The sequence below is a fragment of the Pelecanus crispus genome, chromosome 2, assembly GCF_030463565.1.
Source record: "Pelecanus crispus isolate bPelCri1 chromosome 2, bPelCri1.pri, whole genome shotgun sequence".
NCBI classification, from domain to species: Eukaryota; Metazoa; Chordata; class Aves; order Pelecaniformes; family Pelecanidae; genus Pelecanus; species Pelecanus crispus.
Genome location: NC_134644.1, coordinates 90898349 through 90970437, shown reverse-complemented (window position 1 = coordinate 90970437; position 72089 = coordinate 90898349). Strand labels below are relative to the sequence as shown.

Genomic DNA, 72089 nt, shown 5'->3' with positions numbered 1-72089 from the left:
AGGTTCAAAGTTGTGGAGTTGGTGGGGGAAAGAAGTTTAGACTTTGCATTTCTGCTTGCAAATACTGTATTTTCCATACAAACCTTGCTACATGTAGAGCATCAGCAGTGGCTCTGTCAACATTGTCCTGTACCCTGGAGTCCAGAAAGCTCTTTATCTTGTCACAGTATGAACTCTTGGGCTTGTCAGCTTGATATAGCAAATAGCAAATGCAGAAAACATGCATTCTTCACTCTTGTCATTCACCCTAAGACTGAGACAATAAATCCAAATTAATCTAAAATGAATTTTCATTGGCATTAGTGATTCTCAACTTTTCAGGCGATATCTTACTTATTCACACATATATTTGTACCTTTTTCATAAGGATGCTGCATTCCTTTTTGTGGTGGTGAGGAAACTGGACACTGTTCAAGATTATGACATCACAAATTCAAGAGGGATCCACAAGCTACATACAGTCTGACTTACAGTTTATTACATGGAATACAAGTATAATTTTCCCTGCTTGTAGCTGAAACACACTTTAAATTAGCTGCTTTATAAATAATCAAACAGATAACAAAATCCACATAAGTCCTAACCTGAAGGTGGCTCTGGATTCCCACTCACAATCTCTACAGTCCAAACCTAATGTGTTTCGCATGTGAAGGGGGATAGTCAGCCTTTCCTAAGGATGCTTTCCCCTTATTGAGTGCATAGCAGTGTCTTGCATTATGAAGAATTGATTTGTTGTGTTCATTACCATTTCAAAAGCATTTAGCTTGGCTGGAGCTCTGTAAAACATTGCTGTGAACTGTATTGCTGTATGTATATAGGCACTACTGAATACAATAGGAAATAGGATATACTTACATTTTTGTGAAAGTTTCCTGCATTAAAGGAATGTGCTTACTACCTTGAGGTTGAGAGCAAATTCTCTTTCTGCTCTTCCTCATCCTGAACAGTCATGTGTGCAGCATAACTGTAGTATCACAGTGCAGGTGAAGTCATTGCTGTTCTAACCATTCCTATATTTTCCACAGCAAATGCAGCTGTGGGTAGAAAACTGGATCTGAGTGCTGGGGCTTGTCTGGTGGCTCATCCTGGCTCATTTTGCACCTTGTCTGTGCTTGTGAGCCATGTCACAGGGAACAGCTGTGTTGTCCTCTTTCAGATTACAACTTTATCTACCCCTGTTTGCAGAAGAGTAAGGAGGACAGGTCTTAGACTTCTTTTCCCTCCAAAATATGAAACAACATCTAACACAGCAGGTTTTCCATAACTTGTGTAAGTGAACAGTAAGCTAGCTATAAACAGACATCAAGGTTGGACAACTTGAATGTGGATCCTGTATTCCCCTCTTGCATAACATAAATCACTGGTGAACAGAGACTGAAGTCCATGGTCAGGCATGAGTAAAGGCTGTTTAGGAAGGACAAGCAGGGAAGAAGAGGAGGGGGGCTCGTGAAGAATCTGACTGTCCAGTGCTCCAGTATAAAGCTGGAGAACATGCTCATAAAGCATGGGTCAAGAACAGAGGAGGGTACACTGAGAATGAATCTGTAAGAACTACCTGACCAAGAGGACACAGCAGATGAGGCTTTCTAAAATGACTAGTAAAGGTCTCCTGTTTTCAGGCTCTCATCCTCACGTGGTTTTCAACCCTCTAGATATAGACAACATGGTGTTATGTAAGCATTCCAGGAAAACCCTAGATTGTGTTGGTGATAATTTCATAACACAGAAATGTTAGAGGCTCCACTGTAGGTAATGCTCTACCAGACCTACTGCTCACAAACTGTGAAGAGCTAGTGGAAAATGCAGTCACGGTTGACAGCTTGGGTTGCAGTAATGACAGGATGATTGAACAGAGGATCTGAAGGAAGGCTGGGAAGGAAAGCAGCAGGGTTAGGACTGTGGATTTCAAGAGAGCAGACTCTGGCTTATTTTTAGGGAATTGCTAGGCAGAGTGCCTTGGGAAGCAGCCATGAAGGGGAAAGGTGCCCAGGAAAGCTGGCTAATTTTTAAAGAAAACTTTCCGAGAGCTCAGGAGCAAGCCATCCTGTTGTACAGGAAGACCGGGAATTCTGGCAGAAGGTCTGCTTGGCTAAGCTGGGAGCTTCTCAATGAACTAAAACACACAAAAAAAGAGTGCACAAGAAGCGGAAACAAAGAGAGGCAATGAAAGAATCGTATAACAATATTGCTCGGCAATGCTTAAGGACAAATGCTGTAGGGACAAAATTGGGATGGTCAAAACAGAAGGTGGGTCTGGAACTAAAACTGGCCAGGGACACAAAGGGCAATAAGAGATGTTACAGAAATGTTAGCTGGAAAAGGAAGTTCAGAGAAAAGGTAGGTCAGTGGATGAATGAGGAGGCAGTCTAGTAACAAACATGGAAATGACTGAAGTACTAAAGTCCTTTTTTGCTTCTATCTTCACAGACAAAACCTGCTCCCAGAGCTCTGTGTGTACCAGCACATATTTGGAAGGAGGTGGTGAGTAGAAGGCGCAACAGTTTAGGGGCTACCTAGAGAAGCCAGAAGTATTCAGTGCGTGGGAGGAAGTGGGTGCTGACAGAGATGGCTGATGTGATTGTGATGCCTCTGTTTATGGAAAAAAAATGGCAATCAGGAGAGGCAGCTGAGGAGCATGTCTTCTGGACATTTCCAAACCCCTAAAGGACAAGAAGGTAATGAGGACTAGTCAACACAGATTTCCAAAGAGCAAATCATCCTTTGCTAACCAGATTACCTTCTCTGACAAAATGACTGGCTATGTAGGTGAGGCGAGAGTAGTGGGTATAATATACCTGACTTTAGTAAAGCATTTGACACTGCCTCCTACGGTATCTCAAATCTCACTCAGAAGCTGAGGAAGCTGGGGCTTTAGCAGGGTAGAAATTGGGGCTCAAAGGGTAGAAATCAATGGCTTGAGGTCTGACTGGTAACTAGTGGAGTCCCTCAGAGGGTAACACTACAGTCCATATTATCCAGGGTTTCATCCACAGTCTTGATGATGAGGCAGCACACACCCTCCACAAATCTGTGGGTGATGCTAAATTAGGGGGGAGTGACTGACCCAGCAAACAGCAGAACTTTAGCTCACAGTGACCCGAGAAACTCAGGGACTGGGGCAACAGAAAACCCATGGGACTCAGTAAGAAAACGTACATCTGGGGCAGAATAATCCCATACACCAGTACTAGTTGGGAACTGGCTGGCAGAGCAGCAGCCTCTCTGGAAAGGACCTGGGATTACAGGTGTTACTTGGTGTGACAGTGGATGCCAAGCTGAACGTGTGCCAACCGTGTGCTCCCATCATGAATAAAGCAAATGGCTAAGGGTTACCTCAAGGGGAGCATGGCTAGCAGATCAAGGGAGGTTATTTCTTTCTTTAATCTGCTGCTGAGGAGGCCATAGTTGGACTACTGTGTCTGGTTCTGGGACCCCCTGACACACTTCAAGGGGGATGTTAAAACCTGGACATGGTCCTGCAGAGGGCTATCAAGATGGCCAGAGACACAGAGCACATGACTATGAGGAAAAACTGAGGGAGCTGGGCTTGTTTAGTCTGGTGAAGAAGAGACAAAGGGGAGATTGAATAGCCTATGACTAGAGAAAGTGAAGTTACAAAGAGGACAAAGCCAGACTTCTCTTCACAGTAGCAAGTACAACGCAGAGAAGGGTGAGGGACGTATGTTGTGACTTGGAAGGTTCAAATAAGACATTAGGAATATATTCTTCACCAACATGGTAGTGCAGCACCGGAAGAAGCTATGAGAGATGCTGTAGAGTCTCCACCTTTGGAGTTTTTCAAGACTCAGCCAGATGAAGCCACGATGGGCCTAATTTAGTGTTAACGATTGTCCTGCTTTAAGCAGAAAACAGAACTATACACGTCCCAAGGTTCCCTCAAAAGAGCTCTTGTAATGTGCTATCACATGTCTCTAGTCCAATTTGAAATCTTGCATTTCAAGGAGTTTATTTTGCTCATGTGCTGTATATCATCGAAGGATATACAATTCAGATTGCCAGGGAAAACTTCTGGCTAAGGAACTCATTTCAGTTTATGGTCTGTTTTCCCCTTCTATCTCAAAGCAGATATTTTTTAAAGTTGGTTGTCTGGAGAGAGAAGAGAATTGTTATATTCAGGCACTATATTTTGAAAGGTCTCGGTAACCAGTAAAATTGGATTGCACATAAATCCAGAAACTGATAATTAAGCAATTGAATGGAAAGCAACCTCAAGTCAAACTGCTGACATTTATTTTTTGTTTACAATATTAACTCTAATATACCCTGGTAAAAATAGTCCGGTTCAGCCTTCCTATCATAATGGTGCAGTAGCTTGCACTATATTCTTCCCATGGTTCCTTACAGCAGAACTACATTGTGGTGGACTCAACATTCCTGTTATTTACTGAATAACAAAGATAAATCTTGTTCTTGCTTTTTTTGGTATAAGAAGGCTGAAAGAAGTGGAGGCAAAACTTCAGCATCTTTCATTCATTGCACGGTATCGGGAATGAGCTGTATCAGCTTGAAGTGTCTTTGCAGTTTGTGCTGAAAGCAACTTCACAAATGTCGATGGTTACAGGGAACAGGAGGAGAAGACAGCCTTTCTTCAAGTTTCCTGTTTCTTTATCCGGTTGGGGCATCTAGTGGCTCTTGTGACTAAATTGCTTCATGGCTGTAAAATAAATTCCTGGCTACAGGTTAGTTCCTTTGTGAGAAAGGGCTACATTGTAACTGGTAATTTTGGCAAAGATGCTCAAAATTATGCTGTAGAAAAGGCTAGCAAGTGCTTGCTTCTACAGATAGAAGAAAGTGTTCGAGAACGCAACATGAGAAAGTTTATGCTTTTGTCCTCTAATATTGCATTTCATCTGTGCTCAGAGGCTTAATTATTCAGGCCAGAATATACAGTAACTTTTGCTTAAAAACAGCCTTTTAAAAAAATAACATGCAAAGAAAGAAGGCAACAGGATTTGCTTTAAGTTGTTATTAACTTCTACAAACAAAAGAAACAGACATTGAGTAGAAGTGGCAGAGCAAGAAAACCAGATGTAGATTGTAGACTGAACAAGATTGGAGCTTCAGACCAGGCACATGGCTATGCATTGTATTCATTACATACCACTGCAAATTCACCATGAAAAGCTCAGAAGTAAGTCTATCGCATCTGTTGTGGAAAAGAATATTTACTCAGAATGTGACTGCCCAATATGCTCTAGTCAGCTTTTCTTTCTAAATGCAACACTAGGGATTTCTATTCTTAGTACTGATGGCTTCCGTGACAAAAATTGGGTGTAGGTAAGCTTCTTCCTGAACTGATCTGATAGCCCCTCCAACATCCTTCTTTTTCTGCAAGGAGGAAATAATCTGATCTAGGTGCAGTTCTGGCATCAGTATATCCTCCCTGATGCATAATTTTGTTCATTCTGGCTGTGTTGGGATAAGCAGCAGGAGGTGCCTGAGCCAACTGCACTGCCATTAGCTACTGATACAACAGAGGGGAACAGCTCCCACAAAATCCGGCCTTGTTGCTTTTTAGGGTCTTTTATTCCCACTATAGGGGCATCACTCATCCTTATGTTTTTTATGATCCTTACACTGTATGGGAGCCTAGCCAGCATCATGATCTTACTAATCTATTTGACTTCGCTAGGATCTACAACGCATGGTGTATATGAGCAGGAAAAGTTTCTGCCTTGTCACTAAGACCTTACACTGCATCAGGACAGACTGCACACATGAAATCACAAGCAAGGCAATTGTGGTGATTTTGACTTTTGATTATGACTTGATTTTACTTAGATTATGAATCCCTGCAGATCCCTTACATTCCCTTTACATTGGTGAAAGATGGTATAAACTCATCCCCCAGCCATACCAGGTACTACAGCCTCTCTGGCAAGAAGCCGAAGTGCTGGTTTGTAAGGGAAGGAAGGGGAGAGGGTGGACAGGGAGAGTACAAAGAAGAGCTGAAACATCTCTTATACTCTAAACAATTCATCATTTGGCTAACTGGCAACTGTTTTGTACTATGCTGTTGCCCAGTTTACTGTCTCAGTTCAAAGAAATAGCTGTTGAAAGCCCTTCTGCTAATGTGGTGGCTACCATATTTGGAACAAAAACTCTTTAATGATTTGGCTTGTAATCTTTCCTTGTTAATAGCTCAGCCTCAGGCTTATGGAGCTCATGGAATTCAGGATACATTTACTAATCCGTGACCTACCTCCAGGTGTGGTATTAGCCTTGTTTTCCTGACTGATGAATTAAAACACACAAGTTTGCTTGAGACTACAGAGCAGATGGGGTCAATAAAAGGTGGCATCTATGAACTTTATTGATCAGAAGTAAAGCCATATGCCTCTTCACAGAAGTCCTATCGGACAATACATTGAGGAAGTCTAGGCTGTAAGGTCACACCATGGCCTGCTGGTCACAGCTCTTCTGGAAGGTGCTGGACATTTTGACCATTTTGGAAATTATGATGTTCCAGAAACACTTGGAAAGTACTCCTTATAGAAAGTTACAACTTTCCAGTCAAACAGGCTGCTCGTCCGTTGAGCTTTCTGTCAGACCTACCAGCAGTGGGGCCTCTGTCAGTGATTTTGATGAGAAAAGATGATACCCTCCTTGTCCCATTGGAAAGTTCTTTCTCAGCTTTTTAACTCACTAAATAGAAACTGGAGGTGCTGCTTGCATGGTCATATGAGCTGCTGGGCAAGCAAACACAGCATCTGTCTCCATTACATGAAGTCATTCAGTTACATGGTCAATGAACTGTAGCTGATAAAGCAGGGAATGTCTGATACTTCTGTGCTGGAGCACGATCAGTTATCAGCTTCTGGATCTCCACAGATCCCACTGGCCTTTATCTTTTTCCTTCTGAAGTCTTTCAGTAAAGCTTGAACCATTTTGCGTGTGTAAGCATTTGATTTATGCACTGTAACAACCTTGATCCTACCATATGTCAGGACCCCCCATATGTTCTTTGATTTGTAGTATCCACAAAATTCACCCAATAAAGGCAAAAGGTACAGCCTGGCTACAGATCCTCTGTCATTCAGCTAAAAACAGCTGGTAGTGCACATTACAAGGCTTATTTAAAGCTCAAGTACTTTCACCGACACTCTCTGATAACTAAACTTGGCATGTAAAAACATGAAAATAAAAATATCAAAGTAGTGTAGCGTTTCAAAGAAGCATTCAGGAAGCAGACAGCATGTCTTGCTCCAACACAGAGAATCCTGTGGCTGAATGCATGGTGCATGCTTTGAGAATGTACCCATCTCTGGTATGGAAAGGACAGGTCATCTAGGTGTGGTCGCATAACTTACCATGTAGCTACTCACACTTGCATTCGCTAGTCTGAAGCACTGGGTCCTTTCTGTGACGATCTGCTGCTAAACATTTCAGTTTCAGAAAAATCTCCACAACTGACTCTTGATTGGAAGCAGAGGACTGTTTTTGTACATGGGAGTGATCTCAACAACTCGTGCTATTGACATGTCTGGTGGTTAGTTGAGGAATAATGGTTTTGAGGCATGAGTACTATCTGGCTCTCATTTGCTGGGAGAACCACTTCCATCTCAACATTTAAGAGTATTTTCAGCTTTAGCCACCTCAAACGTAGTTATTTAATTTGACTCTCCACAAGTCATTTGCAGACAGCGCTTGGCAAATACAGTGCAGCAAAGTACAAGAGGCAGACAGCTTTAGATCTAGTGCCTCCAAGTTGAAGGAATAAAGGGGACTAAGAAAGGTGGCTGTATAGCACCAGAGCTGCTGTAATTTATGCACTTTTAAATTCTTTTCTGTGACCACCTAAATCACCAGAGATCCCCAGAACACCTCATTTCAGTCAGTTCCTGACCTAGAAATGCCCTTCATTGGGAGGGGGTGGAAAAGGACAGGCAAGGTATATAAATAAGTGCTGCAACCCAGAGCAGGAAGACAACCAAATGATCATCTAAATTTCTCCCCTGCAATGAACCCCCAGGCTTTCCTGCAGTCAGCTTCCAGGACAGGAGTGGCAGTAACAACAGATAGGTGTCAGGAATTTTTGCCCCCTTAGACAAATTTGAGAGGGGTGTCCGCCATGTCCTTTCTCTGCTTTGACTGTGTGGTGACACTGGCACTGTTAGGAGAGTTTTAATTATAAGACCAAGTTTGCAAAAGTACAAATGCAGGTGCTCCTGAAGTGGCCTCACGTGACCCAGTTTGAATCTGAAAGCAGAGCAGTGGTACCAATGTCATGAGTGCCTTCACCAAGGAGCAATGTGCCAGGTAAACCCGATGGCTTAAGTTGGAGTTACCTCAAGGAACTGCATTTTGCGCTGTCTTTACACAACTAACTGGGCTGCCAGGAGGCCCCTGTGACAAACTGGATATAGGGGAGCAGCATGAGCAGGGCTGCTCCACAAGGGAGGAGGAGGTAGGATCTGAGGGGGGCAAGGTGAGGAGATAAACCAGATCCAGGGACCTTCCAGGAGGTTCAGTCAGAAGATGGGGTCAGAGACAGGGATGGGATCAAGCACAGCTGTGGCATCACTGATGGCTCCAGCTGAGCTGAAACGGGGTCCTGGGCCATGGGCAGGGGTCAGGGGAGGTCCGAGGGGAGGCTCGGCAGGGACAGTCAGGGCTAACAGTGCCCTGAGGGCCATGTCCCTGGGGTTCACAGACAGAAGTTCTCTCTCAAGGTAGGAATCCAACAACTTGTGTTTCAAACAGAGCAATGTTTCAGTCGAGTAAGTAAAGTATATAAGCAGCCTTCATTGCAGAGATCAGAACACCAAGTACAGGAGCAGAAAATCACGTTTTTCTTCTCTGGGGGTATTTGACACTCTTTTCTGTGTGCCTCACTTCTCCTACCTTGTAGGAGGTACATCGTAGCTGTCACATTAGTTAGATCATCCAGTCTGTTGTGCATTTGATCCTACATTACTGGCATTCTTGCAGTTGAATGAGAACAGAAAAAAATACTACATGAGAGGCCAATTCTGATCACTATCAAGATATTGATATAGTGACTCCAGCTGTTAACTGAAAGACATTTTTGCAGCCACAGAAGCCAAACAGTGAATATCTTATTCAGCTGTTGCTTCAGTGAAACTTGCAAGTGCAAACGGAGTAAAGACTCCGAGATCTAACCTATAGATGGTTGCGGGGAAGCCTGGCATACATAAATCATAAGGGAAGCTTATAGTAGTTGAGTACATTTGCTTCTTTTGTACGTAAGTAACTCCAACTCTTTAGGGTAACTGGGGTAAGAGACAGAAATAACCCAGATAATGGTACTGTCAGAACAGCAACCATATCCATCTTTGGGAAAACTTGCATACAGACTTCTGTGGAGCAGGGAAGCCTTTTAAAATCAATGGCTAGTGCAGGACCTCCTAGGAGGTACATACGCTTTGCATTACAGACTGAGCTGAAGCCAGGAACGTTGGGGTAAAGCAGGGTTCACAACCCATATACCCCTACCTGTCTATAGGCATGAAGCGCCACTTTTTATGGTATAAACAGAAACACCCAGTCTAGTAAAACTAGACTTAGCTATGCCTACCACCATACAAATTTGGGTCGTTAAGATTAAAATTGTTATCAGAGACTTGCATCTGTCTTCATGTCAGGACTTAAATTTGGATTGAGGTGTTCCAGGAGCAATTTATCAAAGTTGTTATTTTAGGATTTTATCAAAGCCGTTTGTTTTATGTGCTTTGCCTGCAAATCTGTGAAAAAGGACCTTGTGTCTGCCTATGCTATTGCAATCAATTTTTGACATTCATGTAGCTGGTATTCACATTTATGAGGAGAATGATATCCACTGCAAATAGAAAATTTTACATGTGTCTTACACTAACATCTTTCATTTTCCCCAGAATAAATGGCTGGGTGAAATCAACAGGGAATTAGACTGTAATTACATTTTAGATGTTCATTATAAAAACTTACTGTAAATGAATAATAATCTTACGAGATGTTAAAAAAACAGCATTGCGTGATAAAAGAAAAAATGTTATTACGAAAATGCTTATGGGGTAAAGGGGCTTGGGAAAACCTCTACATACGGGAAACCACGCTTATGCTCTTCGTCTCGATGCAGGGGACACCAGGTTTTGCCGATAAACTGAACAAAATGCTCCCTCTCGTGGTGTAAGCTTGGAGCTAGAGCAGCAGATGGAGGTTCGGGGGGCCGGGCTGCTCCGGTAGATGCAGCCAAAGTTGGCAGGTTTAGAGCTAACCGGGCTGGTGTATGGAAAGCCCTGAGCTGTGCCGACTCCGGGTTTGCTTTTGTTTTGTTGTGATGGTAAGTGTGAGGAAGGAGGCCGTTCTCTTGCTAGGCATATTCTGAAAGAGGTGCATAGGTGGGATTTTTAACTTGGTGATTTTTTTTTTTTTTTTTTCCTTGCTTGCTGGTCATTTCTCTCTTCCTACAGAGTAAAATGAAAAGGCCCCTACTTCCCCAGAGTGGGTGCTCCTTATTGATACTAGCTTCTCCTGAGGAAAAAGACCAAAAAGCAATCAATCACAGAAATGGAGGTGCTGGGTGTTAGGGATGGAAGGATGTTGGCAGGGTGGGAGAAAAAGACGGGAGGTGGCCTTGTGAGTACTTTGGCCTTGTGCTGTGATAATGCCAGGCTGAGCCATGGCTCTGTTGTCAGACCTAACATAATCACAGAACAAAGAGCTGATTATTAATCAGAAGAACAAACTGAATACAAACTAAGGAGGAAAAAGAAGTATTTAGGATTGGATTTCATAGAATCACAGAATCATTTAGGTTGGAAAAGACCTTTAAGATCATCCAGTCCAACCGTGAACCTAACACTACCAAGTCCACCACTAAACCAATTAAGGGTAGAGTAATAATTTCATGTTTCCTGGCTTGGTGGCTGGATTATTTTTTAATTAAATCATTAAGGTTGGAAAGGATCTCTAAGATCATCAGTCCAACCATCAACCAAACATCACCATGACCACTAAACCATGTCCCAAAATGCCATGTCTACCTGTTTTTTGAACACCTCCAGGGATGGTGACTCCACCACCTCTCTGGGCAGCCTGTTCCAATGTTTGACCACTCTTTCTGTGAAGAAATTTTTCCTAATATACAATCTAAACCTCCCCTGATGCAGCTTGAGGCCATTTCCTCTTGTCATTTGTTCTCTAATGGGGAAGATGAAAATATGACAGCAGGTGACACCTGGAAGACAGACAGGGCTGAACAAAGTTGGGCCTGAAAGGTTGAAGCTGGAAGGAAAGGCACTGAGATGGAGTCACTGGCAAGAGGTGACAAGAGGAGCTGGCTAAGAAGAGGGAGGTAGCTTGGCTGTTTGTCACAGCAGAGTAACAGTGTGGATTTCAGAAAAGTGGTGAACTGTTACATTACACAGAAAGGCCTTAGACATATCTGTGTTTCCAAAACAGACCTGGTTCTCCATCTTTTCGCGGATGTCTCTGTTCAGTGCTTTTTCTTCTTCCTGATACCAACTTCTTCCTTCAACTCCTTCGACATATGAGGAAAAGGTGGCGATATTTTACGCACCCTTAGTTATAACAAAGATGTTCAAAGGCTGCTTAGAATCCCCATTTGGATAAATGTATCACATTTATCAAATACGACATCCAGATACGTATGGTATCCTGATGCAACAGAGTAACTAAAGGGAGTATTTGATGAATTCTGAATTTAGGGGGTTGTTTGGAGATATGTAATTTAGCATGTAGGTATATTTAAAGGAATACTAGCTAGTAAACCATGGTATCATTTCAGCCCTCTAGCTGGTGAAAACAGCAAAATGATCAAACCCCCTCTCAAACTGGTAGCAGCAATGACTATTTCTGTGCCACTTTTAGTTTTACAGGCTTTCCCAAGCAAATGACTCAGTACAGACTCAGGAATTTTAGTTCCTTGATATACTGGGAACCCTGTGTAACTTGCCTTGCCCCTGTCGTGTCAGATAGTGCTTGACTCCAAGCAGGTGAACATTCACTGCCGAAGCCCACCTTCAAATGCTTAAATACTGGCCGCCTTCTTTCCCTCTATTACGTTATTTCACGCCGGTTCTGTAGCGGTTGGGCAATTTTACAGGACAACGCCGACAGCCTAAATGTCACACGGGCACTGTTAGCCCTGCCTGTCCCTGCCCAGCCTAACCTGGGGCTTCCCCTGAGCCCTACCCATGGTCCAGGACCCCATTTCGGCCCAGCCCAGGCCCTCAGTCCCTGACTGAGCTATTCCGTGGGCGTGCTGCTGTGCTCTGCCTGCCTCTCCCTTACTTCCTGGCTGGATTTTGGGACCCGTCTTGCCTGTCGCTTCTCTCCCGCCCTGCCTCACAGATACGCGTGGCTCAGACATAGAAGCGGGGAGAGGGATTTTCCCCCTCGCCCTTGCAGCAGGCCACCGGCGGGCAGGCGCCGGCGTTCCCGCTCCCTCTGCAGGGATGCTGCCGGGAAAACCAGCGGCCGGAGCCCTCCCGCCGCCCCGGCCCCGGGGCGCGCCCCCCGCCTCCCCCCGCGGGGCGCCGCGGAGGCAGCGCGGGGGCGGAGGCGCCTCGGCTCCGCGGGGAGCATCTCCCCGCCTCCCCCGAAAGCTGAGACGTGTCAGGGCGCTCCCCCCCCCCCCCCCCCCCCCCGCCCTTTTCTTTTTTCCTCGATTACCCAATTTAACGGCAGACGCTGCTTGCCTCACCCGTGCGGTGCAGCCGCTCCCCGGCAGCCCGTTACCGTGAGCGGGGAGATGTCGCGGGTGGGAGTGTGTGTTGGGGTGGTGGTGGGGGGGGGGTGTCCCGACTGCCCTCCCTCCCCCAGCTGCGGCAGGGCGCAGCCAGCCCCGCACCGCGCCTGAGGAGGGGGTGGGATGCTGCATTTGTGCAGGTGTGGCATGGCGAGCTGCTGCGCCCCGCAGCTGCAGAGCGAGGGTTAAACCACCGGGGGAAAAAAAAAAAAAAAAAAAAAAACAACCAAAAAAACCAAAAACGGAGATGCGGGAGGAGAATTAAGGGGGGGGGGGGGGGGGAGAGGAAAAAGCTGAAGCAAAGGCTGGCGTGTGAAGCTTTGCACGAAAACATGGGGAATTGTCCCTGCAGTCTGCCCCCGGAGAACCCGCCGTGCTCGTGCTCCCTCCGTCCGTCCGTCCGTCCGTCCCTCCATGCCCGGGGCTTTTGTGTAACCGCGGGGGGACAACGGGGGCTCCCGCCCCGCTGCCCGCCCGCCCCCGAGCCCCGCGCCTCCCCCGGCGGCTGGATGCGGGGCGCGGCCGCAGTGAAACACGCAAACCCCAAATGCGTTTTCTTGCCCGCCGGTTTTCCTCCACGGGAACGTAGGGGAAGCGGGGCCGCCCGCCTCGCACACCGCACCGCACACCGCGTCCCTGCAGCAAAACACCACGGCCCCCGCCGCGCCGTCCCTCTCCGCACGCCCTGCGCCCCTTTCGCTCCGCCTGCACGGAAAAACCGCAAACCGGAGCGATCGCGGCCCCGCTACGCGCCTTTCACTCGCTCCTTGGCCCCAAATGAATGGGAAACGGCCTTCATTGTCCCCGCTGAAAGGCGGTGCCGCGGGCTTTGAAGCCGCGCCGGTAGCCGGGCCGCTGCCCCCCGCGCCCCCGCGCCGGGGCGTCCCCGGGGAGGCGCCGCCACCGCGCTCCGCTCCCCGCGGGCCGGCGGCACCGGCCTCCCCCGGCAGCGGGGCCACGGGGGGCGGGCACCGCCCGGGAGCCAGCGCCCGGCCCGGCCCCGCAGCCCTGCCCGGCCCCGCAGCCCTGCCCGGCCGCCGCTCGGGGAGCAGAGGGCGCCCCAGCCCCGCGCATCAGCGGCCGGCGCCGGGGCCGGGCTCCCGCAGCGCGGAGCGGGCGCGGGGGGGGGGGGGGGGGGGGGGCGCCCCGCTGTGCCCGCAGCCGGGCTGTGCCCGCAGCTGGTTTTTAGAAAGAGGGCGGTGGGAGGGAAGGTGCGGGCAGTGCCCTTCGTTGTGGCGGAGGGTGCGGGGGTGCTGTGGCGGCCCCAGGGGCGCTTTTGAACGGGCGTGGAGAGCTGGGGGCACGCCAGACCTGAAGCCCCAGCGGCGTTCGGGCCAGCTCTTCAGCTGCGGGAGCGCCCGGGAGAGGTCCATGCTCCTGAGAAATGGGTCGCCTTCCTCAAGGGGTTTTTTTTTTGTCTTTTGTCTTTAACGGGCAGACCCTCTCCTTAAGCGTGCCAAACACATAAACGCCTGGGATTTTTCAGCCTCTTCGGCCCGTGCCGCCCCTCTCCGGCGGGGAAGCGGGCTCCCGCGCCCCCCGAAAGGGCTGCCGGTGCAGGCAGCCGGCCCGCCTCGCCCGCTCCCCGGCTCCGCCGGGGCCGGACCCACGGTGCACGGCCGGCACCGCCGCCCCGCACCTCAGCGTGCGGCCCCCTCGCCGCGCCTCTTCTCCTTGAGGCGGGAAGGCTGCCTTCTCCCTTCCCGCTCCCCGTCCCCTTCTCGCCGCCATCCTCCCCGAGATTTTTTTTTTTTTTTTTTTTTTTTTTTTGGGGTGTGGTAAGGTTGCAAGGTGCTTTTGCGGACCTCCGAGCAAGTGTGTGTCCCCCCACCCCCTCCCGCAGCGTGCAAGGCTGGGATTTAAAACCTGGGGTCCGCGCGCCCCCTAAACGCGAGCGCGGCGCAGCGCATCTGCTGCCTGGGAAATAAATAAATAAGTGCGTGTGGCTTTTGAACTGCCCACAGACTGTCACAGCGAGGGGGGGGGGGGGGGGAAAGAGGGAGGGGGAGAGAGCGAGAAATGCAGAGGCAGCAGCCGCGGTAGCGGCGGCATTGCTCCAGCAGGCATTAGTCACTCCGGTCCCGGCGAGCGAGCAGGGGAGAGCCACAGCACTCAGACCACGCCGAGCGGGCTCCGGGCTACCTGGGACTCTCTTTGTGACACCCCAGCACACAAACACACAGAGGGGGAGAGAGGAAAAAGATAAAAAGGTAAGGAGCGGTATACCGCACTTAATGCCATTTACGTAGCAGAGCCCGAGAGCTTTTGCAATTTTTATCCTTGCCCCCCCCCCCCCCCCCGACCCCGCTCCCCCGCGGTGTCTCGGATGCGGGGACAGGAGATGTGCGTTTGAATGGGAAAGAGTGGGGAGAGCGGAGCGGACTGGGAGCCGCCCCCCCCCCCCCCCCCCCGCCGGGCACATTTTCGGAGTATCTCTGCGAGGAGCTCGATTCCTCGAGAGGCAGAGCGCCTAGGAGCGGATTCGAGGCACAAAGCGGACTGAGGGCTATTCCGTGAAATTTAAATGCCCGATAACGCTTTCTTGGGGGTGGGGGGGAGGGGGGAGTAGCGGTGGGTGTGGTGGGAAGAATGGTGGTTTATGCCCAATTTCTTTGCGGTGCCTTGAGTCTGCTTCCAAAGGGAGGCTGCTTAAAAGAATAATTAAAAAAAAAAAAAAAGGGGGGAAAAAAAAAAATAAAGGACCCCCAGTCCTCTCCACGGAATGAATGGCTCGGAGAAGAAAACGCACCACGCTAGGAAGATGGCAGGGCGGGGGGGGGGGGGGCAGGGGGGGTGCGGCGGTGCTGCAGGGAGGTGCCGGGGGGCCGGGCGGCTTGCGCGGGGGGGCTCGGCGCCCCGGTGCCGGGAGCGGCGGGCGGGGCCGGGGCCGCGGGGGGGGGGGCGCAGCCCGCGGCGGGGTGGCGAGCGGCCGCGGTGGCTGGCGACCACGCGATTGTTCTCGGCGCGGCGCTGCCTTGGCCGTCACGCGTGGACGCGACGGCGGCTTTCAGCCCTGCTCGTGGCGGGGCGTTACTGCCGGGGTTTTGGGGGCTCGGCTGCCCGAGTCCTGCCCGGGCGGGGGCTACGGACCGGCCGTCAAAATAGGCAGGGACCGCCGCTGCCTCCCCCGGTGCGGCTCCGCTCGCAGCGCCCGGCGCCCCGATGCGCTTCTCTCATGAATATTCATCGAATGCCGCCCCCCTCTTCCCACAGATACCCCCTCCTCCCCCCCCCCTTTTCTGCTTTTCCCCCCACCAAAGCAAGCTACACCTCCCCGCGACCCTTTTTTTCCTCTCTCCTCCCCACCCGCCTCGCCGCCTCTCCCCACGCACACGCGTGCCTCCCAAACGCGGCTCCCGCAAGGAACTTTCCCCGTGCCTCAGCTGGGCGTGGCGGAGGAGGGGGGGGGGGGAGAGGCAGGCGGGACCCCCCCACACACACACCCCCGCACCCCCCGAGGCCGACCGGGCTCCCCGCGGGGCGGGGCGGAGGGGGGGGGTGTGGGGGGCGCGCGCGGCCCCGCCGCCCCTGCCCGCGCCTTTGTCTCTGCCCGGCGCATGCGCGGAGGCGGGGGCGGGGCCGGGGCCGGCGGCGGAACAAAGGCGCCGCGCCGCGACCCCCGCCACCCCCCCCCCCCCGGCATCCCCCCCCTCCCCCGGCCTTGCCGGGCCTTCACCCGGCCCCGGGGAGGTAAAACCGGGGCGTCCCAGCGGCATGCCGACACCCCTCACCCCCGCACTGCGCCCGCCTTGGCTTTGGCATCTGGTAGCGTGCGCGACGGCGGGGCTCACCCGCCCCCCCCCCCCAGTGCACCCCGTCGCCTCGCCGAGACAAAATCTGGCATTTTTGAAGGGGAAGAGGAAGGCGGTGCTGACACGCCCCCCCCCCCCGCCGCCCGCAGCAGATTTCGGTGGGCGGAAGGCGGGTGCCTGCGGGGTGCCCGCAGCGCTCCCCCGCCCTGCGCTCCAACCCCCCCCCCCCTCCCCCCCCGCCGCCCAAAACGGCCTTCGGGGGGCGGCGCAGAATAAGGGGGAGCGGGGGGGGGGGGGTTCCTCTGCAGCAGGGCGGGCGCGGCGGGTCCATTTGTGGGCCCTTTTCGGGGGGAGAGGGCGAGGCGGGTGCCGCAGTCGGGCGGCCCGGGAAGCAGCCACGCCGCGGGCACGCGCTTGCTGCCGGGCTCCGTCCCGGGGGAGACACTCGCGTTCTGCGTGGAGGGCAAGCAACCTTTCAGGAGGAAGATTTTTTTTTTTTTTTTTTTTTTTTTTGGTGTTAGTGCGACATCTTGAAGTCGCTTTTGTTCGAATTGTTGTTGCATCTCGGTGCTGGCGTCGCTGCTCGTGCCTCCTCCGCCCCTTTTCCTTCCAAGCAGATGCTGTTGTCCAAAATTAGGAGATATGTTTCTCTTTAGGGTGAGCATGCTGAAGCCTGTTGCAAATGGGCAATTTTGTCAGCTAATGACGGTTAGTTTCTGCCCATAGACAACTGGTGTATTCGTCAAGCCGGAGTTAAATATGACAAAAGAGTATTACAAGTGGGCTCCTAAACAGAGGGGGACAGTGGCCTTTATTGCTTCCCCTTTAGGGTGGTGAACACTCGCTGGAAAACGTACACCCCAGGGCCTCTCACATGGCGATTACTTGGTATTGCCAGTGTTTTCAATTACGCTCTCTTCCGAAGAAGCGCTGCCATCGGCGCCCTAAAATCTGTCTTAACGTCCCCTCTCTGCTTGCCAGATACTCGCCAGGCACCACCTAGACCAGTGCCGGGCTCCAAACACCGAGGGTTTTTTCCCGGTGTAGCTGCTCCCCGTTCAGCGCAGGAGCAGCGAGGGCGTGGGGTGGGAGTGCCGTAGCAGGGGAAGATGCGGCATCTGCCGCTGCCGCTGTCTCCAGTGGAGATGCCTTGACCTGCACGGTCCTTTTGTATTCAGGGCGTTTCTGAGAATTTCGGGCAGAACCCTCCAAGCTTTAGGCGCAAGGGAAAAGGAAGAAGCAAGGACACGACCAAAGGGTTTTGCGCTTGCTGTCTCTACTCATTGTCTCGCAGAACTTCGTATGAGGGAGAAGCTTTGCTTTGTGATCTTCCTACCTACTGGATTGTATGCAGTGAATATTTTCTTTTTGTCTGTCTGTTCTAATTTCACCGGAGAGCACCAACTCTGCTCTGTGGATGGAATAAACCCAAAGCGTTGGGAAATCCATGGCGGCTCTGCCTATTCTTGTATGCTTCATGTATGAAATAGCTGATTGTGTAATTCTGGGAAATTGTACATAGCTGTGAAAAAGCAATCACGCAGCAGTTTCTTCCGTTGATATGAAGCTCTAAGCATATCATATCCAGTTAAAATACAATCAACATCAAAAGGTAAAACTGGTAAAATTACTGTGCCAGTTATTGCAAGAAGCAATGATCAAGTGCTTTTTTTTTTTTTTTTTCCCCCTCTCCATGCTTCTTTGCATTTGAAATGCAACACCCACTGAAGCAACCTGGTGATAAAAAATTGATTTATTTCAGAAAGTGGCATACCTTTGGAGCATACCCTTTCCCTGAGATTATAGAGTGTGCACACTCCATAATTTCAGAACCATCTCTAGAGCTGTCTCTAGTCCTTAAGTATTTGTGTGGTTTGGTCTTTCAACATTAAGTCTCTGGAATAAATTGTATTTTCCAAGTGAAGCTTCTTGTGTTTGTGCTGTGTTCCACTGGTAGCTTTGCCCCATGCAGTGAACCGTGAAGTCCTTCAGCAGAGCCTCCCGTGTGCAGGACAGCTTCCGTCTGAACAATGCTAAATTCTTCCCTTGTGTAGGCATCCACCCATGCCCTGACGGGATACACTGAGGGACAGAAGCTGGTTACAGGGCAGCAACAGGCCTTCCCATGACATCTTGGGAGAGTTCTGTGTGGCTACATTTTCAGGCATTCAGCTACCATTGAGCTACTAATTATTTGGAAAATTGCCATGGAAAGCTGATTCTGCTTTTTGATTCTAATTTTGAAAACAAGGATTTCAGAATAATTCTTTTTTTTTTTTTTTTTCCCTCCATGTGCAAGAAGAGGATGCTACATTTGTATGTACGCGTTTTTGCGCAAATCCCAGGTCTTGATTTAGGTCTGTAGGTATAAATGTAGTGTCCTTGGGTGCACTGTAAATTTAATGGTTAAAATCTAAGTTCTTCAAGTAAGAAAACTGGATGCTATTCAAATATAATAATGAAGAGTTATCAGCCAATATTCAAGGCCCTACCTTCATTCCTACAAGGGTAGTAAAGGCAGGCCATTTTGAAGTACTGTACATATGCATTGAGATAGCTTCATAACTAAAGACAGACAAGTTAGGAGGGGCTTGGGTTGCTTCTTCTGTGTCCATCAGGAATGACAAGAATGAGGTAACAACTAGAGAAATCAAAGAAATTCCTGAAAGCATTAGAGACTTGAAAATAGAAACCATATGCAGCATAATAGAGGTTTCATGCGTTAGTAGGAAAAGCTTTCAAGATTAAAAAAAAAACGCAGGGGGAAGAAGGAGGGAAACACCTCGTGTGGAATGGAAAGGACTTTAAAGTCTTCTATACAGCATCTTGTATCTCACAGCTGTCTTTTTTAAAAGCGTGATGTTAGCTAAGCTTCTTACTTCAAGATGGAGAAACGCGGTTAGTATAAAAATGTAGCTGTTGGTTATTTGATACGAAAATTCGTATGTTTAAAATAGAAACTGATTGATAGCAACATGATTCCTCAAACATGAAAGATTCCTGACTTGCCAGAATCTGAAAATAAAATCCTTTGACTTTCTTCAGCACACCAATAAATGTAAAGAGATACTGATTTGTAACACATGTGGAATGGTCAGGTTTTGCCTGGGAGCAAGATGTGTAGTAATTCCCTCTTAAGTATGGTTAATGGAATTTAACTCTGAGGAAACAGTTTTATTAATAAAAACCTTCTGTCTTAGGATATAAATCAGAGGCCAATCTCTTTTGATGTGTTCGGTATTGTGTTCCGCAGAATAGAAATTAAGTAGGCTGTATGGTTGATCTGACTTGGGTATAGGCTGCCAAGTACCTCACCAGTCCTGTAGCGTTGGGAAAGCCACATGCTTTTTAGTCACATGTTGCATAGTTTAGATTTTAGCCGGGTAAGTAGTGCCACATATGATTATGATCTGCTGATCCAGGGATTTTTTCTTTTCTTCTTTTACCCTGTAGGAATTTGAATGTCTTTTCAAAAGATTTAATTTTACGTAGACTGCCCTAGCAGTTGTTCAGAGCAGCATGCACTTGGTGCTTAATGTAAACTGCAGGACTGATGGTAGGATCTTCATTTTGATCAGAGACTTGCTGTCCTTACAAAGGATACAACACTGAATGTGTAATAAGATTGGGTCTTAGCCACCTACCTTTTGCTGTTTATAAAATGATGTCATGATGGTGGTTGTAGTAACGATGTATTGGCATGAAGAGGGTGTGAATACAATGTGGAAGCATAACCTTTTACTTCAGGCAAAAGCCTAGTAACTGTAACAGCAAAGGTTGCCATAGGATTAATTTTAATGACAGAAATGTATGCCATCATGACTTTACATGAGAAATGGAAGCCACTTCCGTACAAGTAGTAAAATCGGGGGCTGCTGGGTAACTCCTGCTTCAATAATCCTTAAATACTCAATGGGATGTAGAGCATAACCCCTGCAAAAGGACAGAGCCTGGTTTTAGTTTGTGAATTTGTTTTCTGCTATTACTGTTTTCCTTATGTGATTGGTTGGTGAAGGAGGGGCTTATATGCAAAATTACAGCTTGACGTTATTAACTGGTTTAGAATGAAGCAGAAGATGGTCACATAGCAGGATGCTGTAGATGTGCATCTGCCAGACAAATTTAAGATGATTGCTCAACTATGGAGAAGAAATGAAGCAAAGTTAGACAAAACAAAAAATGGATCGACAATAGTGGAACTGATACACATCTCTCATCTAACTACCTTAGAAAAGCACACACGAAACAATCGCAAGTCAGGATGTAGAAAGCGGTGAAAACCCAGTTACAAACACATAATCAGCATGGGAGAGTAAAACCGTGAGAAACCCTTTGGTACATCTGTTTGTCCAAGATAGACTGGACCCTGAGAATTGCCACATCAGCTTCCTGTAATCATCCTTCCTCAAAGCAGTGAAGCGTGCCATTCGGGGAGAAAGGAAACAAAAACAAAACCAAAACCAGGCTAGAGGTGGTATAAAACTAGGAGTCTGGAAAAGGACAAGGTGAAACCTGTCACCACTAGATGCAGTGCTCAGATGATTTCGGCATTCCCCATTCATATGCAAAGTTTCCTGTTGCTTGTATTTTAGCCAGCACTGGTAATTGCATGATTGACTTCTGCTACTAATTGTGCTGAGCTGGTGGGAGGAAGCAAATTCAGTGAGCTCTGAGGTGGCGAAAACAGCTCTTCTGGGTTTCTTGCCGTCACCACAAAAGCTGAAGCAAACGGGGAAAACGTGCTAGCTGCTCTAACCAACAGGTTTCCGAACCAGATGGGCTGAGTGGGGCTCGTTCTCCTCCAGCAGCGTCGCTCAGCCCTGTGTGCGAACTCCGCACCGGTGAACGTACAGCCCGCGCTGGGAATAGCTGGTCTCAGTGAAGAGTGGGTGAAAGCTGCCTGCTGACTATTGCTTTCCTTTTCAGCTCTACAAGCCCTGTGAAGTGAGGGAGACAACAGCTCCCCAGAGTGTAAAAATGAAAATCTAGCCAGGTTTTCCAGGCTCTTCCATTCCATACTTTGCTCGAGATGGAGGAGAGTGAGTGTACTGTTGGTTTGTAACTTCGTTTCACTAGGAGCTTTCACTAGGAGCATGTGAGGCCTTGGTGGTATACCTGAATGCTCAGGATAGCCCCTGAGCCTATAATTCAAGTGCCTAAATTAGCAGACTAAAGCAAATGTGGAAATGTGGAAGCTCTTTCCTTGTTTGCAGTCCATACGTGCTCTGCATAACTCCAGCATTCATAGCTAAGAACATCCTGATGCCTCTAGAAAGCTGCATGTAGGATGTGAGAGTTCAAGGAGAGTGACAAGTTGTCCATGCAGACAAATTTTTTCCAATGGATCTGTTGTCATTTGCAGGGAAGGATTTTGGTAAGAGGATTTATCCATTCTCTGTTCCTGTTCGCTGCTCCCTTTTCTCATTTCCTACCCTCAGGGATCTTCACCTTGAAGAAAACCATCCTACAGTGCAGAAGTATCAGCAGAACCCTTTGAAGCCGCTTATGGCTATCTGATGTTCCACCAGTACTGTACGTTTTAATGATTTCCTCAGTGCTAGTTTCCCTAGGTGATATTTAGAGGAACATTCAGCTTTCTGCATAGTGGCCCATGCTTTACATCCGGTTGCCTTGAACTGATGACATTGCCTTAACAAATAACACTTTTAGAACCAAGCTAAGTAAGAGCTACCACGTGCACTGAAATATGGTAGCTCACCCGAGTATACTCTTTTCCTGTGCATGTAATATTGAGTAAAATCTTCAACAGAGCTCAAGAAAACTAATATTGCAGTATTTTTTTATAAGCACTAGAATAATTATTAGGTGGCTGAAAGTTTAGCTGTCATCCTCTTCTCAGTGACTGACAGATTCATGAATAAATTATTGGTGTTGATGGCAAGAGAAATGTCACATTCCTCATGGTGTCTCATTCCTGATCGAACAATGCACTGTATTGACAATCCACTATGGCACAACGTCTTGAAAGTGGCCTTCAGTGCTGAGGTAGCTTCTGTTACCAAGGGTTCAAACTATACTGCAAATCGCCTACAGGTGTTTTTGTAAACATCTCTTGAAACAACGTTGTCACCAAGGCATTATGGAGAAAAGTAAACATATCAGTCAACAAATGACAAATATAATGGATCCCCCTTGCTTGAAGTAGGATAAATATTGTGTCTTTAAATACTTGCCATCTCTGTTCTAACTTGGAGTTGATACATGGAGGATGGTGTTGAGGGAAACAAACTGGCTTTGCAGGCTTTGCCCTCCCACAGCATGTGAGGAAAGAGACTGAACATCCGAGTGCCTCACCATCAGGCATGATAGGGAGCGAAGGAAGTTCTGCACTGACAGATTTGTGATTCAGAAAAAAAAGTCTGTCCAGGAGTTTGCTGTGAAACAATAACAATAAATTTACAGTCTGAGAATAGAAATATTTATCTCAGCAGCTTTTATTTCCTTTCTACTTAAAAAACAAAGTTCTTTGGCACATTTTCTCCTGGTTAAAGAAGCCATTCAGTATGCTTCTTGATAGAAACTTTGTATACTAACATGTTTGGATATACCTTATTATGTCTGTGCATATTTGTAAATGTTTCAAATTAAAAAAAGTTTCGGTGTCTTCAAGCTAGTACTTACTCATTTTTCAGCTAGCTTTGGCTCTGTATCCTTCCCTGCCATGTTCCTGTAGATCATTTATCTGTATTTCAATTAAATTATCACAGTAGTTATGTTGCCTTGGTTATCCTTTCTAGAAGTCCATATTTTCAGCTGTGAACTAACAACCTATTTCAGAGACCACCTTGTTAATCACAAAAAACATGCAATACGTGCATTACCAGATATGCAGAACACAGCATGTCATAAGCTTAAGTGTGTGCTGTCATTCCTGTGTAATAAACAGAGAGATGAGAACAGAACCACTTATTGCAAAACTTTAATTCTAAACTCTAAAATTAATGCTACTAGACCCCAACTGTTTGCATGGATATGGCTCCCAAATCTAGATGTTCACTAGAGTGAGATCATATCAACATGAGAACTTGATCTTAAACAAAGTTTTATGCAAATCCTGTAATAATATGGAAATCCGGGAGCTCTGCCAGCCAAAAGCATTCAACACTTTTAACTTAACACTTGAAGAAATATTAATGTGATTTTTCCTGCTGGCTGAAAGGGAATAGAATTTTTTCCTTTTTACATGTTGTTTTAGTTTTAAGCAAAACTGACTCTTGACTAAATGAAAAAAAAAAAAAAAACCAAACAAAACCCTGTATGTGATAGCTTGCATTGTCAGTCTCATTTTCCAGAAGAACTAGATTTGTTTGATTCCTGTAGGACATTAAACAAAGTGCTGCAAGATCATAATTAAACTGCATTAGTGAGTTGCAAAACCTTCCAAAACACACTTTTAGGGGAAACATTTGCCATTATAATAGACAAAGCTTGTCTGTCAAGCTGTGGCTTCGCTGTGTATTGCATAAAGGCCAGTAGCTGTCACAGTCATACTGGCCTGAGTTTCTTTCATAGGAAGACCCTTCTTTGGATCCACTTCTAATTGCTTGAGATTTTCGTTGTGTCCAAATAAAGCGTAACATCTATAAATGATGGAGACAACAACATGATTGCTGCGCAAATTCATTATGAATGCCATCAAGATGAGGGCCATGTTCAGGCCAAATGAGTTCATGATGGCAAATATATATGCCTTTTTTCTGAAGTACAAGTTTGTAGCTACAGAGTGAAGACACAAAATAGCTTTTGGTTGCTGTGGAGGGTCCCCAAGTAGAGGGCCAGAGAACTCAAGTGGGTTGATTTAGATCACAAAGACGACCAAAAAACTCGAAGGATGTTATTTTCGTTAGAATTACAAGTAGTCATCTTGGTTAATTAACTCCTTAAATTGAGAAAACTTACAATGAGAGAACCAAAATAACAGATAAAAGGTTTATTCACAGCCTCATCTCTGCCCATGAGCCCTTGCAAGTTTTGAATACTAATGTTGGTTTCAAGTACGCAGTGGTTTTCTTCACTGGAGCAAATTTCCACAGTCCTTCCTGGTCCCAAACTTCCTTTTCAACACCTTTGGGGTCTGACTGTGAGTCTGCTACATGCTCATCGCAGCACTTTTACAGTCTTGCTCCTGAGCTGCAGGTTCCCAGCTTGAATCTCTTGCCTGTCTCACCCTGCCATCTGCGGAAACCTCTCCTCTGAGCAGCCTCAGGGACTCCTCCAGGGAAGGAGCTCCTCTGGCCGCTCGGTCTTCTTGTCAAAACACACAAATAAAACGAGACTGTCCACGGGAGCCTTCTGTGCTGTCTTGCAAACACAGTGGCTTTGGTGGGACTGCATCCACGAGGCATACATGGTCTGAAGTGCCAGTCATTGCCTGCTGTGCTAACGATGTTCGTTGACTCCATGTACTGGAAAGGAGACCAAATAGCTAACTTAATTATTACAAATGCCCTGGTTTATCTTAATTAATCTAGCCATATGATTCTGGTTCCCTGATCTAATTAGCTAGGGAGATAGTTAAATATAACTTCATGTTTCTAGGCGCGTTTAGCTATTTGTGGTTAAATCTGCTCACAGTTCCTGCGAGACTATGTTTCAAAGTTATGGAGTCACAGCTGGGAATACCTCCCAGCTGCCCTTCATCTGAAATAAAAAATAGACAGTTCTTCTTAATTAACGTGGTGGAATATTTTTTTATGTTAGCAGTACACCTCATAACTTACAATCACGTTAAAGCCTCTCATGGAAACAAGGAGGCACCTTTCTCTGTTCTGCCATTAAGGACTAGCAAGTAACTGTGTTGTACACAAGAAACAGGACTTCCACTGTTCGAGTAGATAAACATAACTTTAGACTGTATGTGGAAAATATTTGCCCTTTGCTCTGTAATAGATGGAAGATGGTCAGTAACCTGAGTTAAAATAATTTCAATAATTTGAAATGAATGAACCATAGTAAATATTGCTTGTCTGTGGAATCATTTCTAATAAAGACAGTACATGGTAGCCATAAAGAATATGTGATCAGAATTACCATAAAGAACATCTTGTTGACCAGCAAGGGACAACAAGAATAACAGAGGTCCACTCCCTCGTTGTGCCGAGCGTTTGCAACCAAAATAGAATAAATTGCCTTTTAACTGTCCTAAAATGGACATCTAAGAATTTCCTTTCACATACCATGCCTTGAAAGATATTACTTGTATGGGTCATATGCCACATAAAAGAGAGATACCGTTCAAGTGGATGCACATGTAAACAATAAGAGTGATCAAACAGGACCTATTGAAAGGGAAAAATGAACACATTGGTTTTCTGCAGTGTAAAGAGGAGAATGATTATTTTAAGAAGAGGTAAGAAAATAACCAGTGAGACATCACTTAAATGTAACTCATTCTGCCTTGGGGCAAGAAGAGGGAGTATCTAGACTTTCCTTGAGGTCCCTTCCAGCCCTGCGGTTTGTGGGATCAGGCACATGGGGAACCTTTGGAGCGAGCTTGTTCTTGAGTGAAATTAGTTCAGTTGAAACAAAATCATTCCCAAGTGTACTAGTTTATTGGCAGTATGTCTGAGCTCTGTTAAAATACAGATCAAAAGATAAACCCTCTGCTAAGATGCTTTATGGACATGGTATGTGCTAGAAAGAAATATACAAGTAAGGCTTTTCTACAGCTGGCAAGAGGAGATTTAATTTATTGATGCTCAACAGCATAGGTTGTTAAACAGAGATTTCTCATAGCACTTTTGATAGAATTCCTGAAATGTGCTGCAAGTTTGAGGCTATTCTTCAAACTGGGGCTGACGTGCAGGAAGGGGAGTAAAGCTTACGATTGAGGCTTTTCAGTTCCTAAATTTTATTTCAAGACAGTGATATGTAGTCATGTGGGTATGCTTGAAAATTTTACTTTGTAAGCCCAGGATGAAATTTGGTGACTGCATCTGAGGACAGCTGTTTAATTCTGATTGATACGACACTAGGATGTCTTTTGTTACTTAATGTGTAGGCTGCAGAGAGGTTTTCTGGGTTGTTCCACAGATGAGTGGAGAATTTAACTGCGTAACAAAGGCTATACACACGTTTTCAACACATGGCTGCTGAAACTTAATGGCATAGTAACAATAGCTTTGAAGGTTAAGCCTCATATAAATTAGGCTCATTTCTAAAGAAATCCTTGGTGTGTATTCATAAATGGTTTTGAATAGACTTAATGTTTCGCTGAACAAACATGTTGGTGCAATCTGTCTTTTGTGTGCAGGTGGGCAGCTGCCGTTGAAGTTTCTGGTTCAATACCAGGAGCTGTCCATGCTGCGGCTACTTTGGACTACGTGTTTGAAATCAGTCAACCTTTTCGTACCTGAGGGAAACCTGAGATTTATTTAGTTTCCATATGTACTTACTGGAAATAGTGTTGTGCTCTTAAGAAGCACTTCCAGGATTTGTATGTATGTTTCTGTTTAATGAACCAGATTCTTGGCCAGCTGCCCATATCTTGGTGTTAGTAGAGATAGGGAAATGCTCACCTTCATTTACCTGCTAACTGTTAGATTATTCAGCGACGTATGGATTTCGAGCTGTGCACAACAGTGTGTTGGCATTTTCTAAAGTGAACCTTTCAATGAAGGAGGCATGTCTGGGAGCAGAACTAGAGCTGTGAGCTTGATTCCGGTTTTATTTATGTTGTTGATCAGTGAGTATTTGCCTGGAATCTATTTGACTTGTACTAATAAAGTCAGAGTTGTAAGCTGCTAGAATTCCACAGTAATTTGGATGGTTCGGTGGGCAGCACTGATTGGGTCTGATGCTCTTAGGTGATATAACAGCGCTTATGTTTGCAATCATAATAGGTAAGCATTTACCAAAACATTAAATCCCGGTGTTCTATCATCTGTTTGCTTTTCTTCCAATCTTCCTCCTTGGTTCCTTTGAGAAACTAATGGTAGGTTAATTTGGATAGCATCGATGTTGAAGGTGAGTTTCCTACTGCCTGAAGAGGAAGGAGGAATATCTTTTTAATCTGTAGAAGGTAAGTGTGTGCAGTGGTGCAGTTTTCATGTTGAGTAGAGAGATCAGAAAAAAATATGCCTTAGGTTAGGACTATTTTGGTCAGAGGCAAAATCCCTGGCATTAGGTCCTATTAATACTGATAAGCCCATATAAACTGGCACAAAGGGCTGCAGAATATTCTGTAGAGCAGAGAATTGTTTTTCCAGTACATGGGCCTGTACATGAGAAACCGCAGACCTAGTAATTACGGCAGTGAGGGAAGGGAGCGTGTCCTAGATATACTGGGCTATGCAAGCGCGTACTACTGTGCAGTAGCATATAGTAGGGTAGGTAGGGAGCGTATACTAGTGTCTACACAGGCAGTGCTCTCTTCTCTGCAGTAGATCTCTGTGTGGGAGCTATTGAATGAGGGTGGTGGGTGAGGGTGGTCATGGGGCTTTCACTGTTTGTCCTGGGTTTGAGTCAACATCCTGCACCGGAGCTGGCTTCAGTTGCATTTTGGCGGTGAATCTGGTTTCAGTAAAAACTGTTCACAAGTGATCCAGCCAAGCCTGTTTCATCAGCTGCTTTGCGGAGCTCTGCAGTACAAGCAATGGGTAAGCAAGACAAAGTACTAAAACCGACCACACTGGAACTTCATTCAAGGGTTGATATGCCCTAGAATATAGTTTTTATCTTCAAGTATTATATGCATGCCAATGTTTAAACTCCAGAGCTGGGCTGGTTTGTCATAGAGAAATATCTGACATGTATAAACCAGATACGGCTGGCATAATTAGTTTGCTTCTACAAAAACCTTTTCTACTTAAGAGACAGGCCAATGAAAATAAACACAAACTTCAAAATCAACCCTCAAGTTTGTATTTTAGGATTAGAGCATGCTTTCAAGACTATCTGCAACGGTAGGATAGTAAAAACATTTCCATTTTCTACCATAAGGTAACTAGCCACTTAATAAAGAGTACAGTTCATAGAGTTCTGAGGTTCAAGACCTAAAGCATGCAATAACATACAAAGCCTATGGACTAATGAGTGTTAATTAAAGAAAGGCATATATCACATGCCTATTGGTAAAGCACCCTGAGGATGTGCAGCAATAAGAAAACTTGTTGCAAAAACTATAATGTGAATTATTTGAGATTTGAATATATTTTAATAGATTTTGTAGCTTCCTGTGTAGTCCCACGTGCTTTGCATATTTTTCACCAAATGGGAAGCATAATACTGATAGGAGGAAAGTTTAAATAAAATCCTGTCAGCAGTTTCTAGTCAAGTCAAGAGTACTTCAGACTGTATTAATTTTTATTTTCTTTTACTTTTTTTCAAAGATTGTCATAAAAACGTCTGAGATTTGGCCATGACAATGGAGCAGGCTGGGAATATTTCAATGAAATGTTTTCTACTGGAAAATGTTTGAGTTCTTGCAGCTCAAATTCTGTAGGAATAATCGTACAGGTTTTTATTTCTAGCTGAAAAAAGGGACGAACTTACCCACTTTGAGCTAGCTAGTCATTTAATGCATAAGAAACCCATGTGGACAGCCAAGATTCGAATTTTTGCTCTTGCTGATGCCAGCTGGGGTATTAGACTTGTCTCCTATAAAACAAGTGAGTAGCATATTCAGCAGACTATTGTCCAGTTTTGGCTGGGTCAGTCTCAGCCTCTACTGATGGAGCTGGCTACTCCATGCTGTCTAAACTACCAACTGGCAAGAGAATGTCCCTGGTCAGAGCACTCACCGAGGTGTTGAAAGCTGAGGTTCAGGTCTGAACTGGACAGAGAAGAGCTGAAACATGCTCTTTTGTAGATAAAGTTACTCTCTTTAAGCAAAGGATTTAAACCTGTGGCTAATTTTTTGCCTGTCTGACTGCGAAAGCTCATATAAAAATGGCATAAATACTAATCTTTTGGGAGACTGGACAGCTTTTTACTGTGTAGCTCTAGTATAAGGCCAGCGTCCTTGTTTGGATTCATAAATTAAATATCTACCCCTTCTGCCATTTTGCAGTATTTTATTTGTAGGAGTTTCTGGGAAGATGTTCAGGTCCCCAACTGCCAATTAGGTGTCTGGCATGAATCCTAACCACAGAGCTGGTCCCGCTACTTTACGTTAGAGGCAAATTACATAGTGTGAAAATTTTAAATTTACATTACGATGTGTGGGATTTTTTCGTTATTTGAGAACTAATCCCACCTATGATGTTAGATACTTCCACCTCAAGGGTGCAGGCAGGACAGCTGAACTGAATCAGCAGCTCCTTAGGGTGGGCTGGCTGCATGCTCTCCCCTGTTTGCTTTGTATTTTTCTGGCTGGGCTCTTTTTCTCCCAGCTCAGTGAGCTGAATCACCTGGCCCAGGGCTCAGCTAAGAGCCAGACCAGCTGCAAGGGAAGGGGAGCGGGCAGTGGGCCCATCCCACTTGAAACAGCAACCTATTTAATTTGGCTTAGCTGTATCACCTAAAACCACCATCATTTTGATATTTTAATGATTTTTAATGTTATTCCTCTAAGCATGTTTTTCATCTAAACCCGCATTTTTAAGACTATCCATCTTATGACTAGAACATGGAAACATCACATTATGGAATTTAAAAAAAATTGCACAAACTTTTGCAGATTAAAACCAATTGTGAAGTCTTCCAATAAAATGCTTTTTGGTTTAAAATCTAGTGAGTGAATTACCTCAGTGCCAAAGGGCTAAATCTGCCCTAAGATCACTGTACGTCTGAAGTGACAAGGGAGTTCCAGTATGGGGAATCAGAAGTGAGTTACCTGTGGCCTCTAATGACCATCTACATCTCTTACATCCGTATCTATGTTGCGTAAATGAAGACCGACCCAAATCTTAAGCTTCCCTTTTTTTGTCCTTTTAAGTTGTGTCGATTCCCGTAAAAGCAAGCAATAACCCTTATGGTTTATGATGCAATCCTTTTGTTTACGTCTGAATGGAGTTTGATGTGTAAAACTCAGGTGTGAGTAAAGTGGTACGGCCAGTAAAGGGATGCCTTGGAGCATCCAACACCTCTGTGCCTTGTGCAGGAGCCAGACCTCTCAAGGGATATTGTGATCCTGGCACTGCAAGACAGCTGCAGAAGGCTCACTAAATTCTTACTTTAATGTTGTCGTTTGATTTGAATATTAAAAATAGTGAGTAGGTTGTTATGATAAAACTGTTACATTGGACTGGAAACTTGGGTTTATACTTTCAAGTGTTTCTTACTGTTCGTTTAATGCTAACTGGGGGGAGTTGGGGGGATTTCCGTCAGCTTTAATCAAGGGGATTTAATGTATTTAATTCCTAATACATATTTATGATCTCTTCAAAGGAGTTCTTTTTTTTTTTTTGTTAATATAAGAGTCACTCATAGTTTGCTTCAGAAGATAAAGGATGCTTTAGCTCAACTGTTTTCATCTGTAATTCCTGATTCCCACTACAAAACAGGTCATTGAGACTACAGGTTGTACTCCTTGGTAGAGTTAGATCAGTAAAGCAGCAATCAAAACATGTTGCACATAACAAATTGCTACATTGGTGCTGGTTTAAGAAATCCTTTATATTGTAAACAGGAACTTAGCACTTTTTATGAAATGTCTTATCCTGTAGATAGCTGCTCAACATTATTTATGAATATGTGTAGTTTTCTCACTTAGTGTGCTTACGAGATGGCTATAAAACAGCATTTTGTACAGGTTTTTTGTATTTATGTCTACTGTGTCAGCCATTTGGCCGCAGGAAAATGGTACCACTTGCTCGTGGGAGGGGAAGTTAGGACTGTTAGCCAAACATGAGACAGTTTGTCAGGACAGCGGGGTAAGTGCATGTGTGTAAAGCTGTATTTTGTGAGGTCAGCCCAGCTATTGTATTATCTTTTCATACAGTAACTCATCGGGTACTTCCTGCCTACTGACACTCCCTGAGAAGTGTTTTCTACCATGTCCTGAGGCAATACAGTCAAAAGAAAGGGCTATTGGTGGGATTTTTGAGAAACCAACTGCAAGTAAATTTCTCTTCTGATTTTATCTGGAAGTGGAGAACAGTTGGACCATTGCTAATCCATCAGATCTACAGCTACGGATCCACAATTTTCTGCTCGTTTATATTGCAGCCATAAAAGTGGGAATATGTCTGTAGTGCATTTGATAGCTTTAGAAGTGTGGGAGTTAGCTCTGTTCCCAGCAGCACTGTAGCCACGTTCATGAGGAAGCTCTGTGGGAGCTAATTTTATCCTTCTGAGAATGTTTAGCCACCTCTTGTAGAATTTCACATGTATTTTAACCTCCTGCTTCCACTAACGTGGGCACCAGTATGTTATACTGCTCTGTGCCCCATAGTTCTGCCTTCCAACTGAGTGTTTCAGTACTAGTCTGGGTGTTGCATTGCCTGGAGTAGTAAGTATCCTTGTTCCATTCTTTTCAATTGAATTAAACTGAATAAAAATAACATTTAAAAAAATCAGTGTTAAATATACCAGTTTTACCTTTCATTATAAAGTCTTTTGTGTACATAGCTCTTCAGAAATGTTTGTAACATCTAACAGTCCCTCTTAATTTCAACCTTAAATAACTGAATAATTAGAAAATGGTAACATGAGGGACGACCATAGTGATGGAGATCCCACTACCTTATATTTGCTCACTTCTACAAATGAATGGCACTGTAGAGACTGAATCCATCATACAAATGTTAATGGGTCCAGTGTCATTCCTTCAGCACAGATAGCCAGCATAAACACCGTTTATAGCAAACCAGTGTTCCCTCTGTTACAGGGAACAGGACACCGATCCCTGCGTTCTGGTGGGTTTGCTTCTGTAAGACAAACTCATATTGAATAAAGGAATTTAAAAATTGTGAGAAATGTGATGTAACTTAGATAACGAGTATCTGGATAAGCATATCATCCCTGATATAAATGCTAAAAGCCAGCAAGGAGAACAGGCTGAAAAAAGCACTGTGTGATTTGGAGTGAAGTTGTGATCTCATGACGCTTTCTGGCCTAACCACCCCGGGTGATGCCACCTGCCTTCTTGGTGGGGAAGCTACCCAGGGTGGGGGGCAGGAGGGGCTGTGCCTGAGGGTTTGCCTGCTGTCCCTGCCAGGCAAGCTGCACAACTGCACTGCTGGACTGAAAGCTTCCTTCTCCTTCTGCCTGTGAATTTTATGGCATGTCTACACTGCTGGTGCTGCTGTGATGGCTCTGTGATGCTCCTCTAGTTTTGAGTTAGCTCAAGGCATGCGCTAGAGTTGCATGGCAGCATGGAGCTCAGCAACGTGCAGAAACAGTGCAAGTAGCAGTGTGACTATACAAATAGTTAGCCCACACTGCACTTTGGGGTAGCCCACATGACTACCAGCACCTGGAGCAGCTGGTGTTAAAGCTAGGCTGCATGCATCTGCGCTGCAGATGGTCTTGTATGAACCTATGCCCAGTGACGTGTTGCAGCACTCCAGCTTCTCACCTAATGCAGGTCTGACTGAAAATCCATTTGTTAAAAAGACTCTGGTGTCTACAAAGGCTGCTGCCTCTGAGAGGAAGAAAGGTGACTCCTTGAGAAGAAGTTCCTGAGACAAGGAAGAAACTATGTTCATTTTGAGCTGAAACTCAAGTGCTAATAATACCTAATCACTGCAGAAATCTAATCTGAATATTAACAGCCTCCTGGGTCCTTTTGCAAGGACAAACATTTCTTTCTAAATCTCAACAAAGCAAGTTTCTAATGTGGGTCAAATGGAAATCCTGTTTATTAAAAAGCTGCTAAAGACAACTAGATTTTTAATTTCAATGGAGGAGGCTTCTCTGTGACCCTTGAAGGCATGCCAGGGGACTCTTCCAGCACATGCCTCAGTAAACAACAAATAAATCACTGAGGTGCTCTAACAAGGATTGATGTGTCCACCCAATTAGAGGGATATAAAGAGCGCTTCCTTGAAGTTCTGGGTTCATTTGTGTTGCTCTGCTATTTCCGCAATCTAGCGCGGAAGCATTGCTTCAGGGATATTGTTGGCCTCAACAACTGGCTTGTGTGCGTTGTCCTAGCTAACAAGTACAAATTTTGTACAAATACATCTCCTGTGAAGTAGTCAAACAGTGAAATAAAAAAAACAACTCTGTATATCAAAGTCAAATCAGTCACTAGTGTCTGTTTAAGCTAAGAGCAAGATCTTCTCCAAACTGAGCACTGCTACAAGCGTGATTGATAAGACTCTTTAAACACCTGTTTTCAGGGGCTTACAATTTCTCAATTTTACGTGGATTTAATTTTCTCATGCCTAAAATATGTGCAGTTTTGGGAGGTAAGAAGGTGTAATGCATCTTGTATGGTGTGATTGATGCAACTGGTCAGATGGAGCAATGCATGGAAAATTCATTAAGTATTTTGAGACTGTTTCCTCTTTCTCTTGGAACAATGCTTCTGTTTTCCATTTTAACTCTACATGTAACTCGCACTGCTTCAGAAAGAATTTCCTCACGTCATCTTAAAAGAAAATTAAAAATTAGACCATTTTCTCACTATACAGAATATTTCTATTCCCAGACAAATAGTCCAATTGTTTACACAGAACAACACATAGCCAAAAGAGGGACATCATGCAGATCAACAATAAGGCAAAGATCAGAGTATGTTTTGTTTTTCGACCAGCTGCTGCCTCAACAATCGTGGAGCACTTCAAGACTTCAGAGGGTATCTTGCAGGTACTATTCAAGGATTCACTCTGACAGTGTGGTGGCAATTTGAAATTCCCTGACCGTGGTTCCAGGAAAACTGTATCATGTTATTATGTCCTTAGTTAGATACTGGCACCTGAAATTTCATTTCCTAGACCACAAATGAAACCCTGACTTTTTTAGCAAATTGCCTAGGCCAAGCAATAAATTACAAAACAGCTGATTAGGATATTCAGCTGACTGTTACAGAGGATGCTTTAACCCCTCCCCTCTTGTTGCTTCTTTTTATCTCTTCAGTGCTACCCGGGTCTTAGTAGGGGATTGTAACTTAGCTGTGGTTAGCAGCTGTTTGAATTCAAGTACAATTATATGCCTGGGTTATATGGTGTTTTGAAGCCTTAGTTCATCATGTGTGAAGGTCCTTATGACAAAGGGCTAGTTGTGCTCTGAAACACATCATTATTATGTAAAAGAAGATTTTGCTCTGTTCTGTAGGTTTTATGAAAATTGAAAACGTAGTGTTGCAATTCTCACCGAGTAGCTTAAGAAATAAACTTAAATGCCTAAATTAAAAGCCTTGACATCTACCGCTGGTGGAGAAAGCCAAGCTCCTCCATGCTCCTAATGATCCACTGAAGATAATTAGCTGACTGTACTTGGACATGGTTATCATACCTCAGATATGACAGAGATGAAAACAATCTGGGGATTTCTTTGAAACAAAGTAAAGATGAGAAGTGTGAGTTAGAAACAGGTTCTGTAAGGTACCACCTTTCCTCTTTTTATGGCCACAATGCTAATATACCATGTGTTCAGTGAAGCCATGCATGATATTTCAAAAAGTTGTAGATATTGAAGATTGATTTAAGCCAAGTTTACTGGAGCCAGTAACTTCAAACTCAGGTCTGTGCTGTCTTTTAAGCCAGGGAACATTCCCAGCTTGTCTTTTGCCAGTTCCTGATTTTTCATACCCAAGACTTTATTTTATTAATAGATTGGCTGTATTGGGGATGATTTGATCTCTTATTTCCACTGTTTATGTAATCGAGTCACTGACCCACTGTGGAAATTCAGTAGCAGGCAGCTGTGATACAGAGTGTATGTGCCTTATGTCACTGGCCTTCCTGTCCATAAACTTAAAAGCCGCTGCCTGGCCATGACTGTGCTTGCCAGATCTGCCTGCTTGCCAAGTCCTTGAGGACATAAAAGAATTGATGTGTTTTCTTAAAATTCAGGCTTTTTTTTTTTTGGTGAGGCTTTCCCATTAGAGTGGGAAAAAAGAAAAAAAGCAGCACAGTAAAAATATTCTGGAATGACTTCAAAAAATATCCCACTACAGTAGTGAGTGAGACCTCCGTATTTAAAATAACCTTAATAGAGGTAAATACTAGAGTGAATGGAAAAACAGATGAACCCTGTGCTTGTATTTAATCCATTGCTGTCTGCCAATATGTGTGGTTTTTTGCAGTACTGGAGACTGTTTCACCTCTGCTCCCCTTGGGCAACTGGTTTGGGGTTGGACCAATGTAACAGACAATTCTTCATTTGCTCAGATAATGGGAAAGGAAAAAAAATACAGAAGAGGAAGGCTTGGTAGAGAGAAATTTGATTGTACAAAACTCCTTGATTTTGAGTCCTGTTCAGTGCCAGACTTAATGTAGCTGCCTCCAAACTCTCCTGAATCTTGACTCAACTTTTGTCATCCCTTTGGGAGGCAGCATGCAGGCACAGACACTTAGTCTTGCTCGCTATGGAGATTGGAACAAAGACCAAAATGTGTTTGTATGAATTGAGGATTGCCTTGCTGCCTTGAACAATCTCCTTCCCCTTTTATCTCTCACGAGCCCCTCCACCTCCAAACACCAAAGCAAAATGAGGTAGCAAAGATCATTTCCAGCCGGGCCTCTCAACCCAGCATGTAATCTCTTCCAGTCCCCAACAGGGCGATTTTCCCCTGTCTGGCACTTCTGTGTTCCTGCTCTGGGGACATTGCCCTTGCAGTTCGGCACGATTGTCCTATTCCTTATCACAGCAATGGCCTCTTTCAAAGGCCGTTGATTTAATGTGCAGAGCCCTCTCTAGTTAATTTTTAGCACAGACATCTCTGCCATTAGGAATCCCTCTTGTGCAGTTTCTTCATCCTTCATGTCTTTGGATCTTGGGGCTTTTCTTGCAGTCAGTTCCCCTCCCAGTTCTACTTCTTGTGCTCCTACATGGTGTGAGGTAGTCCCAGACCCCTGCCTGACCGTAGGCTCCCCTTTGGGCTCAGCTCTTCTCCTCTGTCCCCTCTCCCTGTGTTTGCTCCTGCCTGGGTGCAGCTTAGGTGATACCTGCTTGGTGCTGCCAGGGCTCACAAGAAATATACTTCCAAAAGACACAGCAAAGCTTGCCAAAACCTTGCGCCAGGGCACAGGATAGTTTGTTCTGGCAGGCTATCTGCCCCACAGTCTGCCAGCTGGCAATGATTCTTTTGTGTACTTCTAGTATCTCCAGAAATATTGGTCCTTCCTTACTTTGGGTTTATTTTAAATTCCTTGCTTACATGGCTTAAATTTTATCGTGTTGGTTTTTCCATTGAGGGCTATAGGAATGAATGGAGCCCAGTAGGCATGCACTAAGCACCATTACAAGTGCAGCACATCCTTGAGCAAGGAGCTCCTTTTGTTCATTGACCATTAGCCACTTCTTCAGTTGCACTGAGTTGAAATTCTCTCATGGGTTAAAAATGCTCTGAGACAGTTCATCCCTACCCCCAGACAGTTGGGTGTTTTGCAAATGAGTACCTCAAAGCAGAAGTTTCACTCTCTGGATTACCTCCTTTGCTGGGGAAAATAATTAATTTTAAGAGGCAAACACTTTCATTTAAATACTTAGAAAATTTCCTATGTTGGAAGTAGTGAATAGTTGAGTGTCCTGGTTTCAGCTGGGATAGAGTTAATTTTCTTCCTAGTAGCTGGAATAGTGCTGTGTTTTGGATTTAGGATGAGAATAATGTTGACAACACACTGATGTTTTAGCTGTTGCTAAGTACTGCTTACACTAGTCAAGGACTTTTTAGCTTCCCATGCTCTTCCAGGTGCACAAGAAGCTGGGAGGGGGCACAGCCAGGACAGCTGACACGAACTGGCCAAAGGGCTATTCCATACCATATGATGTCATGCTCAGTATAGAAACTGGGGGCAGTTGGCCAGGGGGCATAGGTCGCTGCTCGGGGACTGGCTGGGCATCGGTCGGCGGGTGGTGAGCAATTGCATTGTGCATCACTTGCTTTGCATATTCTTTTATCATTATTATTATTATTACTTTATCTTCCTCTGTTGTCCTATTGAACTGCCTGTATCTCAACCCATAGGTTTTACTTTTTGTTTTCTGATTCTCTCCCCCATCCCACCGGGGGTGAGCAAGCGGCTGTGTGGTGCTTAGTGGCCAACTGGTGTTAAACCATGACATTGAGGTCTGTAAAATGGAAAGGACTTACAGAACAGAGTTTCACAGGCCTGCGGGGAGACCTGAATTTGCTCAGTCCTGCTCTGCTGCATGAAGCTCTTAAGTTTTTGCCTTGCAAATACAGATGAAAACATAGAAAGTATATCAGACCAGTCATCTCTTGGCAGCTTCTAGATCTGTTACAGACTTTTCCCACTGTCATTTCTTAGGACATTTTTCACTCTTAAATGAATATTTTCAGACCACTTGCTGTTTGCACTTGAATCATAGAATCATAGAATCATAGAATCTTCATTACCATCTATGTAAGCTTCATTTTTGACACAATGTTCAGAGGATGATGGTTGCTTGCTTGAGAAGCTTGGGAAATATTTATCAAATAATGCTGTGGCACTGAAGTCCTTGCATGTAAAACACCTTCTTTCTCCTAGCACAGGTGGGCTAGAATAAGTTACTGCATTTCTTATAATAAATGCAGGATGCAAGTCATAAGGTTTACTCTGTCTGTGAGGTGTTACTTTCTCTCTCTTTCAGACTGTTGTGCTGAGCCTGTGTTGCCGCAATGAGAGTCCATTGCGTTACTGGGAAAAAGCACTGCTTATGCTGAATGCACCAGAATGTGTAATTCAGATGGGCGAGAGGCCTTCTTCAAGTTATGCTAGGGATCAGAGTGTAAAATTTAAGGAGTGAATTTAATGACGAATGGAGGAAATGTAATGCTGGATCTGGCATTTTTATTATCTGCAGTGGAGTAAAAAACATAACTTAAGACTTATGCCTCTAGGATAGAGTGGCAGTTTATTTTAAAGTTCTCTTGAATTTGGAGGATTTCTTTTTCTAAATATGTTTTAGATTCACAAAACTAGTATCTTGGAAATGTTGAGTTTTGAGGATACTCATAGCTTACTATTTATTCCCTATGGCTAGGCTTCAGACTGCCTTTCTGGCATTGGAAACCAATTCGCCAAGGTGATTTCCACCTCTCTTTCAGGAAGAAGTAGCAATGGGACTCCTTTCTCTTAGCATACCTGGAGCAATCCCACAGCAAATTATTTTCCAGCTTTGTACTTCACTTTTACAGGGTCCATCACTAATATTGAAATGGTCATATTCATTTAGAGTTCCTGTCATTATCCCTTTGCAATGGCCAGCATGCAGGAAGGAAGCTTAGGTTTCTGTGGAACCATGGCTTGTTTTCTCTCATATGGGGACTCATCATTTTGAAGTCTTTTCAAGGCAATAGAGCAAACTAAATCCAGATGAGGTAGGGCCAGTTTCTTACAAAGTTTAGTTGTTGGTCTCACAGAATGGACACAGCTTGAAGAAGAGGCAGTCCTGGTCCCCCAGGTCATTCATTCCTACAGAACCTGATGTAAAAGTTGATGTGCGAACCAATTTGTGTTTAGGCCTGGAAGTGACAGAGTACATGCATACCCTCTGAATCCTCTTTTCTCCTTGCTTAGCCTTGGACCAAACATGTTTCACACTACCCTGGTATGCAGGTGGAATCTCATATGTTGAAAGATAAAATGTTTATGATCTCCTACTCTTTTTACTTTTTGCCTCAGAACTGTTACTTGCAGGGCAATGGCAAACATTCCTCTGCAGCCTTTAGGAAGCCTTTCCTGGTTCTGTTTGAAATTCAGTGGTGCCTGTGCCTCTGTTTGTATGGAGAGCTTGTACGGAGCAGCCTATCTCCTTTTCTGCTGTTAATTCATTCAGAGCCTACAGTCACCCCAAATCTGTAGATACTGAGGACTCTAGCAGTGCAACCTGGTAGCTAGCCTTAGATGTTTAAATGAGCTCTGCTGCAGTACTTCAAAGGTATTACACCACCAAGGTTAATGATGACCTGATGACCTACGAGACTTACTTTGTTAGATTGCCCAGAGCTAGATACAGTATTCTAGGCAAAAATGAGATTATTTATAAATTTGCTTTAAATACTTCAATACACAGGAAATATCAACCTGTCTGGGTAACCTGTGAAGTGATTTAAATTAGAAAGGTCCCGATTTAAAAAAAATGAGTTCTTTACTCTACATTTTTCTGTCTCTCACTACATTGCATGAACCCTACCAATTCTTCTTTTCTACTTTTCAGCTAGCTTGTATCTATATTCAGCTCTGTATTTGAAAACTTGTGAACTTACAGTAGTTTCACTTCCTGCACAATTTCTATTGTCCCAGGCTGGTGTGTGGTATGCATGCTTGCTCTGCCAGCGTCGTGTTGTGAAACTTTCCTCTTTCAGAAGCTATGCTGCAGGGAGTGGGAAAGATATGTTGTAATGCTGGGTGAGGGGAAAAAAAAAAAAAAAAAGAACCTCATGTCTAAAATGGTCATTTCTCATAACCTGAGTGGTCATTTCCTCTGAAAAAGGTGAAACCTTGGCTGTGTTTGTATTCTTTTTTCACTTATTTTTTAATGGAAAACTGTTGACTAATGACACTTGCTGAAGGAGCAACTGCATATGTGCCACCTGTGTTTTACCTTTCCCAGACAGGAAAAAAAATTATCCTGACATTAACTGAATGTCTCTTCAGGCCTTAGCAATTCTGCACTGACAGAAAGATGGGGTCTGGAAAAACAATTCTCTGCAGTATTTACTTGAGCCTTCCTTCTGTCCACACGAACCAAAATTAGCAATGTCAGTGTAGATGTTGGGTAGTTATGCCACACATGGATTTATGAGCTTGCATAAACATCTTGTTATGAAAACTTTAAATATTTATACTGAGATTCTGCTGCCTTCTGGACTCTTGTGAGATTATTTCTAAGCACTGAGGTTGGGTTTTTTTAATTGAGAATATTCTAGGGTTGACTTTTTAACATAAAACTGCTTCGGGGCTTTTCTAATCAATGGTTACAGATTGATTTATGCTATATTAGGGCTTAAGTGTTGTTTAATCCTTTTACAGTTCTAGCAAAGAGTGACCATATGATTAAGATCATGTAGCTTTGAAAAAAATGCAGTTTTAAATAGGACATTGAAGCAAAATTAAGTAGAGAGCAGGGTGCTGACTTTTGCTGGTATCTCCATGTTTGGATTCTGCAATGATAGGTCGTATTTCTGTGTAGGGCCCTTAGGAAATCAAGGCTTGTGCTGACTATTCCTCTTAAGGACCCATATAAATCCCTCTAAGTGAGACTCCTATTGCTTTTGGTGAGTCTTGAATTGCGGCATTAAAGCAGAAATCATTATAGTAGGTTAAACTTTAAACTCTTTTCTGGTTAGCTGTATATACATATAACAAAACATGCCCTTGGCTTGCCAAACATTATCCAGTTGGCAATCACATGGCAAACAACATGCTGAAGATTAAAAGACTCTGTGCTTTAAACAACTTTCTGTGCTTGATGCAATATTTCCCTTTTAATTATGTAGGGATCTAGCACTGTTAAGTGGAGGCAAATAATTGCCATGAAAATTTGCAAATTTTCTGAGTAGAAGTATTTCTTCAAAATAGTAGTGGGGTAGAAATGGTGGGTGGTGAGAGATAAGAAACAGCTGAGTATACGTGATGGAAGGACTGGCTTATAAATGACTGGGTGCTGCACTTGAATGTGGTGGACCTGGAGGAGCTGCAGACTGCCAAACATCACTCATCGAGTAATGCAGTTACAGCTCTCTTTTTAGCAAAACAGCAATGGCCCTCAGTCAGTGTGGAGAAGGGAATCATGGGATGAGGCAATTTGTGCCAGGGAGGGAAATTATAGCTCCAGTTGTCTGCAGTGGGTCTTTTAATTTTCATATTTTTAGCATAATTTGAATGCATTCAAAGAACAAGCTAACCCTAATTTTTTCCTCTTTTAGAAGTTTGGAGGGAGGTAAAAGAAGGATTAAGTAATGACTCAGGAATTTTACACTGAGCATGGATGTTGGCTCTCTGTTGCTGTAGCTACATCATCCATCTCAACATACAGTAGCTATGGGAACAAAGCTATTGGACCTTGGAAAAGGAATGCAAACATTTCACTGCTGGCTTGCCATTTGTCACAGTCCTTTTCTCAGAAGTCTTAACATAATTTCCATTCTGGTCTTAGCTTGTTCAAGCCTAAAACTCTAACCATGGCATCTCCCTCCTACAGAGTCTGTCTCAAGGCAAACAGGTCTTTTTCTCTGTATTCTTACAAGTCTTTCTATCAAATTCTACTTTGTTGACATAGTTTTCTTGGGGTTTCTTCCTCCTTGACTTCCTCCTTGAGCAAGGATGCTGAGTAAAATATAGCTGTAGACAACAGAGGAAACCAAATGGGCACGGAATAGCCTCTCTAGCATCACAAATAGCATCACTGCTTAGGACACGCCTGCAGTTGGGCAGCAGAATCCCATGGGTGTTGCAAACCCAAATCCTCTGTTTATCCTGGATTTCAGGGAATATGGTGTGGTAGTGAGCAATTTAAAAATGCTTGATAGACTAGCTTATTACAATACATAGTGACAATAAACTTACTGTGTTTCAGAAAATGTAGCAATTGGTTGCAAGGAGTAACAGGCATTAAGCAGCTGTTCCAAGAAGAAGCTTTGTAAACAAGGGGTGCTCATACTCAGTAGAGCCTATATATGTATATAGACATATACACATATATATTTATATGTATACAAATTCTGAAAAATAATGTAATTGAAATATAGATACAAATGAAAGGTGTAACTATTTAGTGCTCCTTTCTACACAGCATCCTGACACATGCTGCAAAATTCCTGTCCTTTCCTGGCTGAAGAATTGACAAAATTAGGTATATGTATATTAGGCTACTTTACCTGAGCACTCTTAACCATTGGTGGCCTTGGGGAGGAACAGAAGTACTATAAATATTGCTCTTTTGGAAAGCTACAGGAAAAGAAACAGGGCAGTTGAAGTAAGATACTTAATGTTGGTGAAATTAATGTTCACAGCATGACTCTGTCAAAACTTGGCTTAATACATTATAAGCAATTTACCAAAGAGAACTGGTATATTCAAGACAAAGACAGCCACAGTGTCCTGGTTTCTGAGAGCAGAATATAGTTGAGTTTGAATCTCAAGAACTTGATCCAGGCTGGCAATTTTTGGCTTCAAATCAAACCAGTAACATCCTCCTTCCTAGGAGATGAACTAAAATAAATCACCCGTGAAGCCTGATTCTGTTTCTTGCTTCTATCTATTCTACTGCAAGTAAGATTTCTTATTAAAATCACCATGGATACATGATCCTTATAATCCTGTGAGTCTTTTTCTGATTGTCTGCTTAGCTGCAGGAAGTTAACTAACACTGTGCCTAAACTTGGAGAAATCGTTATGTAGGTAAAAATGAGATTAATATCGTCAAAGCTTTCAGGTGACAAAAGGAAAAAGCAAATTCTTCACGCTTGCTTATGAGATCTCAGTTTCTCTGCCAGAGAGTGGGTAACAAGCTGGCACCAAGGTGGAAGACATTTGGACTGGTGCCATTGTTTTTCACGCTTACAGGGTTAGGGAGGGTCTTGCCTGTGAGCTATGAAATTGCTGCACAGTTTTGCCCTTTTCCACCTATTCCTCCTCCCCTCAGAGTAGTGTGTGGAAGAGAAATAGCTGTACTGCTTCAAATTAAATTTAATTGCACTGTTTGTTTGTGGAAACATCTGTTTTTACACCCAGGCAGTGTCCTGGGTCCTCTCCTGTTGTGGGAAGAGGGAAGGCTGTCTTGCACAAGTTGTACATGCGTGCTAAAGGACGGATTAAGCTGTGGGAGATCCAAAGTTCAAACTGTTTGTCAAGACAGAGCTCTTTTATTCCTGGTCACCCTGAATTAAGCAGAACAGGAGCTTGAAACTGAATCTCATGTGTCACAACATGCTGCCTTCTCAGACCCCTTAGCGGTGACTAGAGAAATGAGCTGCTGCTCCTCTCCCAAAATCCCAAATCAAAGCAGCTCACTTTTGAATCAACCGCGGGCATTTTGACTCGGTTCCACCTTGGCAGATCATTTGACAGTGCTTCACGTCCATCCCAGTGGGATCTGGCGTGTGTGCTGCATGGTGTTTTGCAGTAGCAGGGACATAAAACATGGTGCAGGACATTGCTTAGGCATCTTTGGAAACAGTGGAGTAGCAGTCCAGGAGCAATTGCCCTGACACGGAGTTCTTTCACAGAGGCTTGTGCATACTTCTGAAAAAAAAAAAGCCTTTATTCAACAACTGGTGTGATTGCTATGGTCCAGTTGGTTATTACTGGTAAACTGGTAAAATCAGTAGTCTGATTTGTATCAGCATGTTCCTGCCATGAATATATGAATGTGTAGTCTCTGATATTCCACCCTGTTGCTTATAGGCGTGAATTTGAGTCTCTTAAACTTGGTGACATTGGGCAACTCAGTCGTCATTGAGAGCATCTCCTGGGCTGTCCACAGCCTGGCTGCTGGACAGGCAGTGATCAGAAAGGAAGGGCCAGGACTGAGGATCCTGGTTTAAGTAACTGGAGCAGTATTTTGTACATCAGCATACTGCTGTCATTACCTTCTACTGTACTGGGCTTTCAGTAAAAGGTAGCACAAATGACTTGCGCTGTATGTGTCCTTTCTGGGTTCCTCCTTAGCAGCACAGATGCGTAGATCTGTAAATCAAGACATTTGTTCCTCACTTTTAGCAATGCCCTTTCTCTGAACTCATTTAATGAGACTGAGTTGTAAGAGGTTTGTATGTTATCCACCTGGACTGGGTGTGCAATTCTTGAACTCTGACTCTTACTACATTCTCATTTTAAAGTGTCCTGTGTCAATAGATAGTGGCAGCTATACTTTTAAGGCAGCCTTATTTCACATAATACCACTCTGATGTTGTAAGCAGTGTAATAGACAGGGAAACGCCTGAGACTGGGAGAATTTGGGAATTTCTTTGTTACTGAAGTCCCTGACAGCTGTGTTTCATAAAAGTGAAGAGGGACTGTAAGTGAAGAGGGAGGGTAATTTATGAAAGGTAGTGTGTGAACCAAAATGTGACATACAGCAGAAGGTGATGGTGAAGAACAGAAGACTCCGTGATTTATTATCCCTGTTTGTCACAGAACACATGCCTAGAAATCCGTTCCAGCTTATACATGCAGTTTATGTAGTTATAGCAATATAAACAGTTATAAAAGTAGTTATAGAGGCGTAGATTATTGCCTCTAATTTCAGATATCCGTTAAAATAAAAAAAAAGAAAATTTATGTTGCTGAGTAACTGAACTATTTTCTATCTGCTCTAGATTAAACTCAAGGTGAGAATTTTTTCAACCCGTTTAACAATTTCTATGCCCCTTTTCTGCTGAATGCTGTAGAAAATGTAGATTGCTCAGATTCCTAGGTCAGCTACAGATGTCAACCCAACTACACTGAAGAGCCATTTACCAAGAATGAGTTAAGTATACTGCTTTTTTCTGTACACTTTGCTGTTAAATTTCATATGGTGTCTTGCTGGGCCTAGTCCTGTGCATTCAGTGACACCGGGCACTTTGGGCAAGCCAGGTTGTGTCCAAACAGGTGGCGGGCTCCAGTGCTTGAGTTGCTACTACTGGTCTGAGAGAGCTTTTTTTACTTGCTTTTTTGCTGTTTTGTTTCGCGGTTTTGCTAGTGCTGTACCTTTCTTATCTAGGCCAGGAGAACAAATTACATCTGTGTACAACACCTGGTATAATGGGAGATTATCTGACTTACAGCTGTGGGTGGGGAGGACTTTTTGTTTGCAAGGGCCCCATGGGAAAGGAGGTGAAAGCTGGTGTTGTGGCAGCATATTCTTACTCTTTTTGAACATGAGAAGGATAGATTTCCTATATATCCTTTTATGTAGCTTTCTAGCCTCTCTTCTGTCCCTCTCCTCTGCTCCCTTAAAGTGTAAATCTCCTCCTCTGTGTGTTTTCATCTAGAAACTCCAGCTCCTTTCGTGGGGTCTTTTGTTTCATGCCAGTGCAGAGGAAGCACTTGCTGCCCAGGAGGGGATACATCCCATGCTAAGTGTGCATAGGACAGCTTGGAGCTGAGGTGCTCTGTCATGGTGACAGAGAGCTAACCAGCAATATAGACCATACTGACCCTGTATAGAAGTTGCTTTGGTTTCTTGGTTAGGACACAGGACATCTTGCCCTCTTTGTAGGATGGCCACACTGCCTTGCATGCTAGAATGACGTCCTGGATATTTCTTCAGTGAGGAACATGGTAAAAACATGGAGGAAAGACAGTGGGAGGGAGGTGACCTGCCATGTTCCAGTATGCGCTCTAGAAGCAGATAAGAGACATCCTTTCTTCAGAAATGTTCTAAAGGGAAAGGGTCGCCCTTTCGTCCCTTTCCCTTCTCTTGCAAACTCTCTTGGACATAAAAGCAGTTTCACTCTTTTTAACATTTACACAGATTGACCTCAGAAATAATCAGTGGCGTCCTAAAATGACTCCTAATCCTGGGGGCTGCAAAGATGTCTACCATTTGTCAAATACTCACCCAACATCTGAATAATCAGAAGAACATAAGGACCAATTTGTTAACCTTTTCCTGGCATTGCTTGTTACACATTTGCTGTTAAAGCATGCTCAGTATGGACAATGGCAGTGAGTAAATTCATTTTGTGAATTACAATAATTCCTCGCACTTCAGTAGCTCATGTTCTGGCTAGTGGTCTTAGTTTAAATCTGTGTTTTAACTTTCCTTAGTACCTACTCTCAGATTCTACACATGAGCTTTTCTTTGCAACGATGCTTGTAATGTCCAAGTTGATTCCCTAACGCCTTAATATATTTGAGATCTAAAACACTGCTGTAGAAAAGAATTAAAGCATAGCCTAGAATGAAAGAACCATTTAACACTTTTTATGCCCTTTTCCCACTTCTATATCTATGGCAGATATAGATTGTTCAGATTCCTAGGTCAGCTAGGCACCATGACTCGATGATACCAGATAGTTATTTACAGGTGAGATGCAAAATCCTGTAGCTTCTCAAGCAAAAAAAAATGGTTGGATTGCTTGCAATTTTTACTTTTTGCATTAAAAGAAGAAAACTTTACATTTTGGGAGGATTTAGGTGGATAGGAATAATAACCCCTGTGAAAATATTGTACCAAATTTATGCTAGTGTCTGATCAGAGGGTGAGTCTTCCTAGTGCTATAGAAACCTCCCAGCAATATCATGCTCCAAGAACAAAAGTACAGCTTGGAGGTGTCCATGCAGCAATTGTATGGAAGTGTCTTCATCTAGATATCGATGTTTCAGGCTGTGACTGGCTGTTCAGCCCTATAATTTGCACCTATAAATCTGCATGGCACCCCTGAGTGCTGATGGTCTCTCAAATCTTAGCAAGATCAGCAATGGAGCATGGAGCCTTTCAGAGCTGCAGGACTGCTGATCTTTCCAGGTGGGGTGTTAAATGGAAAATAAACAGTTCTGTGATGCATTCCCGTTGTCTGTGGATAATGGTTGATTGAAAATGGGCACAGATTGACAGGCTCAGTGAAGTCCCCACATCTGAATGGGAATGTAGAGTGACATTTACTCTCTTTTCTTTTTTTTTTTTTTCTTTTTTTCTGTGCCTTTCCAGTACCAAATAAGAAGGGGAAAGAGCACCCTTTTCTCAGACCTCATTACCTCTTTACAGCCTCCAGAATCTGTTTCCTGGTAAATTTAATTGCAGTCATGGTCTAATTCTCTGTTTTTAACACAGGCATGCGTATGTGCACAAAGTTGCTTTCCTATTGCTCCCTTCTGCTGTCAACTGCTTGATAATGTCACATGAGGGAAGATGGGGCTTTGTATTTTCTTAGACATTAGTCCAAGGTAGTTACAGATCCTAATGGAAAGTCAGGCTTTTAATTTCATCCTGCTGTAGTCAAATATTTAATTAATTGTTGCATGTTTTTGCAGCTGAGTACTAAGTCTTTTGTTCCACGTGCTTAGTTGCACATGTCAAATCTTCATAAGCCCAGTGGTGCATGCTGCTCCACAGCATCGTGCTGAGGTGCTAGTCAAGGGAAGGCTGTGAATCTCAGCGATTTACAGTGGAGAAATGGCATTGTACCTTGCAAATGTAAAGAATATGCTTTCGATAACCTTCTAAACAATGTTTTAAAGTCATTAAAGCAGTCTGAGGAGGGTGACACTCAGCTGAGAAGAGTTAATTGCTCTCAATCTGTATAGGCAGGTGGCCATGTACAACTGTAATACTTCTTGTCTCTGGCTGTTAGCTTGCAGATGTTGATATCCATCCAGGTTTACCATTGATACTAATGTTTTCCAGCTGCTGTTTGCTAGTATGAGCATATTTCTGGTAACTGAGGATCATATTTTAGTAACTGTAGATGTCATGCAGTTGGGCTGCATATGAAATATGATTTTTGAAAAAAAATTTTTGAACGTGGGGTTCAACAAAGCCAACCTGCTTCAGGGCCTCTGGTTCAGTATTCTGTGATCCAGTTTCTAACTTCATTTGTAGGGGCTATCAAACAGTGCTGGAGTCTTTCTGTCTCTCTTTTTATTGTTTTTTATTCAAAGTGAATTGTACTGGCATATGCTAGAGATGTGATCAAAGATCCCAGCTAAATTTCAGTCTCCTAAATAGAAAACTTAGTATTTTAATACTCATTTGAAAGTACTGAATTACAGTCATTGCAGATTAACTTTTGTTTAGCATTGCTAAGCATTACTTTGTAGTTCTTCAAGAGAAACTGCAAAATTATTTTTAATGATGGTGCCATTTTGTAAAGATCGAGTTCTTCCTTTGCACTGTTATCTATAGTTATCTTTGAGGGAAAGATCATAAGGAAAAACTCTCAAGAGCACCTAACTGAATTTTGAACATAACTCATGAAAATAAAATTTGGAACTTAAAAAAAATGAGGAAATGCCCATCTCTTCAGCAAAAATTACACGTTGATTTGTTTCTGAATTACTTGGTATAGCAGATAATATCACCACATTACTCTGAACAAGTTTTAGAACTGCTTTTGTTTTAATCTAGTCTGATAGCAAATAGTTATATGCCAGTTGTTAAAAATAGGAATGAGATAGGAAAAAAGATAGACAAAAATATCCAGGCAAAACAGTTGAAATGGCCTAACAGGCAGCCAATTTCAAATTCCCATGTTTTCATTTGTGGATTAATTCTATGCTATGAATAACGTAAATAAAATCAAACGATTGTTATAGTGCTCCAGCTGGAAAACCACTCAGAGCACTAAAAATATCAGTTAAGTGCAAATGAGAAAAGGAATTTATGTCAAAACACTCCAGAAGGCTCAGTAGATGAAGAGCATAGCATAGATCATCTTGCAGCAACGCACTGTAGCTAGCCTGTAGACAACAAAATTGTTCTTGACTTTTTCATTTTAAAGTTAATTTAATTTTTAGGACAACTTTGGGTTCTCTGTGTAGGTTTGAAATGGAAAAATTGTTGGGACTGCTTTCTTTCTCTGCCTGTACTGATTTTGACAGACTCCTATCTGCACTCCTGACATACCAGTTACCAGAGACTCAGTTCTCTTCTTTCCCATCCACAATTCTTCTGTCTTCCCTGTGGTGGTGTTGTACAGTCCTTTATCAGGTTTATTTCAAATGGTGCTAGATGTCTTGACTCCTGAATATGTAAGGTTAACTTGTCAGAACAAAGCATGCTAAGAAGAAACACTCACACAAATTTTAAAATAAATTTAAAGAACCCTTGTGTTTCTTGAATTTATCTGAATACCAGGTATGAATGACTGAAATAAATCGACATTCTTTTTTTTTAATGAATGTTTCAGATATGTTTCTGTCCCTGCAAGCACGCAATATTCCCAGCGTGCAGTATTCCTTAAGCATTTAAAATGAATGATGTCGTAAGAAACCATGAAACAAAAAATGCCTCCTGGGTTTAGGACTCTTTCAGGACTTTTCTTGCTAAAATAAGGATTAGAAATGAAAGCTTAGATTATTTTTGTAATAAACGCTAGAGCTGATGCTTTAAAAAAAATCCAAACACTCTGTGGTTATGATAAAATTATGAGCTGACAACTTAAAAATATAAGAGTTCATAGAAACTGAGTTCATTTGAACTGAGTGTCGTGTAGTTATGATCCCATATTATTTAGTTACTTTAACCTCACTTCTTTCTCAGGGTAGTAGCTTTAAGATTTTTTGGCACACATAACATTTTTCCTGGCTGACCTCTGACAAATATGATAATGAAAGTTTTCTTTTAGTTTAAAAGAAAAAAAAAAACCTAAATCTTTTTTTTCTTCCTCAGTAACAGTTATTTGAACTTTTTACATGGGAATTATACTTCTTTTTGAAATTAATCCAAAAACTTTTTTTGCTTTTAAGATAAATTTATTTTCCAACCAGTGACTACGAAATAGGTTGTGAACCTGCTCAACAGACACTGATAAGAGATTTTTTTCAAAAGCCTTGTGTTTACGCAATTGCCACGATGTAACGTGCATGGAAGCAGAAGTCTCTGCAACAACATGTGTATGCCCTTCATCTACTCATGATAGAAAAACCAATTACATCAAAGTGTACATAAAAAAAAAATTACATCAGAGTCAATGGGTACAAAGTTAGAGGTTCACAAATTCAGTCTGTGACTTCGAGCCCGTAGTGCAGTCGTTTGTGGCTGCTTGCCCCTCAGTGCAGGTACTAAGAACTGAGACCTACGCGACCATTCTTCATTCCCCTGATATTATTTACCTGGCCAAATTTGTGCTGCTGATCTTAACTGACTTACCAAGGCTTCTGAAACTCCAGAATACAGACTAGTTTTGAGTAGGCAGGGTGAAAATGCTGCTACTGAGGGGAATCCACCTAAAGTTGTCACCCTTGAAATCCCTAATTCATGCCATTCCTTGCATATGATCCTTTTGTATCCTGCTCTGTTGAGCATCATCTCCAGCAGCGCCGTGTTGCTACGTCCAGTTGATATTTAATTGCACATTAAAGGAAGACACTTCTAATTTTCATGAGTTTCTATGACTGTAATAATGTGGTCACTACAGCTCAGATCTGTAGGTAGGAAAGGCAGCTTCTGCGGTATGTGACTATTATAACTCAGAATTTTCAAACTTGCATAGTCTTTGAAAAGGTCTTGGAAAGTTAGTGAACCAGTTTAGAGGTTCCTCTTGTGTCTGTTCAAATTTGAATAATTACTCCTAAAATGGATGTTCTTTTAACAAAGACATGCATCTAATTAATAAACATAGAATAAGCATAGCACTGACCGTGATGCATCAGTCCGACACCTGAAAACCTAATAAAAGCAGGTTAAAAGGGGTTTATCATAATTTTTTCAAGCATTCACAATGTTCTGTTTAAGCAAAATTACTTTGTTTTCTTACATCTGTCTTTAATAAAGCACTAAGATGGCTGCCAAGCAGTAGCTTCATCTTTATCCAGCTGGATACACCTGAGCTTGCTTAGGTTGAGAAAAAATCCTTCTCATCAAGTGAACTAAAACTGAATGAAATGTGTGTATTTGGAACTATAAATCAAAATATCCATGTACAGATGTTCTCAGCCTAGAGGCATAAATGCGAAGGAGCTTGGTTCCAGAAGGAGCTTTCAGCAATACCTGAAAATTTTCAGAGATGCTTTACAGCTCCATATTACAATATTAGCACAGTACTGTAAAATCTAGATGAGTGACTTGCTCATTATGCTATTCTAATATGTGCGATATAATGGTAAGTGTCAGAGACAGTAACTCAGTACGGTGCCAACATGCAGAAAGCCAGCTTTCTCTAACAGAGATTTGGGGTGAAGAAGTCATATGGAGCGAGCTTGCTTTTTAAAGAAGGAAAAATATCTCTAACCCTTTATAGCAGCTGTTAGCATCAGGTAGAGCTTTTCTGAGGATGAAAAGTGGTATTAACCCATTTTGCAAATGGGGAAGTTGGGCTGCAAATGAGGTGGCCTTCCACGCAACAGCAACTGGAAGAGACTGAGTAGGTTTTGGGCTTTTGCCTCCTCTGACCCCGGGCTGCTGTGGACCCCTGAAAACAGGGAGAGAGAGATACTCTCACCATTTTATGCTATGTTACAGTTTTATTGCAGTAATATGTGTCTGCATTTGGGCTTTGGAAGGGAAGATCTCATCTGTCATTTTTACCATGGTATGCTTCATACTACGACAGCTCCCAGAAGCTTAAACCAAGGGGTATTATCTCACTGCTCTCGGATGGCGTATTTCACCTTGAGAAGATGACTCCTGCTCAGCATGAGCATGTTGTGATCTTAGGGATATGAGGTTGGTTCTTTAGACTTGTAGAAAGACGCAGAGCTGGGACAGGCTTCACACATGAAGCTAAGTGTGATATGACAAAATGTAATGGTGTGATGGTAGTTTTGCATTATTTATCTAAGTTGTCCTGAATAAAGAGAATAATTGCTTCTGTATTTGATTTCTGTGTTTGAATGAAGTGGCTCATGTCATATTTTGTCAGAAGTGTGTGACATGAGAGAAGTTTGCACTCACTGGCAGCTAGCATAAAAGGACCCCTCTTTTTAGCCCCATATATTCACACAGAATAGACTTCAAAAAGAAACAATTTTTTAATCATTCCTTTGAAAAAGCTAATAAATACTTAAATAGAAGACTTGCCCTTTTATAGTGAAGAATTGTTGAGCTGAAAGTGGGCAGTGAAACTGGCCATTTATGGCAAAAAACTTTTTTATTCCGTTTTATGTATAAATCATAGAATAAGCTTAACTGTGGTGTTGCTTACCAGTTACCTGTGATTAAAAATAGAAGAAATACAAGAGAGTAGGAGATTGTGGTAGATAAGAGACTTAAATGAAGATTTGGGGTTGCAAATACTCTTAAAATCATTGTGTTTCTTGAGACATATTTCTTGATACTGGCTCACTTAGCATTTTCTGAAATAGCATGAGACCTTTGAAAGTAATATTTCCAAATATGGATATGAGACTTCCATGCACTTGAATCATACTTAGACCAGGCCCCCTTGTTTGGGATGTGTGAATTTAGTGCTCAACTTGTACATGTCGGGGGATTACCCAGAAAACTGCAGTGAGCAGAACTGTGTATATGATTTCTGCAGAGCTGAATGCCTCTTAGCTTGTGACAGCCAACATCTTTAAGTTTATGAAGTGCAGCTCCTTCTCCCCACCCTCCAAACAAACCATTTGCCAAACCTGGGAGCCAGAGCTGAGGCAGCAGGGCTGAGGCACTCACTCGGTTCCCATTCCTTGATGAGATCTCCTAGGGGAATGCAGGGGCCCCAGCCAGCCAGCTAACCTGCTAGTGCACGAAAGAAAAAAAACAAATTGAAGTGCTGCTCGGTCCATTGCTACTTCACCAGCCAGGAGAACTGATTACAAAAAACCTCTGGAAAAGCCAGTTATTGTTGGGAGTCTTGGCATCTGTGTTCTGTTAAAGGCATTAAAATGAACTGATATCCTCTTACTCCTTTTAAAACGTAGACATCCTGGGACATGGCTGGATTCCACATATGTGCTAATATAGGGGACAGCAAAATGGGACCCCAGTGCTGGTTTGAAGCATGGGCTGCTACTGAAACATACTAGTGATGAAAGAGCTAACAGAAACTTTCTAGTGGCATTTTTCTTTTTATTTATGGCTCTGTCTTGAAAAATGAAACCCAATTTTCCATACTTCGCAAATCTCTGTTACTTTGATAGACTTCTCATTTTAATGCTGAAATAGCTTAGTTATACTTCATATTGATGTGTGCCTGCCTTCTTTGGTTAGAATAAATAATTTTTCAGATAGCCATGGACTGAAAGCTCTTTAAATTGAAGGAGTGACTTTAAGAGTTCTCTATAAACAGCTTTCTGTGCAGCACGTGGGCCTTGCAAAGTAAGCTCTTTTATGAGGTCTGAGTTGAACAAAATTGCAAATTGGCATACATACAGCCTTGTTGGAGGGCTAGTCTACATCAAGAGTAATATAATCTAAGGCAATTGATACGCATTCTGAACTGCAGAAATTGAATTGTGGCCATATTAGGTATTGATTACATTTGTTGACACAAAATGCAAGTCAGAGCTCAGGTGAGGGGGAGGGAAAGGGAATACATCCAACTCCACAGCTATCCCCGCAAAGTTATTTTCCTTTTGCTTTCATTTTGTGAGTTTAAATTTGACAGCTTTAAGATGCATAGATTTCCTACTGCTACTTAAATGGAAAAGAAAAACAAGCTATTTTATTGAAAAGAGATATGCACCTGATCACCTTTCCTGATTTCTAGTTTTCATTTCATTCCTTGGGCATTGTTTGTTCTTTTCCTTTTTGGGTAGCTGCTAGCTTGGAATGGTTCTGGCTGAGTAATTGTTAAATCGGATTTCTGCCTTGCTTGGTTTGAACATAAACCTCTTGGTGCAATTCATGGATTGCACTAGCTGCTATCTTTAAATCTTGCCAAATGGACCTTTTAGCCTCCAGTCTTATGTAACCTTCCTTCTAGCAGAGCTGATCAGCCACCCCAATATAACCCAAACCAAAACCAAGGAAAACAGAAAGTACAGTCAGTGAAGATGTCAGAAAGAAACTTCGGTAATCAATCTAGATCTGGGAGTCTTGAATCCAAGGTGACGTATCTAACAGTTTAACACATGACATGGCTTATTGCCTGGCCAAGCTCTTTGGGATTATTAGAAACACTTCAGATTTTCAAAGTAGATTTCTCAAAGCAAACCATTGTCATGTTAGGACACACACAAATAGAGATTTTTTTTATTCTGCAGCCCCCTCTGTCAGCTTGCACCACTGAAACCAAAAAGCAAACTCTGTCTCTTTCCTCTCTACCATCTGTGGCACTCTCTGAATTTGTACAGTTTATTACCGAAATGGGGCACTGAAGGAGTGTAATAGGCTCCACATGACAACATTTGTTGGTACATACCTGCGGTTCTTAATCTGGGTCAAGAAATACTGCTCTTCTTTTTCAAGTTTTGGAGAATAATGCCAGTCTTAATAAAAGATTGCCTAAGACATCCTGGTATTTTGAACAGCCATTAGAGGAGTGTAAATGAGTAGTGATGAAAAAGATGGAGAGAGATATTCATAAGACACAAATAGAAATCAGATGCTTAATGCTCTTTGCTTGCCAGTGATTGTTGTGTACAGGTTCCATGTTATTTTGATAATCCCCCCGCAGTGACTAAAGTGAAACCGGTAAGCCTGGTAGTTTGAATGTAATGCTTTGTGTAAAAAATGGAAGGGGGGAGGGAGAAAAAGTCAAAATCCAATAAAAACATGCATTCTAAGTAAGATCAAAAAAGACAGTCTGGAACATGAGATTTTCTTTTGTGTTAAATGTATGCTGTTTTAAAAACCCACGTATTCTGCTAGCGTGAGAACCAGGAAGTGAGAGTGACCCAAGTGACAATATAATAGACCAAGCTACAGTCTGGTAGAAAATGTAAATGGCACAAACAGGTGACCAGGAACATGAATGTAAACCGTTTTCCAGGATGCTGCACATTCAGGCTTGCATTTCTCTCATTTCTTTTGAGCAGGTCTTTACTACAAGATATTATTACAACAGAGCTGTGAGAAGCTGAGAGCTGATAAGGTGCTGACACTGATACTGCGGTCACGAGGAGGAGTTTTTTCTTAACAACATGAAAAATACTTGTAATTCAGCCCAAAGTCTCGCAGGGTTTAATTATAGGTGGCTTTGATGTTACGCAAAACATGACTTGACTTGTATACATTGACTTCAGTACGGAATTTTTCATTTAAAATGAAACTTTGTACTCAAGACTAGAAGTCAAAAGGTGTTATTCCAAGGAGAAAGGCAGCAGCTCTTCAGGAAGTCTGTGTAAAATACCCTGTAAGTGCTGCTGAGGTGGTAAGTAGGTTCTGTGTTGACTGCTTGAAGGATGTTGAATTCCACCAGAGGCGTGGTCTGTAATCTTAGGTCCTAAAGACCTAAGTGTACTCAGCTTTCTAATGCAATGTTAAACTTGCAGGTATTTTCAGAATAACATTCCAATTACTAATTTAACTGGCATTAGCAGTTGTGTATTAACTGAAGGATGAAATTGGCTCAATCCCGTGACTCTTGCATATACCTTCATTTGTGAGGAACGCCGTTGTGGTGTTCAGGGCCGAGGTTATCAGGAAGGTGGGGACATCACCAGTAACTGAAACAGCTGCATGTTCTGTGACAGCGATTTGGGAGGAGAGGACTATGGGTGTTTTTTTACAATTAACCAACCTCTTCCAATGTCTAAACCTGAAGCTGTGGTACCTCCTGGAGCATCAAGTGGATCTGCAATCATTTCCTTTTGAAGAAAAATAGAGAAAAGCGGTTGCTATATTTAGATCTGAAGCAGATAAAAGCAGATAGAGACTGTGTTAACTAGATCCTAAACCTTAGAATACTTTAATGGTTAGGTAATGGAATAAAGGAGTCAACAATAAATACTTCATTTAAATTGGTAATATTTTGTTTTGCTGAGTAAACTAGATACTGTGTATTTTGGAAGGAAGCGCTTGCAATGTTCTCATGAACGCCATGACACGCACTGCAGTGGAGTGCTGCCTTGGGTGGACGGCGGCTGGTCTTGCTTCCCTGTCGTTTGCTTCCTTTCTGTGGTGCAATTGTGGAGTCATGTGCTGTAGTCAGAAATGGCGTGCTGCAGTCCATGTAGCTTGTGTTTGAAAAAGCAGAACAAAATTGAGGTTCGGATTTGGTTCATAATTATAAATGTGGCTTCACTGCCCGTAGTGAGGGTGTCATGCAAACAGAAGGAGGAAATACATCGTCTAAGGATTGTCATGATCTATCACAGGTCTGAGCTGTCTGTTAAGACTCCTGTTTCTAGCTATAGGATGTTTTCTTACAGCCAGGGTGTACACCCAGTGCTCTTCCAGTGAGCAGCACCATGAGCAGCCTAGAGATGGGAAAGAAAAATGCCAAAGAATTTAGCACTCACATTGGAGAATCCATTTTCAAAGTAAAACTGGTAGTTCCAAGATTTCAAAATGAATGTATCCATTTCTTGGAGCATACTGTAGTTTATATAAAGGACTGTCTCAAGTTTGATTGAAACTAGTGTGACCAGTTAAATGGGCATTAAAGTAATACAGATTTTTAAGGTGTGGAATATTAAACAGATATAAAGTAAATGTAGATCCCCATAAATAATTGTCTACAGTGACAGTTCCCTAGTTAAATACCCTAAAGCCTTTTTTAAAAAGCGAACGTGGGTCTCCATGTCCTTGTTAAGAAAATGACAGGTAAGTTTGCTATTTATGCAGTCACTGAGAACCTTTGCTATTGAAGTAAACATGTAAATGAGGATCATATAGTAATTTCTCTTTTTTGGTATAGAAAGCATGAATTTAAAAGCTCTTTGTGTATCTTGTAGTGTATGTTAAGTATAAGGCTGCATGTTCTTTGTTCAGGATGAGGCTAGAGAAATACAAGCTATAGGTGTTAAGCTTGAAAAAATTCCCTTTCCTAGTGTGCAGTCCCTTCAGGAATGAGGTTTTGTAGTGTGGAGGACATTAATGTTTTCGTTGCTTACTAGCATCAACTGTTACATTTTTGGAGTATCTCCTTTGGAGGCACCTAAAACAGTTCGGGGTCTGCCAGCCAAGCATATTTGTGGTATGGAGATCTATGACAGAGATAGCGCTGGAGGGACCAAATTTGAGCAAAATGTCAATTAGAAGGAAATTGCCCCATTATCTAGGCTTTTATCACCTTGCGTGTTTTTGTAATTAGACATGGTGGTGGTGTCTTAAGTATCTGAGGGAGGCAAAAAGTGGCTGGCCATAATTGGAATAATATGTGTGGAATCTTGCCTCTCCCTTGGCTATGCATGCTCCTGGGACCTGAACAGTTTGAAAGATGTGGGTAATAAGCACCTCTGAAATTTGCATCATTTCCTATTTAGGAACTTAATTCTAGGATACAGATTAGAAAGCTTTGGCTAGTGTAAAATATTTATTAAACTGCTTCCTGGGGAGTCATGCACAAGCCCCGACGTGATGTGGCAGCGTAGAAAGAATAAGGAGGAGACACATGGTTATATTTTTGGCTTATTCCTATTCTGCAAACTGTTTCTGCAAGAGGTGTTCTTGTAAAATTAATCTCAGTCTCTGCAAAACAGGTGTTTACAGCAGTTTCCCCTTCCAACCGTGTGCCTAACAATAGTGTGATTAAGATCTCTGTCTGGGGCAGGCTGACTTTTGGCTGCCTGTGCGTACCTGCATGAGCATGTCTGCAAGCTGCTTTTATTATTCAACAAAAAGTACATATGCAGTTAGTCCGAATATAGGAGAAATGCCTTGAACATGAGCTGGTTCTCAAGTCTGTAGGAAGGCTAGTAGACTGAATGGGACAGTTGAGGCAAATAGAAAGTGATGGCAACATTTTTAATTTAAGCAATCAGAGCATTGCAAGAACTGAATGCAAGGCTGAGCAACGTATACACTGCATTGTAAAAATAACCTCTATTATGATTGTTCTGTGTTGCTCAGTTTTTAATATGGCTTGTGTTTCTGTTATAAGCAATGCAAACCAGCCTTGCAGGAGCTGCCAGGGATGAAACTGGAGGCACTGGCAGTTGTGTCTACGCTGCTGGGCAATGTAATGTTGTGTTGGATTGCTGAAAAAAACAGGTGTGGCAAAACCAGTGTGATTCTGATTTGAAACCAGCAATAGAAAAGTATCAAATAATGCTAACACCAAAACAGATCAGCTATAGACAATCGTCGAAGGAGAACAGGGGTGATGTTATTTCTATCCATATTAGCTGGTCTTATAAGAGATGTTATCCCTGCCTACAAAGCACAGCCTTGCCTGGGGTGAGTAGGGAGTTTGCACACAGCAGAGCATTTCTTCCATGCCGCTTGTTGACTCGGGAAGGGCAAGACCATGTTGGTCCATATTCTGCTCATGTTTTCTGCAAGATGGCTTTGTAGCTGGAGAGGCTAAGGGCTTCTAACGCCTGAAGGAAATGAGGTGTATTGCATTTGGGAGCACGCTTCTACAGAGCAGCTCATACAGCACACAGGTCAGTACTTCACATAAGTGGCTTTAATATAGGGTGAAAGACACAGAGACTGTGTAATGCAGTACCTTGATATATTTGTTTCTGAAGAATCTCCTACAGCTAAAGTAGTGCTGATGTCTGACCGGAGTCAGACTGGGTAGTGGATCGTCAGTCACTATGTGTCTCCAGGGTCTTCAGCTGTACAGTCCTCCAAGTCAGGAGGAGGTAAGTTGAAAGTCTTTGGTAGTTACTTTCAATGTAACCCACAAAATCTTCATCATTCTTTCATCAAATAATGGATAAATTTTATTTTTATTCAGGAATTCTGCCTAGCTAGCTAGTGTTATTCCGCACAGGATGCAAAGATGAATTACACGTGCGAAGTACTTGTGGTTTCAGGTTGATGCTCATATGAATTGATAGTTTTGGCAAAACCTTTGCCTGTCATGAAACTGCTGATCTTCATTCCTGTGCTGTTCTTGGAAAAATAGGTTCCTAATTGATGATTTAATACATACCTCAGAGCTCATGTATTTCACATGTATCTTAGTAATACCTCAGGTACAACTTTTTAATTTGCTCTCAAAATAATTGTCATGTGATTATTAACTTTTCTCATAACTTGCTGTTTTATTAGTAGTTATGCTTCTCAAATGAAGCAGTTAGTCATGTACAAGTTCTTAAATAGCCAGGCACAATTTTATATCTGCAGTGTGCTTAAATTATTATAACTCTCATAATTGGAGTCTATTATCAATGATCATAATTTAGAAATATTAATGAGAAATGGCCCATATTAAAAAAAGCACATCAACCTTCCCATTTTTGTGTGGTATATGTGTCCCCCAGAATTTTAAAATAACATAAAAATTGAAGTTCCTCTTTTTTTCCTTTTTTTAAAAGAAATTTGCATCAAATATATTCTATTTCTAACCAGAGGAAAATAGGACTGAGATCTGGCTGAGAATTAAATCCTTAGACTTGGCAATATTAATTCTTAGAATTCCTTTATTGGCTGCATATTAAAAGAAACAGGATGGTAACAGAGCTGGAATTGGCTTCGTTTAAAGATTAAAGTTAGAAAAACAGGTGAACACAATTTCTTTATTTTATGTATTCACTGTTCTTTTCCTCTATACTCCTTTACTAGATCTTGAGATTCATGAGGTTGTGGGGGAAAGAAAGGAGGCACAGTAGTTACAGGACTGTGCACATGCTGAAGGAAGGAGAAAAAAATTATCTGTGGTCCATGAAGAAAACAGCACAGGTGCCAAGCCAAGATGTTCCCAGTTTAGTACTGTGTTAAGGACTCAGCTTGAACAACCAGGGCATGTGAGGACCACAGGCCATGTTTTGTTGTGTGCATTTAATGAACTAGCACCTTGTTACCTTTGGATATATGTAACTACCATGTGAAGGTGGTGTGCTGCTCTCAGCCCTGCAGATACGGAATTGCATGAGGTGCCCAAGCCCCTGGGGCACAGCTGTGTGCCACCCCCAGCCATCTCTTCTGTAGGGAGAGGTGGTCATGTGTGTGTTTTCTGCTGCCTCCCTTGCACCAGCAGCACAACCCACCTGACTGAAGGACAGCTGTTTCCCATCACTGCTCTGAAACGTAAGGAACACAGAAAAAGAGGGTAGGGTAGTGTAGGGTAGCGTAAGGCAGGAAAGGAAAGGGGAAAGGAGAAAGGAAGAAAAAAAGAGAAGAGAAGAGAAGAGAAGAGAAGAGAAGAGAAGAGAAGAGAAGAGAAGAAGAGAGCAGACTAAGAGAAGCCGAGAAGCCGAAGAGAAAGAGAGATAAGGAGAAGAGACTCGGCGCACTAGCCGTTCCTCGGCCGCGAAGAGAAGAGAAGAGAAGAGAAAGAGAAAGAGAAGAGAAGAGGCAGAGAGAGAAGAGGAAGAGAAGAGAAAGAGAGAGTCCGCCGCCCGCGGCTCCGGCTCTCGTCAGCTTCTTGACGGGAGGCCAGGCCAGGCAAGGCAAGGCTCAAGGCAAGGCAAGGAACAGGAAAGGAAAAGGAAAAGGTCACTTATTAAGGAGAGTGAAGGGGCTTGAACCACAGTGCGCCCTAGCACTTTCTGTTCTGTTAAATTCCAAGTAACACATCAGAGGAAAAGGAAGATCACAGAATAGAATAGAATCACAGAATGCTTCAGTTTGGAAAGGACCTTTAGAGATCATCTAGCCCAACCCCCCTGTAAGATGTACGAGGATAATTGAGAAAGAACAGGAAAACATGGCTTTGTTGCTAAAAGACAAGGCTAACGAGTCTGTTTCTATCTAGGGGTATGCTACAGACATCTTCTAACATTAACCGGGTAAACTTTGATTGACCTGGGCTGGTGAGATAGGAGTGTCTCTGAGTGAGTGTGTGTGTGTGTGTGCGTGCGTGTAATGGGAAGCATGAAATTGTACTGCATATTTTGAGAAGTAGAAAGTTCTTTTTTTTTTTTTCTTTCATAAAAGTTTCAGAAAATCTTTTGAAAATTGTGTTTGGAAATTCCTTGTTTCCTTAAGTTCCTATATATGTCCCTTTATAAAAATTTGCTTTTTTTTTTTTTTTTAAACAGAGGTGTAGGGTGAATCAATGAGGTACAGAGGTGCAATGGTTTCTTCAAGATATTTTCATTTATTTTGAGCATGTGGGGGGTGGGGCAGTTTCTGGGATCGGTATTTCCTTTGGTTTGGAGTGTTGAAACCCTGCCTTGGGAGGGATGTGCATTTTACAGCTCTTGTCTGCAGGCGATGTGAGATATCTCATGCCTGGGAACAGGCTTGTGCAAGGGCTACTTTGGCCTGACCCACCACACGTGCTTACATTGTGCTGAAGGCAGTGGGATTTCAGAAGATACCTGTTGTCTTCCTGAACTGGTTTTTCTGGAGGTGGACTGAACTCCCCACACTTTGCAAGAATCTGAACAGGAGCTTTGGAAGATTAGCTTTGGCAATCAGACTGTGGCAATTTACAGATGATATCTATGGTTTTGTCCTTTTCTGATGCATTGTTCTCTGTACTGAGAATGAGGGTGATAGCAAGTCCATTCCAGTAATAGCCAGACCCTGTCATGGGATGTGAAAGTGCATGCTAAATGAAATGTTTAGAAATTTGTAAGCACATAAGAAATCTAATTGTACAGACAAATCTTTACTGACAGGAGAGAGATAGTAAGAGTCTAATTCTAGGGACTTTTTCATTATAGAAGCACAATTTGAAATATAAAACTTGGAAATAGCATTTCCTTTCCCAAACTGTACAAATGTATGCTGCCTGTGTTCCAGGGATTCATCTCCACCAGATCAGCTCAGTCTTCAAGTGTAAGATCTAAAATGTTCTCTGAGTTCTTCCTGCTGTATTATGATCTTATGGACATTAACTCTTTTTTTTGACACTCTTATCCCAGGAAATCCTGATTACCATGAATATTCAATTTTCAAAGTGCTTAAATGTGCTCTAGGTGACCTATGGACATGATATTTTGTAATACAAATATAGTCAGATTATTTCTTCTATACAGTAAGAAAGATACCTGTGCATGCTCTCCAGTTCTCTCCCTGCTTTCTGCAGGAGAATGGAAACTTCAGGATGAGAACAATGAACAGCAGCTCTTAGAAACTGAAGAAATCTTTGCTCCTCTTGTAGGAGACCTCCATAATGGTGTCTGGATCTGTTTCTTCTTCCATGAAAAGAGCAATACAGTCAAAGAATACTGAACACGTAGAGAAGCAGATGAAGTCTATTATAACTTTGAAGTGTTGTGTTTAACCTTGCTCCTCTGATGTGCTGGTCTGCCAACTGGTTCATCAAAGTTCCCTGAAAATAACTGGTATATTGCAACTTCTTACATAAACTCTGCTTATAGACTGTCTCTCTCTAGACACTTTTCTGTCAAGTAGTGGAGAGGCACAGGCATCAAATGCTGTGCCATTTTACAGGAATGGTGCTCAGCACCAAAATTTTCAAGTATCTTCCTTTTGGATGTGGTTTGCGCTCAGTGTGTATCTGCTAGAGCTAGTTCAAAACCACTGTGTGTCAACGGTAGTGCAGATAACTGAAGCTGTACTGGGTATTAGCCTGTATGGTAAATAGTTGTAGGCAATTTTTTTTTCTGGGTCTGCCATCACAAGGCGGATGCCATGGTTATGGGGGTTAGGGCAAGGCAGGGGAAGTGGGAGAGGCTGAGCAATGGAGCCAGGTTCATCAGACTCACTGGGGCAGGCAGGGTATCTCCTTTTTGTTAGACTTTAGTCCTATGGTGGGGGGGAGCAGTAAGGTCTGTACTCTTGCAAGTGTTAATACGTAGGTAGTAATACAGAGTGGATTTAACACTGTATGAATACGTACCTCAATGACTTAATGCACTTTGCTGTTTCACTGAGATTCATTTCCATGTGGCACCAGGCACACCAGGGGAGCCCAGATACGTTATTGGGAGGCTGGGGAGAGGAGGAGGAGTATTTGTAATCCAGATACAGGGGGAAAGGAACATCATAGCATTGCTACCTGCAGGGCTGGGCGATGACCCTCATGGTTGCTGTGCTTTTGCGTGATAGCCTGGCATAGCTGTAACAATGATGATCTAGGGGGCTTCTAAATAGGGAGATGTAAGATTCAGTGACACAAGGAGTGAATCTATTCTGTTATAAAGTAGTTGAAACTATGTTGGAAGGTGGCAGTCCATTAGTAACTGTAAATATTTACTACTAGAGCATAATGCTAGTCTCTGAACCTCTTCCCCATCTTCTGCTCCAGTATCTTGAGCCAGCTGGCTGTGATGCAAATTGAGGTGCAGCGATCAGTATACCTCTGAGCAAAGACGAGTGTGTGTTTCTTTTCATAGTTTGGGAGCACATTTCTCATATGCATGCCTCTCTGCTTATTAAAGGTTCTTTAGCATACACATTTTGTAGCGAGCTGTATCTGATGTTAAAAGCTTTTTGTGTGTCATGGTTTAGCCCCTGTCAGCAACCAAGCACCACCCAGCTGCTTGCTCACCCTCCGTCCCTGCTGTGGGATGGGGGAGAGAATTGGAAGGGCAAAAGCAAGAAAAATCCTGGGTTGAGATAAGAACAGTTTAATAATTGAAATAAAATATATTAATAATGATGATGATGATGATGATGATGATGATGATGATGATGATGATGTAGTGAAAGGGAAAACAACAACAAAGAAGGGACAAGACCCAGGAAAAACAAGTGATGCAACCACTTACCACCCGCCAACTGACACCCAGCCAGTCCCTGGGCAGCGATCCCTGCCCCCTGGCCAACTGCCCCCAGTTTATACACTGAGCATGACGTCATATGGTATGGAATAGCCCTTTGGCCAGTTTGGGTCAGCTGTCCTGGCTGTGCCCCCTCCCAGCTTCTTGTGCACCTGGCAGAGCATGGGAAGCTGAAAAGTCCTTGACTAGTGTAAGCAGTACTTAGCAACAACTAAAACGTCAGTGTGTTGTCAGCATTATTCTCATCCTAAATCCAAAACACAGCACTATTCCAGCTACTAGGAAGAAAATTAACTCTATCCCAGCTGAAACCAGGACATTGTGGAAGAAAATATAAATTGTGGTGAGTTATTACTGTCCATGAAACAGCAAAATCTGGAAGACGTAGCAAATGAAATTAGGCTCACAGTATCTGGGCTTTGCTGGGAAACAAATACAGGCTTAATTAGGGATTGCAAATTGGGATACACACATGACTTCAGTATAAATCTCTGATCCTTCTGACTTGAAAAAACCCTTTCAGAGTTTTTGGTTGTAACTGTACATAAACAATAATCTGGAGCAATATTTATGGAGTATCAAGAAGCCCGTAAATTTGTCAGATAACAAACTAATGTCCATAGGCTGCCCTAAATACTTAAAAAGCTGGTATCTCTGCTGTGAAGGTAGAGATTAGATTGCTTAACTATGGGTCTATGGAAGTTAATCCTTTTATTGCTGTTCCCCATAAAATTTCAGACAACAAATTAGTGTTTTAGCAACATTAGGTTACCAATTTTGCAGGGCTGTGTGCTAACCCTTCAACAGTGTTTGCAAATTGTTATTCTTCTTGAGCGGTGAAATCAGAAAGGTCTCTGCTGACCCTAATATCTAATTTTTGCCCAAGACATGGAAAGTCTGCTGTTGGCCTGTGCCTGTGCCTTGTATCTGTGGTAGCAGAAAATCTACTGAGAGACAGCTAGTTCTTAGTGGTATTAAAAATTATTTATTATTTAGCTTTCTATGAGCACTCTTATGAATTTTTACTGGTATGTATACACAATTTTGGCAAGTGTGTGAAAAATATAAGGCCTACAAGACTACCTGCCTTTGCAAAACAGAAAATTAGAATGATTCAGCTCCCTTGGAGAAACTCTTAAACATTTGTTTGACAGTATTTTGAAAAAAATCACCTTCTCCACTATTTTCAAATAGTACGCAACTAGGATTTTTTTTTTCTTAACCTTTCATCGAGTATGAATGATATATTTAATACCAGAAGTGTATTTTTCAGGCACTCAAACAGATTTTCATATTCATTAATGAGACAATGTATCTGTGTCTCCTCCTGTTTTAGTAGACAAAGTTTGCTTTGAAGTACTGTGGAAAATTTTATATATTCTTAGTTGAGACACACACGAAGGGTATGTAAATACTGATATGGTTACATACGTGCTCAACTTCTTTTAAACAGCTGAACTGTGTACCTGATCACTTGTTATGCTTGCAAACTGTGAGCAGAGGCTGCAAAGCATGCACCCCTCTTTTGCCCCCCTATTTTTTATTGCGTCATGTCATGTATTACATGTAAGCCTGCATTCAGAATTGCCCATATTTGCTTCTGTTGTCTCTCCGAGTGGTCACAGGCTTGCTGTGTTTCAGGCTCTGTGTTTCCCATCCTGCTGTGGGGGGCTGTGAGGCACTGCTTGTGCGGGAATGCGGGGCTCGTGGTTGGCGATCCCTGCGGGAGCTGCGGGGTGGGAATGGGCTGGGTGGGGGCTCCATGCATGGGGACGTCCCTGCTCGGGAGCTGCTGCTACTTCTGGGGCTGCTGGAGTGTGGTGCCCGCACCCCTCTGGGTACCATCAGCCCTGCGCATAGGCTGTATATACAGTGGGAGCTGGCTGTGTAGGTAACAAGCGGTGAGAATGGAGTGAGTAGATGAAGTCTTCTGTCTTAGGAAGGACATCAACCTTCTCACTGACTCTAGGCTCGCTTTGATCTTTGCAAACCTTAATGCAAAGCTTGTTCATAGCCTTTGCTAGAGTGATAGTGGACTTTGTGTTAACCAGGGGTGGATGCCAAGATTGACAGTCAAATTCTGTTTGTGCCCAACCTGAATATAAATATGGCTTTTTTTCTACTTCCACCCTTTTTATACCTTTCACAGGACACAAGACATTATGATGTATGCTAGCCCTCCATCATCTTGTTACTCCCTCCCCTCCCTTCCCCCTGAAAAGTAACGAGGGTTAGAGGGGTTCAGAGAAGGACTGTTCATAAGGGGATGTGGCAGAAGGGGGTGTGCTGACTGAAATGCTGCAGGGCTGAGCAGGACGTAAGTTCAGCGGCAGTGGTGCTCAGCGGTGTCAGTGCGTTCAGCTGATAAAGTCTGACCAAACCTCTTGTAGTCTTCTTTTCAGGAGCCAGCATCAATTTGCACCTCAGTTGACCTGATTTTGATTCTCTTGGTGATAAATGCTGGGCTTTGGGTAACCACCTGTTCCTCTTTTCTGTTATAGAGCTCCAACATGGGAGGCAAACTGAGCAAGAAGAAGAAGGGGTACAGTGTCAATGATGAAAAAGCTAAAGACAAAGACAAGAAGGCTGAAGGAGCAGCAACTGAGGAAGAGGAGACTCCAAAGGAGGCTGAGGATGCCCAGCAAACCACAGAGACCACAGAAGTGAAGGAGAACAACAAGGAGGAAAAGGGTGAAAAGGATAGTCAGGTCGCTGCCAATAAGACAGAAGAAAAAGAAGGGGAGAAGGAGAAACCAGTGACCCAGGAAGAAACCCAGAAACCAGAACCAGAGAAGTCAGAGTCTGTTGTCGATGCGAAAGTAGAGCCACAGAAGAACAATGAACAGGCACCCAAGCAAGAGGAGCCAACTGCAGCCTCTGCTCCTGCTGCCAGTAGCGAAGCACCCAAAACTTCTGAGCCTAGTAACGATGCAAAAGCTTCCCAGCCTTCAGAAGCCACAGCTCCCAGTAAAGCAGATGACAAGAGCAAAGAGGAAGGGGAAGCCAAAAAGACTGAGGCTCCCGCAACGCCTGCAGCCCAAGAAACTAAAAGTGAAGTGGCCCCAGCTTCAGACTCAAAACCTAGCAGCAGCGAGGCTGCGCCTTCTTCCAAGGAGACCGCGGCAGCAACAGCAGCACCTAGTTCCACTGCTAAGGCCTCAGACCCTGCAGCCCCACCAGAGGAAGTGAAACCTTCTGAAGTTCCAGCGACTAATTCGGATCAAACCATAGCAGTGCAAGATTAAATTGGACAGCCTGTTGAAACAACCACTTAAAACAACCTGTGTCTTTTTTTTATTTTTTCAGCTATACTAACTCGTTTCAGATCTGAAATAACAAATATGTATTGCCCAGAAAGAAAAGGAGAAAAAAAAAAAAAAGAAAAAATGAAAAGGATGTCCCTTCAAGTTGGGAGGGAGGGAGGGGGGAGAATCCAAATAGTATTTTTGTGGGGAAATATCTAATATACTTTCTGCCAACTTGACACAAGTCCTGGATTTAAAAAAAAGAAGTAAAATAAATGGATGTCTGAAAGTACAGCACATCTTTTGTATCTGAACTGCTGTAAATGCACTCCACCAGTGTATCAAAATCTTCTTTTTGTTCCGTAATGGGGTTTGGGAGTGATGCGTTTGATTCTGCCCACTGGGTTTGTGCCAAGGCAATCAGATCTTTATGAAAGCAGTGTTTCCTGTGGTTTTTTTATTTACAGCCTTTCTTATTTTGATATTTTTTTTATGCAGTGGATGAATGCCAACTTTCAGACAAAACCCACTTAGCTGTCCACATATTTCTCAATGCCAATCCTCCAATTCTTCCTCTCCAAATATTTTTTGGGAGTAAAAAGCATTCTCATCCTACTTAGCCTACCTAGATTTCTCATGACGAGTTAATGCATGTCCGTGGTTGGGTGCACCTGTAGTTCTGTTTATTGGTCAGTGGAAATGAAAAAGTCTGCGTTCATTGCAGTTCCAGTTTCTCTTCCATTCTGTGTCACAGACACCAACACACACTCATTGGAAAACAAAAGAAAAAACAAAATGTAAAATGGATGCATTGAAATTATATGTAATTGTATAAATGGTGCAACAGTAATAAAAATTAAATAATTTAAAAAATATAAAAGTGTAAAGACTGATTAAATCTTCACTTTTACCCCTTGGGAACTAGATGAAGGAGATCCTTATGCTCAGAGAAGAAGTGTTACATCTGGGGCTGCTTACTCTCCTATTTATAGTGAAGTAGACGTAAAGAAGGAACCATTAACTTCATGATCCTAGAAACACGCTGCCATAAAGTCCTACTTCAACAGCCACAAGCATTCACAGGTGATGTTGGAAGAAGTGGCAAATGAACAGCACATCTCACGCATGTTTTATCCCAAGCAAAGTAGAAATGGCTTTTGCCTGCCTTAACATGTGAAAAAAATGCTGTCTTGCTATTTTAAAAAGCCAGAGGCATACTGACTGGGTTTTAACTGGGAATAAGACAGTGGATTTGATAAACTGATCTTTTAAAATGAGGCAATTAAATTTAATCCTAGTCCTATTAAAATATTCCTAGTCCTGATACACTTTGTTCTTTTGCCCATTGCCATTGCGCAGGAGATGAATCGCAGCTGCTACAAAAGGCCAATTCGGTGTATTTCAAATATGGGTAACCTTGTGTAGCTGAGCAGAGTTTAGCCTAGCATAAACAACTTTTTTCAATAGTTTTGCCTGTTTGCCCCATTTCTATTCAGCAGAATGGCTGAATAATTGCAGTTTCTGCTGAGTGGTGTCCTTGCTGGATACAGATAATGGTTTCATTGTAGAGCCCAGGATTCACAAAACTGGTTAAAGAAGTGTACTTGGTCTGCCCATCAATAAGTTCTTAGGCTGAGCAGAAGATCTGAGAAGTGGGCAATGGTAAATAGAAACACAGCTTGTACACATACCAAAGGGATGAGTGGACTTGTATTTAGTAAATAAGGGAAATGGTGTTTTAAAATTAGATAAATTATTTCACATACTCTCTCCCCATGCAATGAGGATGATTCAGTCTACAGATTTCCAGAATTCTTATTCTTTATTTTATTCAGGAATATGAGGTTCCTATACCATGCTGGGGATACTGATGGGCAGTCATGCACCCTTTGAAAGCTTACTGGAACAGACAGGAGTAGTTCTGTTGGGTTTAGATCAGTTCATTCACTTATGTGAATCTTGCACCACTATCAAGTTTTTGCATCCTTAATGGGAAGGAGTCGATTTCATGCATAACATGTCAAAATAAAGTGGATTCTTTTGCACAGAGAAAGGTCAGCTGAGTACACTGGCTTAAAAAGAAGGCAGGCTTTTTTAGATTAAATAGCTGAAGTACTGCAGGGGGCCAGGCAGATAACACATGTGCAGTGGTTTGCCAAGCTTTGTGCATATATTGCTGTCACAATCTACAGCATCTTTGTGTGGCCAAGTCTGTGGCTTTCCTCCAAATCTGTAAGAGCCATCTGCCATCATTTCCCAGTGTAGATGTGTCCTGGGAAGGGAGAACTTCTGTCCACAACTCCCCCATGAATTTTCATGAGACGAGTCCAGCACTGAGAGGAGGAGCGCAGGGATCCTGCAGTACTTTGCGGTGACGTAGTACTGAATTGACCCGAAGCTGATGGGACTAAATCTGCGCTCTGCCTTTGGGCTGGAAGTGGCTGCCGATGGATAATAGGTATGTAACTTGTTTACTGGGGTAGTATGAGAATGTGCCTACTAACAATATCACACCTTGGGTAGTATCACACCCATTCAATTTCAGTACAATGTTCAAAATATTGCTTAATCTCTATTACTAAAATAGTTTGACCATCAACACATGCCTTGTTCTCCCCTGAGCTTTCTTTAGTTCGCACACTTAGAGCTGGTGAGAAGATCTTGAATGCAGTCGTACTTTAATTCTTTGTGGCAATTAAAAATACCCATGTTCTCACCAGCTGTACCCAAACCAAGCAGCCTCTGCAGCAGTTGACAGCAAACTCTTAACACACATGCGGCAGTTCTCACAACCTGCTTGCTGATGGTAGTTTCTTCCCGACAGTGTTGATGGTGCAAGGGAATGTTATGCCCCGTGTGGCTGGAAATCGCTAGCACATGAGCAAAGAAATAAGCATTTGTGTTTGAGAAGCTGAGAGGCAGAGCAGCCAAAGACTGATGCACTTAAGTAAGTGTTCAGTATTCTCAAAAAATAAAAAGGGAAGTTGGCATATAATGTTTTTAATTTTTTTATTAATACAGGGGGCTGCAAAATGAGCCTTGTCATAGTAGGTAAAATGCTTAATATGTACCTGTTGGTTTAGTGTGGATTTGGTAGTGTAGGTTAATGGTTGGACTGGATGATCTTAAAGTTCTTTTCCAACCTAAACGATTCTATGATTCTATGATAGCGCCAAGGCATTCTGGCTTAGGCCATTGCTCCACAGTGCTACTATTCTATACCTACATATGCAAGGAAAGAAATCATCTCTGTTCAAAGAGCTTATGAACTAAGCATATATGATTAAAAGAAATATGAAACATGCTGCTTGCCTGAAGTGGCATAAGAAGAGGTTAGAGCCTAGAGCCCTGCTTTTCTTCACCTCAGTCCAGTATCTCATCTCCAAGATCCTATTTTCTGAGTTATAATCTTTAATAACAGTAAAAGTATGCTAAGGGTACAGAGCTAACAGGCATGTTAATGCTTTCAGCGTAAGCACATTGCAGATAACCTCAAAGGACCCAGCCCTTTTGTGAAAGCGTGCCAAAGGAATAGAGAAATTCAACCCTGGGAAAGAACCTTTGCTATTGTTTAGAGGCCCTACAGAGAGATGTTTGCAAGGTCTCCCTTGTTTTGCCTTGGAGACTGTCAAGAATCTGTTGCTCTCCCTTTGGCAATAGGGAGGTCAGTGCCATTGGCTTTGCTCACACTTTGCTTGCGCTTTCACAGCATGAGAAATACAGCTGCTGTTAAATGTACAGCAACTTAACCTTTCCTTTTTTTTTTTCCTTTTTTTTTCTTGTACTTGAAATGTACCTGCTGGCATTTTTATAATGACATTTTGAGACGGAAAAACAGCTGAAGTTATGCTAAAATATTCATGATTAAATAACTTCCTAGGAGCAATGCTTACCACTTGCCCTGAAGTGGGTTTCTGTAGACTTACTTATGCATCCATACAGAATAGACACTTCTGTAAAGAAAGAGTAAAATAAAACATATAGGATGTGTTGGTGTCTTATGTGGCAACATTTCCTAGGCATGTGACCGTGTGACTGCCTGTGCCTAAACAGTCAATGACTTCCCAATTTCTACTGGCGCTTCCTTTGTTCCAGCACTTAACTAGGTGGTCTACCTGTTCTCTGTCTCACCTAACAATTGCCTTCTCCAGATCGGCTTGAACTCCAGCTTGATTCTAGTGTACTGAATTGAGCTTGAAGCAGTGGTTGAATCAAGCCCTTGTCTTGCTTCAGAAGCTTCTTATCACTAGATTGCATTTCTGTGAATTTATCCTTATTTAGCCAAACTGGAGAGCATGTCAACGAAATACCTCAGATTTGTTGCCAGTGCTGCAGAAGGCATTTTCTCACAGTGCATTTCTTCAGTACATCTACTTTTACACTTTCATTGCTGTCTCATTGCACTAAATTCATAGTCTTTAAGGCTATTTTAAAAGATTTTTTAAATGCCAATCCCTTGGTTTGCTCTTTTTTTTGGCCACACATTTTTTCCGTACCAAACTCTTCTGTCTCCGCATTTACCCTGAGTCTGATTTGGTTGACTTCCTGCCTTTCATTTGCCCTTTTTTTACATCCAGTTTTATATTTAACCTCCTCACCATATTTCATGCAATATGAATGCATGTTGGCTCTTAAGCAGACAGATTTGGAAACCATGGCCCTCCAGTCATGGGAAAAACACGGCATAAGGAACAGCGGCATACATGTGTTTTCCTTCATTGCTGTGAAAAAGAGTCTTCTCCGGGACTGGCAGGTCTTTACTTGCTGCATCTATCATGGTGGGCTTAATCTCTGGCCACAGTCAGGTAAGCAGGAGGAGGTATGCTTAGGGTTTTTTTTTGCTGGGGGGAGAGGGAGGGAAAGAGTGGATGTTTCAAAATGTGGCCACAGGAATTGGGACACAGGGCTTATGAAACAGTCTTTTTGTTTCCTGGAGCAACACTATTGTACGTTAACTGGCTACCATAGGGTTACCAAGTCTCTCCAACTTGTCAAGATACTTGTCTCTCTTTTAGCATATATGCTTGTGTAGGCAATAAATATTAATTCCAGCTCT

General features: G+C 43.1%; 1 protein-coding gene across 1 annotated transcript; it reads left to right on the top strand.

The window, feature by feature from the left end:
• Positions 1–14788: 14788 nt before the first annotated feature.
• On the top strand, positions 14789–67179 carry BASP1 (brain abundant membrane attached signal protein 1). Its single transcript, XM_075705818.1, has 2 exons — positions 14789–14943; positions 66290–67179. The coding sequence occupies exon 2, from the start codon at positions 66299–66301 to the stop codon at positions 67031–67033; it is 735 nt and encodes a 244-aa protein (XP_075561933.1). The 5' UTR covers positions 14789–14943; positions 66290–66298; the 3' UTR covers positions 67034–67179.
• Positions 67180–72089: the final 4910 nt, after the last annotated feature.

Excerpts from the sequence above, each read along its gene's own strand:
- BASP1 (XM_075705818.1), top strand. The coding sequence starts at position 66,299 with ATGGGAGGCAAACTGAGCAAGAAGAAGAAGGGGTACAGTGTCAATGAT.